Raw genomic sequence first — 72,089 nt, 5'->3', positions numbered from 1 at the left:
TAAAATACCATGTAAGCCACCCACATCTGCAAAGCCTTATTTCTGCTATTTATTTGTCCAAAGCAATAGAGTTAGTGTAAAATCGAACCTTGAAGGAGAATTCTGAATTCCCTCCATGTGAGAGGGCTTGTAATGAAGTTATTTACTCTCAGAGTGAGTGTAACTTCTGACAGTTAGCCCATCATCCTGATGAGGCCAAGACAGCATGTTCTGCTCTGACATAACTCCAATCTATTTCATAACCAAGAACTATACCATTGACCCCAGCCAACTGCCTATCAAATATATGTTCTCAGTTACAAGGAAAATTGAGCAAATATAGATAGATCGATCTAAATTTATCACCCTCATGAAACACACACACACACACACACACACATTCATGTACTTGCAGCACTACCTTTATTTACGAAGAATATTGTACCTATAAGATAGAAACAATGTATTTTCTATGACAAAGCACTAAACCTTAGGCTGCCCATGTGTGATATGAGATGTTTACACTGGGATATGGCACAAAAGGATCTTTATCACTTAGGAGGCTTTCAGCTAAAAGTAACAGAACCATGACTTGAAATGTCTTAAACACTAATAAAAATGTATTATCTCACATGATGAGAGGGTTGGAGGCTTCTTAGGAGGTGGCTCCAAAACCAGTCACTTTAGTGGCTCAATAACATGATTGTAGCTGAGGTTTTTTCCATCTTTGGCTCTGTTTTGCTCCTGTTGACTTAGCCTCAGTCCAGTTCCCTTCATGGTCACACAAGGTAGGCACAGTTCCAGATAGTGTATGCGTGCATAACAAGGTCAAGTGGAAAAAGAGATTCCTTTTTCCCCATGAGTCTTTTTTTTATTAGTAATAAAATCTTTTTTTGAATCCATCCAACAGATTTCCCTTAATGTTTCATTGGCCAGAATTGCATCACACACCCTTCCCTATACCACAGGCTGAGGGGAATGAGATGACCATAGCTGACTAAATGAAGTTCAGAAGAGACAGGGCTATATGAATGCAATTTGAGGTCTGATGAATGGGGGCTTAGTTGGTTAAGTGTCTGACTGGCTCAGGTCATGATCCCAGGGTCGTGGGATCAAGCCCCGGGTTAGGCTCCCTGCTCAGCAGAGAGCCTGCTTCTCCCTCTCCCTTGACTCATGCTTGCACACACACACACACACACACACACACACACACACTCTCTCTCACTCTCTCTCTCAAATAAATAAATAAAATCTTAAAAAAAAAAAAGACTGGGCTATGTGAACACAATTTTAGGTCTGTTGAATGGAGGAAACAGGGAAATTGATGTTGGGCTAGCAATAAAAAATGTCTCCACAGGTCCACCCTTTACTCAACTAACATCTAAATATATACCCTTCATACCATTCACACTTGATAAAAGTACTCACATCTATATAAAATATGTCCAACTCCTCCCTAAAGGGAGACTGCCCAAAGTCTCATCAGTCAGTACGCCCAAGTCTACATCCAGGATTTCTGGGCTTTAATTGTTAACTTCTTCCATCATGGTCTATGGACGTAGGGCTAAAAACAAATTTTCATCACTAGCATAGCCATATGCTATATAAATTTATAGGATAAATTTTCCCCTTACCAATCCCCATGCCTTCCACCTGCCCTATCAACTTTGATAGATAGGAAATGACTGACAACAGTCACTGGTTCATAGCACTTGCATTCTGTTGGACAACAATGGCAAGGACTTCCTATCCAGATAGTAGAGAGAGGCACCCAATTCTATAGCCCAGTTGTGCTCTCAGGAGCCGTCTTTCTTTCCTTTTTTGTGGCAGAGATGGTTAGCTGTTCTCCAATACCTGTTTCTCCTTCCTCGTGGGCACACAGTGAGGCCACCCTTCTCAGCCTTCCTTGCACTTAGCTGTAGCCATGTGGACTGAATTCTAGCCCATAGAATATTAACAGAAGTGCCACATATCACTACCAGCCTGCACTCATAAGACCACCAGCACTGATGTTTATGTGCTCCTTTTTCTCCCTCCTTCTAGCTCACTGAAATGGAGATTCTCAATGAGATTAGCTTAAAAGATCATGTTTAATATGGTAGAACCAGCCTGGATCCTTAAATTCCTGCATGGATAAAGGCTGTACCATCTACCTCTTCACTTGCTCAGTTCTCTTACATGAATAAGAAATACGATTTCTATGGTGTTTGAGACATCTGCCCATTTTGCGTCGATTTGTCATGGCACTCGCCCTACCCAGACCAATGTAATTCTCCTTTATGGCAACACTGGAGATGACCGTTGGAAGACATGCTCTTTCCTGGGCCTGCAGAGCCTTAGTATTCTGCGTCCTATTGGTGGGCACTTAGGAACTCCGGGGATTGCCTGTCACAGGCTATTGTTTATTAACCCTGGGCTTTCTTTGGTAATACAATTCCTGTAAGAACTCAGTAGGCTTCAGGTGCTTCCAGTCAACTCCACGGGATAATAACACAGCCAACGAGCTTTTCTAGAAATAGACTGTGAGTCTGAGAATTCCTGACTCCATGCCAGGGACTTCAACATGATGCCGGTCCTCCTAGACCTCAGATGAATGACCTCTGCCCTGAGGCAATTTAAAACAATAACCCTGGGTGGGAAGGCAATACCCCTAATCCAATCTTGGCCATCTGGATTTTTCTTCTTGTCGGGCAGAAACAACTTTATGAAAATTGTTTAAGATGGGCCTGGAAGAGTAAGCTTGTTTGTTGGCTCAAATGTGTCTGCTGCTGCTCTCTTAAAGATGGTCCATCGTTAGTCTTCACTTGTTTTCCCATGTAGCCTCCCTGGAAGGCATCCGCTGATGTTCCTACCACTACCCTGATAGCAAAGGCTGAGCAGGTCCATCCACGACCTGCGCTCAACAGGTGCCTTGCTTCACAACCACATACACAGAGTCACTAACTTCCCAGTGTTTTTACGACCAAGTACAGCACCTCCTCCATTTATCCAATTCCTCATTTTAGCATCCCATTTCTGAAGCAAGTATCTGTATCAGTAGGGTTTTTAGTTGTCAAAATAAGAAACCCGATGTATCTGATTTAAGGAGACACTGAATTTACTGAAAGGATGTTGGGTATGAAACACCAGGACCGGAGGACATGCAGTCAGGAGCAACGGCACAAGTCACATGCAGAACTGGCTGGGGGAGAACACGACTGTCACTGGCACTGAGCCCAGTGTCCTGTGGTTCACACTGTGGATGCACAGATGCACCAGCATGGAACATAGGGGCCGCCATTGCCACGGCTGCTCCTGCTGCTCTAGGAAACGCATCCTGCCCCCAGAGCCCCTGCCAGAGGGGTAGTTCTCTGCCATTCTGCATGCCAGATCCCAGCATCGAGCCTGAGAAGTTGCATCCCATTGGTAGAGTCTCAGTCTCATGTGTGTTTTTGACCTTCAAGGGAGGCTTGAAAAATGAGGAACTGGCATTAGTTTTTACCTCTAACTTATAAAATGGAAACTCCCCCAAGTAGAGAAGTGGCTCAGATACAGGGAAGCCAGAAAGAATGACAAGTTTTTTGTTTTGTTTTTCCCGAGAGAGACAGTGTGCACAAGCAGGGGAGGGGCAGAGGCAGAGGGAGAGAAAATCTGCAGCAGGCTCCATGCCCAGTGTGGAGTCCCATACGGGGCTCGATCTCATGATCCTGAGATCACTACCTGAGCTGAAACGAAGAATTAGACGTTTAACTGACTGACCACCCAGGTGCTCCACAAGTATTTCTTAGTTCTTTTAAGCAATTTGAAAACGTGCTATCAAAGCTTATATTTTCTAACAGTAAGTTAAAACTTAACGATTCATATTAATTTATTCAACAAATTTTTTTTTCTCTTTCCCATGTGTCAGACACAATGGTTATGGTTTTCTGAACTTTCTATGCCTTTGAGAGTGAGGGTCTCCTTTTCCTGGATTTCATCTCTGACTGATGCTGCCAGGGGCATCACCAAGATGAGACCTAGTCTAGGCCATACCCTACTCCTTCAAAAGCTTAGGTCATCCCTCTCATTGGGAGGTTTCCACCAGGAGGAAAGTACCTGGAAACTATGTAATTTCTGAGTTATAATTTCTTTAGAGACATCATAACTTCTCAGTAAGGTTCACATAGGAACCCTAAACAAAGGTCACAGAAGGCTCATCACTCATCCTACCTGTCCTAGGATGTATCTGAAGCTCGGCCTGAGCCAGCCCTCAAAGCACTTGTCCCCAGTGTTCCCTTAAAATCTGATGCCCACTAATTCATTGCACCTTACAACCTATCATCTTAGTAAAAAAGGAAACTCCTCGGGCTATCTTCCAATTTTTTATACTGATGATTTTCTGTGTTTCCTCTCCCCTGGTCAGCCTCCTACTATTCAACTGTCTGGTAATATTTTACGTCTTCCAGAAATTCTATTTCATGATGAAGAAAAATTCTACTATCTTAATCATCTTCACAGAAGACTCATTACATCTTCTTGATGTGATTTAAACCTGGTTTTCTCCCAAGGATACAATTTCCCTTCACCCTTTCAGCTAAAACTAATCATTTCTCCTTTTCGGCATTAGACTTTGGTACATATGGAGGGGGAAGGTATCCCCAGTATGGCTCCAAAGCATTGTTCTCCCACCATTGCATAAATACCCGTTGTCCTGTGGAGGTTAAACTATTTAGCTTGGGTAGCCTTTATGCTTCCCCAAAGATGACCTTCTACAAATAGATAAAATCTTTCATCTGACTTACATTCCTTGTCCTCACCCCTCATCAAGCCATTGTTCTGGATGACTTGTCTGTCCACGTGGACAAGCCCAACAATCTAACCTCACGGTGCTTTGCCCCCCTCACCTCAATGACTGGCAATCTCATTGCACTCCATACCCATGATTGCTCAGGGTATGTTCTCATCCCCGGGGACTGCATCAGCACTAAAACCTTCGACTCAGATTTCCTGTTTTGCAATCATGATCCCTTGTAGCATTTGCACCGATGACATCCACTGCACTGAGTCTTTGACTGCACTGAGACATTCACTTGCTTAATCTCCCAACTTTTCTCCCATTTTGTCAATCTCTTTGGGTTTTCATTTCCTTCCATATCGAATCTACACTTAGAGGCCGGATAACTTATTCTTTTTCCATACTTCCTATTTTCTTGCCTGATTATACTTACACCTTTTCCTTCCTTTCAACTCTTTAAGAGAACTCTGGCTTTACCCCAGTCTATCTACTTTGTCAGCAGCTCCACCTAGGTCCACCCATGAGGTGCTTACCAGATATTAAATTAATTAAATTAGTTGCACTTGCTGCATTGGATGTTACCATTGCTTCAGACCATTATACAGCTGAACATTTTAGCTGCCTTTGGGTTACTGGGAATCTGTCACAATTAGGTTCTTACTACAGCCAGTTCTAAAGAATCTTCCTTGATCTTCCTCGAACAGTACATTAACACCAATGGTCAGCTACCAGAAACCTGATTTATTTGAAGCAAATTAAATGTATTTATGAGTAGTTCTTTTCAATATGTTTAGTAACCTTTCTGTTCTAGAATGTGGGAAAAAGGGATAACGCATACCAGTTGATTCTCCCATACCATCAGGGACACCTAGAGCTCACAGTCTGGAAGTTGAATCTTGAACTCTCCATAAGATGGTCTTCTGGGAGGGAAAGTGAATAAGAAATTTCGGGCAAAACTGTATGCAAACTCAGGAGATGTAAAAGTGTGTAGTGTGTTTGAGGAAGAGCTGAGGAAAGCAAGTCGCATTTTCTAAGTGCCTATTTTTGCCAGCCTTGCGTAAGGCATTTTAATACATTACCTAGCAAGCAGTTCAGTGAACTTGAAAATAGAAAAAACATGGGAGAAAGAGGTGATGGAAGGCGGTGAGATGAGCTTGGAAAGTTACCATATTGTGGGGTTCTGAATGACTTTACATGAAATTTAAACTTTTGGTTTTACCTATAGGTTATGGAAAGCCTTTAGGATTTTGAATGAGGAATAACATGATCACATATATATTTCTGTCACAGAAGACAGTAAGTAGGAAGAATCCAAGATGTTTAATGAGCCACATCAGTCTACTTCACTACTCTTTCTTCAGCATCTAGTATTGTGCTAGACATTCAATGTAGAGTTGCTGTGTGCATAAATAAATGAATGAGACTTAAAGTAGACAGAATGATGAAGAGGCCTTTGCAAATAGTTCAAGTGAGGAAAGTCTGATCTAAGGCCATGATGGTGCAGGTGGAGAAGAGAAGCCAGAAAGACTTGGGCGAAATTGGATTTGTGATTTAAGAGGAAGAGAAAAATTCAAGATAACTAAAAGATTTGATGCCAGGTAATTCACTTTGGTCTTGTAATAATAATTTCTACCTCAGAGGATTTCACATCATCAAATGTTAATGAGCTAATGTATGCAATATGTTATATTAATGAATGAAATACACTTGGGGATTGCGTTTGACTGCGAGCAACAGAAACCTCTAAAACTAGGTTTAAATACATGAGGGCTTTTATTTTCTCACATGAAAAACGTTAGAGTCAGGTGGTCCAGCATTGGTATGACATTGCTCTAATGCCATCAGGGAGTCTGTTGCTTCCAGCCTTCAGTTGTCATTGTTCTTAAAGCATGAGCTATAGGCTGAATGTTTGTGTCTCTCCAAAATTAATTTGTTGAAATCTAATGCCCAAAATGATGCTATTAGGAGCTAGGGCCCTTTGAGAGCTAATTAGGTCACAAGGGCAGAACACTCACGAATGGGATTAGTGCCCTTATAAAGGAGACCCCGGGGAGCTCCCTCATCCCTTCCACCAGATGAGCATACAAAAAGTTGGCTATCTAAGACCTGGAAGGGGGCTCTCTGCAGAACCCAGACATGCTGGAACTCTGATCTTGGGTTTCCAGCCTCCAGCACTGTAAGCAATAAATCTCTGCTCTTTGTAAGTACCCTCATCTGTGGTACTTGGGTATAGCAGACTGAATGGACTAACAGTACGGGTTTCACCTCACGGCCATCAACCAGTGTTAGATACATATTCCATGAAGGCAAAAGGAGAGGACCAAAGGGCAAAGGTTGTGTGCTGGCTGATTCAGCCCCCTTGCATGGTGTCCTCAAAATCTCCACCCAGTGGGCTAATGGGCATCACATCGTTCTCCGGTGCAAACAGGCTGGAAAGGAGATTTTTCATCACATGTATTGCAAGGCAGAAAAAAAATCAGTGTTTTACTAAAGGAAAAATTGCTGAACAAATATGAGTAGGTAGCTATTAGCAGTGTCTGCCATAGCTTATAAAAAAGGGAGATGATCTTACACCTTGATTGTTTTGAACATCTCTGTCTTAGGAAAACCAGGAGATTTTCTTGTGCTTCTTTGTGATACTCACAAGAACAGATGGTTCAACTGGATATTAAATTTCAAGAAATTGAATGAGGATGTCACAGAAGAAAGATCATCTCCCTATAAAAGTGTTTCTTTCATTTATGGATAGAGGCGGGTTCATCTCCTTGGTTCTTGAAGATGTGGTTTTTCTATTCCTCTATCTACTTCAATCTATAGCTGAAACTGAGCCCAAGACATGCTCTTTGTCCAGGGGAGTACTTCCATTTGACTGTCTCCAGTCCCAGAGTCTTCTTGCAACACCTTGTTTCACTAGTAACCCAGTGGAAGTAATGGCATCCCAGTTTTGCCCCAACCCCAGTTTTACTAACATTTTATAATCTGTTACTCTTTATTTATCCAGTTTCTTTTTACCTTTTAAAAATATAACCCCTGCCTTATCCTTAAAAAACGAGATTATAGATATTGTATATAGGCAGTTGCTGGTCAGTGAGTATTTGTTGAGTGCCTACTGTATCCCATGTGCCGTAGACTTCTCTAGCCCTTTGAGCTTTCCTTCTCTTGAGCACAGCCCAAAGCTAGGCAGACAGCCTGGATCATTGGACCTGTCAGTTAGTCTCTCCTGCCATTTTAGATTCCATGACCCACAAGCCATTGATCATGAAAAAGAGAGACAGACAAGGCCTCATGCATGTATTGAGAGCCCATTTGGACAGAAGATAGTATAGCCGTAGAGGTTGAGAGATATGACTATTAGCAGAAATGAATATGACCATGAGGTGACTCATGTATACATTCGACATGATTGGTTGCATCTGTCCTGCAGGAAAGACTGCTGCTTCTCTGCAAATAGTATTATGTCAGGGAAGGTGCTCTTACTTATATATAACTGCCCTTTTTTGAGCACCAGTGTCACATCTTCCCCATCCTCCTTTCAGTATGAAGCAAAATGTAAAAATAAAATGATTTACATGAATGTAACCACACAATCTTGCCTGGAGATGTACTGAAAAATTAGGCTATATGTCAGGGGAAAGATTTTTACCCATTTAGTCAGTAATTTAACTTCTCCCTGACCTCCATTTAAAGACATATTGATGCCATGGTTCTTCTGCCAGCCAGTTAAATTCTACTTTCCCAGTGGTTTATGAAACTGAGGTTGCTTAATCAAGATCAACACTGCGGAGTAGCATGATCCGTGTGGCTAAAAACCTGACAGCTTTATCCCCCTTGTTTGTTTCACTGAGTGCATGGAGTTTTTAACTCATAATTACTTTAATATGTCCTGAGAAGCAAGACTGCAGGTATACAACCATTCTTTTCCAAACAGTCCCCCAAATCAGCATCTGGTAATGATGAATGATTACATAATTAACTTGTACTTAAAAGGAGAAAATTTCTTACCCATGTTAGAGAAAGAAATGGCTTACAGAGGAGGTATTCTGTTGAAGTTCAGAGCATGAAGGACTATCATAGTTGTAACAAATTGGGAAGAAAACAATGAAGATAACTTTACAAATCTGTGTGTGCCTATGTAAGACATTCTGGCACATTCTTTGACTGTTACAAGAGTTTTGATTAACTGGGTTGTGGAGTTATCATGCAATGTATAGATTTCCCTATGGAAAATAATTCCAACTAACAAATCAAACCTAAACTAATAGTCAGGGTTCGGTGTTCTTGATTGGACAAAAAGCCTTAACAAATTGCAAAGAAGATGCCAAAAGACAGATTGAGTTGGTTTGCAGAATTTAGGGAAATGCTTGGTCTGACAGTTAATCAATTGAAATACCTGCAATTGAAAGATTGTGTTACTAATTCTCTTCACCATCTATCTTTCTTTTTCTCATCTCTTCTAAACAAAGGCCCAGAAATTACTGCCTTTGCCAATGAAGTGACCCATTTAGCATGTAGCTTTTCTGAAACAGGGATGGCTAACTAGCAAATTCTTAAAAAGGCTCGATCCTGTTTCTGAAAATCATCATCTGATATTCTTTTGTAAATTTCTTCCCAATCATGACATAGGAAAGATGAAACATACATGACTTATTTAACTCTAACAATTTAAAATAAATTAAGAAATCTAGATGGATATAGGCTATTTGAGAAGAACACTTAAGGTTTTGACTTATTTCATCAAGAATAGGCTTTGTGACACCCAGGAATCAGTAGATTTGGGTCACTGCCCTGTCTCACCTATAGGAATGATTAATTATAAATTATAAATGGAAAATTATAAAACATAACTATTACTCAGGAACTATGCCTCCTGAGCTTAGTGCTTCCCCCCCACACACAAAGAGATAGCTGAGGATAAATAAGTGACATTCATAAAGAAAGGATGATATATAAGGTCCATCTGATTTTGTATGCACTCTGCCCAAATTTTAAAAGATGATCTACCTATTTGATTTTTTAATGTCCTTTGATTACATTACAACCATAAGTCCTAAAAATATCTTAAAGATGCATCTAGGATTAAAAAGAAAGATAAAGTAGATGGTAATAGCAAAGACAGAACAAGGGAGTTAACAGTGGGGAATGAGACATAAGAAATAACAAGCAAATACATGAGTGGGTCTTGGTTTGATCGGATGGCTTACACTGCATAGGTGAATCTTTGAGATAGCCTGGGAACCGTGAATATGAACTAGGTATCAGATGATATGAAGGGATTATCATGATTTCTATGAGAATTGATAATGGCATGTTATGTATGTGGCATGGTCAGAAATGGATAGCAAAAAATTCACAGTAGAAATGGCATAATGTCTAGAGTTGGTTTAAAATAGTTTAGAAGACAAACAACAAGGGTGGGAGGGTAGAAATGAAAAGAAATGGACAAATGCCATAATTGTTCAAGCTGACTGATGAATACAAAGACTGTTTTTACATTGCCCTTTCTGCTTTTATTTATGTTTGAAAATTTTGCACAAGAAAAATTATGATCTCAAGTCATTGGCCTTAGAAATGAGCAGACACACAAATTGAAAACTCCCCTTTCTTGAATAGTGATTAGTCTGCATAGACATTCTTCACAGGGATTACTTTCGGAGCTACCCACATCAAGTTAGAGTCACTTTTGTCTCTGGATGATTTTGTTTGCACGGTGTGCAGAGAATCAGAGGCCAAGCTGATTGCCACACTGTTCCCATCGGGTTGAAATCAGCTCAAGCAGTCCACCAACACCACATAACGTATATGATGGTCAGCCCCACGCTACAATACCCCAGGGGAGGTGCCAGGATTTACTTTGCTTTCTGTTACATCACGGGGATGTGGAGAAGGAACATCTTTCCGTTACCTTTTGTGGGGGTTGGTGAGAGGGCAGAACGCCTGGGATCACGAGCCCCTCCCTGTCTTTACCAGCCATCGAGGGAACCCAGAATCTCCTCCAGCTGCTATGGACAGTGCACAGGAGAAGGAAGAGCGATGTCATTTTTGCTGTGAGGAACGCCCAGGGAGAGAAGTGTTCTTGGCATTCTTATACTGGAACAAGGGATACATTTCCTTATAAAAACCACAATAGTGCTTTCTCAAAGATGAACAAACACGATGTGGAGAAACGTGAGGAATGGACAGTTGTCAGAGAAGCTTGAGAACTGCTTGGTGACATCCATTCAGCATTTTTTTCCCCACATAAAGTAATGTGTGTGTAATACCTACACATATCACAAGCCTCCTTAGAAGCACGGGGGGGGGGGCACACGGAAGGCAGTTACTCCTAAACTGTTTTGACGACTAACTCTTTTTTCCAGGAACGTCATGTGAGACTAGTATTTCTTGGAACACACTTTGGAAAATGCCGTCCTTGACCAAACTGTTTTCAACTCAAGCCTCAAGTGGATAATGGGCTGTTAACTTCAGTTTCTTTCTTTCTGAGCCCGTCATTGTCATATTAAAGTTCTTCTGTACAATGATTTATTGAATCACACTGATTTATTGAGTGTCTACTATGTGTGCGCTCTCCTTGGCGCTGGAAATAAAAGATGAATAAGATATATGGGCCCCACCCTCCAGAAATTCGTACTCTACCAGAGGAAGCAGACGCACTGCCAATGAGCAGGTTAAATGTTCACAATCTATATGAACATGGCACTTGGGAATGGTGGCACAAAGGGAGACAACATGTCCCGAGGGCAGTAGAATGTCTTCTGAACTAAGCTATAGTTGTCACTCCTTGACTCCTATCTGATATCCATTCCCCACCTCCTAAGAGTTGCCTTATTTCTGGTTGGAAAATTCTCACGTTTCCTGGGAAGCTGACTCCACCACTGCTAGTCTAGTCCGCACCCCCATCCCTCTGAAGAAGGACAGGTTCAGGAGCAGCAAATGGCCCGAGCCAGTTCACTTAGAACAAATCTCAGAAATTATGCCTGGATTGTCATGACCCTGAATCTTTGCCTCCTGATACACTCCAGCCATTTCTGCTACTCTGAGAGAAACCAGCCCGGAACAACGTAGGCTAGAGACGAGGGCAGAGCGAAGAGAATCACAAGGACATGAGCCAAATGACTTTTGAATCAAGTGCCTTAAAGCCTACCCTACCTCGATACTTTTCAGTTCTCTGAATCACACATTTCCTTTATTTTTTAGGCCAATCTGTCTTAAGTTTTCTGTGTCTTGCACTTGAAATATCCTTGGTGATATAATGCTGGGCCCATGCCTTTGCGCTGTCATTCCCTCCAACTAAAATAGCCATCTTTCCACTGACCCAGGTCCTCCTCCAGTTCTATCAGCACCTTGGAGCCCTCCTGGGTCAGCTGAGCTTGTAGTGCTCTCCCCCTCCTTTACCACTTATTTGCACCATGTTCATTTAGCACCGAGACACTTCTGTTAACATACACACATGCACACATGCATACACACACTCATGTATATGTCTCATCTCCTAACCTATAGATTTTGAAAATAAAGATGATAACTGATTATGTTACATGGAATAAAGTACTCTATGAACATTTGTTGGATAAACATGAAACTGTTACATTATACCCCCTTTGCTGCAGTTTTAGCACAATGCCTATAACATATACCGGAATCTAAGAGCCATTCACATTTCGCTTCTCAGCTGTCGCACCATCTTGGCATCACCTTTGATTCCTCCCAAGTAGGAGTGATCACTCCCCTTTCTGTGGGCCCAGAGTAACATCACAGCTATTACATTGTTGCTTTCATTTATTTCTGAAGCTTTCTCCGGCTACATTGTGGAGACAGAGACCACACTTTTCCGTTTCTTATTTCCCCAATACCTTATCAGGTACATAGTAGTTACTCAATAGATCTTGTTAAATAGAAGGGTGAATTCGTTTCTTTCTAGTTCTTACACTCATACCTAAAATATCTATCCAATTTCAACTGCTAAAATAATTCTTCCATTTTGTTCAAATATATCACAGACATATATAGCAGGTTAAGTGGTGAAATGGGCTGAAGCAGTACATTTCTTTCATTCATCCGAAGACAAAGCATATTAGTTCAAGAATGATCTTATCAAAAAAACTTCTATTTCAAAATTTAGTGCTTCAATAATAATTATCTCTGCGTCTGGGTGACAACCTATACTAACACCATTTTCCTCCCTGTGATAAAATGAATTGTTTTAAATCAAAGAATCTGTACATAAAGTAGAAGAGAAGCAGGTATTACCAAATCCTTTTAAAGCACCATGACCCTCTGATAAATATTGAGTGCACCCAGTGTGATAGCTGGAATATCAAATGCCTTGAGTGATTTGCTCTAGGAGCGAACATTTCATTAAACGAGTACACTAGCAAAAAAGCCCAGCCTTCTGGCAAGCCTTTATCTTTTCCCCACTCCCAGGTCTTACACTCAGACCTAAAATATCTACACAATTCCGACTGATATAATTCCTCCAGTTTGTTCAGATATATCACAGCCATATATAGCAGACTAAGTGGTGAAATGGGCCGAAGCGGTACGTTTCTTTCATTCACTCAAAGACAAAGCATAAGACTTGTCATAGATTTGCACCCATCTGACCCTACTCTCCATGCCTCTCTGTCTTTAATGTAGCCCTCACATCTCTGCCACTTTGCTATTACCAAATACATTTCTCTTCTAAATTCTGCCATCTTCACAAGCCATGATACTCCTTACCATGTTCTCTGACCAACACTCAGAAGAGACTTCTGTGTTCTTTTCTGAATCACAAAACAATTTTTCCTAGTTGTGAGAATACTGTCATGCCCACCAAGCTATGCACCAATTCCCCATTTCAGGATAATTTTAAACAAAGAAAAAAATTCCACCAATAATATATTTGGAAAACCTGTCAAAGATTTTAAGAGCATTTATCCTGTTCTTTATTCATTTATTAGCAAATAAAGTGATGGCAGCAGATATAAAGATAGGACATGCTATTCAAGGTGTGATCCATGGACCACTAGCCTCAGCATCACCTGGGAGCTTCACAGAAACCCAGACTCTCAGGCCCTTAGTTCTCTGAATCACAATCTACTTTGAACATGATCCCCAGGTGACTCACGTATAATGATGTTTGGAAAGCCCTAAATATAAGCATAAAAAGGCTTTTAAACATCAAAATATTTTTAGCAGTATTGCTGACAGATTTTTTTTCTTATGTTGTACTTTCTATTCTTTCTGCCAAGAAAATTCTTAATAAATGTTATTTCAAAAGATAATTAAGATATAGTCTCAGTTAGCCTAGAGCTCACAAACTTGTAGGGATGACAAACTTCCATGAAAACCCAGAAATGGGTGTGGCTAACTCAATATGGTAAACCAGGAGAGGATTTAGTTTTCTCAAACTATTAAAAAAAAAAAGACTATAATATTCCCGCTTGACTTCCTCCCAAGGATGCTGCAATATTTAACGCTGTTATTTATGGAACACAGCAAACGCATTGAGAAAGAACTGTGTAAGCAACATTCTTGCAAATAATGTTTTGATGAGAATTTCCTCCAGCAAATATTTTCTCCATTATAAATGTTCAAAAGTATGCAGAGATAAACCGTAATTACTGGAGACTTTGTAATTATGCATGCAAGCTTAGTGCAATCCACAGTAAGCTAGAGGTTGCATTCACAGAAGGCTGCAACTATCTCCTGGAGCCAAGAGACACAGTACTCAGTAGTACGACAACCAACAGAATTCTGTTGGCCAGTAGGTCCAACCAAAATAAAAATCTTTTTTATTGGTTCTGTTTTCAAACAATATTTAACTTTACAATCAGTTTTTATGTTAAAAAAAACCTGCAGTATTTGTCCAAGAGGATAATTTTTTACTATACTAAATGTACTGCAGATTGGTCGTTTTACTATTGAAGTACACAGTTGTCACTAATTTTACATGGTGATTTGATGTAAACACTTCACCATCATAAAGAGTATGCATTAAGTGCCTCTTTAGTTAGGTATTAGTGGTGTAGATAAATACCGTCCTACCCACTGGGGACGTATCTACTCTGTAGTGGTTATCTTTACTATTCCAGTCGAGGTCGGGCAAGATGGAGTCAAGTTTCCCAATAGAGACTTTGCATATGCCGATACTTTCTTTCAGCTACGTTGAGAAAAATAACGTATATATAGTTGTAGACTCTATTAAATTAAATTAAATTTTGTTACAAACCACGTTTGTTATAAACTATAACAAAATAAATATTTCTTCCCCTTCCATCAAGAGTATACTAAGAAATTCCTTACTGAGTTCCTTCTCTCTCATCGCCAAATGCTCTTAAATCATCTCAGAATTTATAGCAATAAACTTAGAAACCACTGAGGCCTCAAAAACAACAAATGAGACCAAGGACAGAGCGAGGCTGGCACATACAGCAAACCAGTTCACCAGTCAACATATCAATCAGTCAACAATATTTATTTCCGACTTGATCAACAACAACTTGGAGCGTTGTTTCAACTTCATTGGCAGGTTATTATGCATTGTAAGTTGACAGGCTTAGTTCAGGGCCAAAGAAGTTTGGGCTGTTGGATGGAAGAGTGGGAAGAGGCAGCAAGGGTCAAGTAACAGCCTTGGAACTTTCAGCTCTGAATGGTGCTAACACTGGCCAGACAATGATTTTGACTCATAAGACCTCTTAACTTTGCTGTAGGTCATCTGGAGTTCTGTAATCAGAATAGTGATGAGCTAAGATTGTTGCTAAGGCTAATAATTAATGAAGTACTTTAAAACTGTGGGGTTTTTATACACACTAGTTGAAACTGTATCCTCTAGATGTGCAGTCATATAGTAATCACCAGATTCTTCCGGAAAAAGAACAAACACAAGTAACTCAGAAACACAATCTTAATGATCATTTGTTCAAAAAGCTTTTCCTTTGGATACACATATGAAACTGTAATGATTTAAGATTGGTAACAGTTTCCTTTGCTGGTCTATGCTCATTTTAATCTGTGGCAATTATAACATATTTCACTTAAAACTTAGGCTCAATTCTTCTTACTTAGCCACCTTTCCCTTCCTCTATGTTACAAAGGGCCATGAAGTCCTAAACAAAGCCCTATTTTCAGATATGATAAAATGGATGGGTGGGCCCCAGGCCAGAGTCCTTCCACCCTACCCCAACGTCTTAGAACACTAAGCAGTAGTCTTGGATCCTGACACAGCTTGGGGCAAAGGGGCTGGAAATTCTAGAGAAGGTGATGGTGGAGGGTGCATTTGGAGACAAAAGCATCCTGAGGCTCAGAGACACCTTACCCAGATGACACTGGAAGGTGAGGAGATCGGCTCTATAACATCCCATGGTGAGGTGTCAGGCACAGGAGTTATCTTTTTTGCTTTCCTCCAATGCTTCCATTCCCTTCCATGATTTTTTAAAAAGTGACTTTAGTTGGTTATTTAAACTAGATTTTACCTAAATTAAAAATAAAAGTTAAGACATATAGTGCTTACAATTTGCCAGCCATGGTCTAAGTGCTTTGTTTATATATTAACTCATTTAGTAAATACTAATCCTATAAAGTTTTTTCCTTTTTCTTTTACAGATGGGGACACTGAGGCACAGAGAAGTGAAATCAGTTGCTCAAGGACAAAGCTAGAAAGTGGCAGAGCTGGAATCTGAACCCAGGAATTCAACCAACTGGCCTCGTGCTCTTAATTCTTGCTCTCTCCTGCTTCATTGTGTGGCTCTATTGAATGAGATGCCATACAGAAAATATAAAACATGGGACCTGTGCACAGATGATGCTCAACAAATGTTAGCTCCCCTCATGTAAAAACGCTGATGTAGATATTTACTTCCAGAGAGGACAGACACCATTATTGCTCAGAGGGTAAAATTATAGGCGCAGCAGTTGGTCTCCGTGGGTTCAAATTCCTGCCATTCCTTACAAGCCATGTGGCCACGCTCAGTAAAGTCTGTGTGCCTTCGTGTCCTCATTTATAAAATGTGATAACGAGGGTAGTGATCTCCCAGGATTGCTACGGGGTTGAATGAGATATCACGTAAAGTTCTTCTACAGTTCTTGGGGCATAGTAGCCACTCATGAAATTTTGTTGTTGTTATCAAGGAACCCATGTGGAGTAACTTAACACCCAGCATTCCATTGGGAACATGGTAGACAGTAACTAAATATTTAATGAATGACTGAATGGACATAGAACTTAATTAATTCACCCAAGTTTGATTTTCCCCAGGGATGACTGGGGGCCAGAGAGGTTGTATAATATTTTCCTGCTCCCTGAAGGATGCCAGGATGACTCAGCAAACCCTCGTCCTGGCATTTGACAGTGATATGCTAAGCTGCTTGGGCACTGACTTTGACATGATCCCAACTCTGACACATTTCATGGTTTGAAACACTGACAAACCCAAGCCAGGTCAGTCCCAAGGTGCTGAGAGTTGCTGCAGATTGGGGTGTAGCCAGAAGAAAAAAACAGTTATTTAGCATTTGCTCACTAAATGCATTACATATGGCCTTCCAATGATGACCAAGGCTTTACTAAATAACAATTACTCTGTGTTTTTTTTTTCAATGACCACCTAAAACGCAATGTTTGCAATGCTACTCCTTCGAGACATCTTAAGCTCTGAGAATATCATTAGAATAACAAAAATACAAAGAGAAAAAGCACGTGAGTATAGTTTTGGTGTTTTGTGCATTTAATTCTTAGATAATTAGTGTATTACTAAGTACATTCATTAGTATATTCCACTCATGCTGCCATTTATTCATCTAACAAATACTTATTAACTACCTATATGTGTCGGGCACTGTTCTGGGAGTTGAGGATATACCAGTGAACAAACCCAACCTAAATTATATCACTCAACCAGGCTGTACAACAGAATATTTACATTAGAATTATAATACATCAATGTAATAATACTTTTCTGAAAATATCATGAAGCTGGTAATCAAATTCAATAACCACTTTCCATATTACTTCCCTGTTGAGAGGTGTTCAGCTTAAAAGCAAAAAGTGACTTTCCTACATAAATACATTTGAAAATGCTTCGGTGCCTCATGAATAGCCAAGTATGAAGAATGACACTCAGGGTTCCCAAACCTATTTGGTCACAGAGACCTCTTTCTAGTGGCTCGTTTTGTTGGACAATTGTTTCACCAAACTAATTTGGAAAAAATATTTGCTAAGCCTCCTCTATAACTTATTTTCAGGGCATAGAGGAATTATAGACAATGGTAGGCATAAGAAAAATCGAAGAACCAATTTTTCATCTTGCTTGGTAAGATGAACAACAGGACAATAAAAATTCACCCTAGATCAATAGCTTTCCTTCCTAAACAATGTCTATATCTGACACGTGCTCTTCACAGTGGTAAAGTGTGCCAAACATTTTAATTTTGGCAAATCCAATCTAACCTAGTAGGTGAAAAAGATATTTTAGTAAAGTTTAAATTTGAAGTTTATCTTTTGAAGATGCGATTGTTTTTTGTTTTTTAAAGATTTTATTTATTTAATTTGGAGAGAGAGAGAGAGAAAACACAAGTGGGTGAGGGCCAGACGGAGAGGGAGAGGGACAAACAGACTCCACACTGAGTCTAGGGCCTGACGTGGGGCTCAATCTCACCACCCTGAGATGATGACCTCAGCCAAATTCAAGAGATGGCCACTTAACCGACTTAGCCACCCAGGCGCCCCATAGTTTTTTGTTTTTGTTTTTTTTAAAGTAGCCTCCATGCCCACCATGGAGCCCAAGTGGGGTTTGAACTCACTACCCTGACTGAGATCAAGACCTGAGCTGAGATTAAGAGTCCGAGGCTTAACTGACTGAGCCACCCAGGTACCCCAAGCAATAGTTTTTTTGTTTTTTGTTTTAATTGAAAAACTTTTATAGACACGATTCAAGGATATATCATGTCTCTCCCTTGCTTTCTTGTACTGCATATACCTAAAGTTAATCTTTCTTTGATGTTTAGGCGTCATCATTACGGACATCAGTTCTGTGCTTTAATGTGGTGATATCTTTAAGAGGTAGTCTTAAGAGGCTTTTTTGCCAGGAGTGGGACTGGGTTCTGAGTATCATGCCTCTGTTTTTTTCCGGCTACTTGATTTCTGTCAGTTGTTACTTTTTATGTATGTGAATATCTTCTTGGCTTCTAATCTATTTCTTTAATTAATATTTTATCATCTGAAGGAGAGAATGAAAGAAGTCCCTAGTCTTCAAAATAATAATTATAACAGCTGCTACTTATTAAGTGTCTTTTATGTTTCGGGTAGATGTTTATATGCGTTATCTTATTAAATCTGCATAGAGACCTTATGTCATAGATACTATTATATGCATTTTACTGGTAAAGACAATCAGGCTACTGATAGTTTATAAGTGTGAGAGCTGGGATTCAGTGTTCAAATGACCAAGTCAATACTTTCCGCCCTCCAGAAGAAAGTGTATGTGCTTTGTGACAACTGTTTTCCTTGCTGTTCAAAGACCTTTTTCACCGCTTATGTTTGAATTCCCAGATGTGTTTTTAGGGTCTGGGGTTACTCTGTGTGTGACCTCTGGAAACACAGGGTACTAACACACATTACTTTACACTCAATATGCTTTTAAAGCCAGAAGCTAGGAGTATCTTAAAGCGAACCAAAATAACTAAAAAGCCAGGTCAGCAATCATTTTAGCAATAAATGTCCGCTTCATTATGAGAACTCTCTCTCTCTAATGAATTTCCTTTTCAAAGGATTTTACGTGAGGCATGTGACAAGCAGTATATTCTGTCTCTGCATTAGCAAGGAGATGGAAAGAGCTTGGCATGTGTGGCATACAGGGGGCTGATTTACCATTTCCTATCTGCCTAAGCCACATCTGAAATTCTTTTATTGTTGCTTAATCACAAGACAGGATTTTTCTCCTTCCTGTCCACTCTTACTGCCACAGAACGCCAGTGCCCAAAGCTCTGGAAAATCTTTTTGTTGTTGTTGTTGTTGTTGTTGAGTTAAATTCATTTTCTTTCCACTTATGTATAGCCAACTAGTACCAAGGCATTCTGACGCACTCCTGGAAAGTGCTCATTTCCCTTCTTGCTTCTCCGTCTCCAAGGCTTGTCTCAAAAAAGGGCCAGATTCTTCCCTGGTTAAGGAGAGTCACAGGCTTCAGCACCCAGGAGTCAGCTCTTGCTCCAAGGAGGTAAGTGGTCTTGGATTTTTCCTGGGATTGCTCTGCAGAAATTCTCCCTGGGTGGCCACAAGGCTCTAGTATACAGGCCTAGTTAGAAGGCAGGTCAGCAGGCACAGGGCTCCCGACTCACACATGTGGGTCCTTCCTTAAAGCCTTCGAGACAAAACTTCCTAGAGTGTCAGATCGGCCAATTCGGGGGAGATATTTAGTACACACAAGCTGTAGAATTTTACACCCCTCCCCCTAATTATTTTTACCTTCACCAGCTCCACTTTAAAAACAGGAATGATTTAAATTCCCTTCTTCAAGTTTTTTATGATGACAATTTTTAAAAGAAATTGTTGAAAAATGAAATTTCCTCCTTTCATTTCAAATCATCTATGTTGACTGGATCTCATTGCTTTTTAGTTCATTGTCCTATTTAGAACCTCAGCAGACACACTCAAACTTATAACTAAGCCTCAGAAACAAAAGGCAGCAAACTGATGAGCACTTGGGAAATGTGTCCTTCCCAGAAGAGTAGAAGGAGTGCCGTGAACGTTAACTACATTGTAATCCTTTTTAAAAAAGAAAATAGCAACAAATTACCAACACTAGACCTACAATAAAAGCAAACTGAGCAATCGGTTAGTGAGTATCCTTCCCCCTTTCCCAAATACTGCTTGTAACTGGTTGTTCCCGGTTAATGCCTTTTGCACACTACATTATTTTAAAAAGCCATAATATGTTAAATCCAAGGAATAGAAGTAACAGTTTAACCTAGTCTGGGTGAGCTTCCCTTTCAAATATTACTACAGACCCTAGTTTTATTTATTTATTTATTTATTTATTTATTTATTTATTTATTTATTTATTTATGAGAGAGAGAGAGGGAGGGTGGGAGTGCATGCATGTGTGCACCTGCAAGGGGCAGGGAAGGGCGGGAGGAGAGGGGGAGAGAGAGAATCTTAAGCAGACTCCACGCTCAGTGTAGAACCTGATGTGGGATTCCAGCCCAGGACCCTGATATCATGATCTCAGCCAAAATCAGGAGTCGGACACTTAACCGCCTGAGCCACCCAGGCGTCCCGACCCTCGCTTTACTTTTAAAAAATCACTTTATGGAAATCTAAAAACATCCATTGGATCTGCTGAAAGATACTATGAATTTGTGATGGGTCGAGGCTCTATGATTTATGAATGTCTATTACGCTCTGGCTGCACATAGTGTGAGATGTGATTACAAGGTAATGAAATGGGTTTTAGTATGTGGCGTGGGAAACCACTTTCATTACTTTGTATTTCTATAGTTTGCCACACTCATAAAATGGGTCTAAGCTGCCAATTCAATGGCAAAGCTTATCTGCATTTGGATGTCTTTACATTAAAAAGGAGGCACTGTTGAGATGATTTTTATACCAGGGACACTTCGGGCAGCTAGTGAAATCTGTGGACTTCTCCATATATTTTTTAAAATAATTAAAATACATAGATTTTCAAAGAAAACCGATTATGTTGACATAGAATTTATTCCTCTCACTGCTTGCTGTCACCTCTCAAATTGTTACCACAGACCCACGCACGACATAGACAAGCTTCTAGGTTAGAATCAGATTGAAAACTCTCATTGTTTTAAGGAACTTTCCTTCTTAAAGAGCTAGTAAAGATGTGGAAGAAGCCAAGATTCTAGCATAGCCCTTGTTTCCAACCCCACCTACTTCCTCCCTTGCCCCACATACCCTCAGGATTCCTATTCTTTCCCTTTCTTCTGGTCCCTTCTGCCAAGAGGAAAAAAATCCTGATGATTGCTTATGTGTTCTTACTAAATAATTTCAAAGATTACTTGTATTTGTAACATAAATGTGTGTCTGTGTTCTTTCGTTTGGTTTCTTTGACTTTTTATCATCTTCTGAGGACAGTGGTTTTCATTAAGTGGATGGTGATCTTTTGTTTTGCTGAACCTTTTAATGAGTTTGCATATATGTGTGTTATAAGGGAAAGATTTAACTTCTCTTTTCTCCTGAAAGGAATATAATTTGGAGAACTGGGGGTAATCTTGGAAAAAAGGGATGAAAGAAGGAAGGAAAAGACAAGACAAGATGTGAGAAAAGTGCATGATACAGGATATAACGCCTTCTGCCTGCAAATCTCCAATAAAAAATTTTTGAGGAGGTGATGAAAAGAGGTAAAAGAGGAATCTTTGCAGAGTGGAGCGTGCATGAATTCAGGAACCAGAACAGAGGGAATGGAGCAGAGTTTTATGGAAAATTTTGCCGATCACTTCTTGAACAATTAATGGAGATGACATCAAATATATATGTTGTGCTCCAAGGGCTGAAAGGGGTCTAGATGACATCTGTTTCACATTTAAAGATGCACAAAGAGAGGAAAAAACAACAGAAAGACACTCTGATGTTTTCATTTTGAGGTAGCTGTCATTCCTAGATGACACTCTTTTCTCCTACTTTCATTGAAAAATGACCTGATTCCTTTATTCCTTTTTCATAGCCACAGCTGGAGCTAGAGGAGCCTCTCACCTGTAATTATGTGCTTGCCTCAGCTCCCTCTCAACTGTCTCTTTCAGGACTTCCTTCTTCTGAGGAGCTTGTTGTTGACTCCATAGGTAAAGTAGCTAGTGGATGGGGAGAAGAGGCGGTTTAGGGAGTAGAGTTTTGTGGTCGGCCCTTTGGCCACTTAGAAATTGTGTGATCTTAACTTTTCCAAGCACCAGTTTGTTTATTGGCAACAATACCTCATAAGATTGTACTAAAATGTTGTTTAAAATACTTATTACCAAGTCTAAAGAAAACCATTTATAAACAGCAGAACTTAATTTAGCTTGTTTTAAAAAGTAGAAAAGAAATTTATTAAAGATGGTTTACAAAAATCTTTGCGAGGGCCAGAGAATCAGCAACAGTGGCCTCACTGCCAAGAAAAATATTCCTTATGGTAAAGGAATTCATATCCTTGCTGGTCAGGGGCACTGCGGGGCTGAGCGAGGGACCTGCTGCTAGGAACCCCATCACTCTGGTCTCTGGGCCATGCCTCACCACATGTGCCTGGGAAAGGGAGTCCTTGCACCGCCTCCTGCCTCCTTGTTCTCCTCTAAACTCAGTCTGCTTTGGATGAGTCTGGTTGGCCTAACATGGGTGTCTGAGGTGGGAAATTCAACCCTTGCTTGGTGGGGAGGCTGCTTCTCCCACTCCCTCTGCCTGCAGTTCCCCCTGCTTGTGCGTGCTCTCTCTCTCTCCCTCTGCAAATACATAAATAAATAAATAAAAATCTTTAAAATGCTTCTTGATTTTGTAACAGAAATGTACATTTGTGTTCTTTAGCTTGGTTTCTTCATGTTTTGGCAGAGCCTTCTGAGGATGGTGAGTTATGAAGTTTTCTCCATTTTATGGTTCTGCACCACCGCCTCCCCCCCCCCCCCACTTCTTTCAGCCTGAGCGCGGTACTAGTGCCCCTGGTAACCAGCCTGCGGTACTACACTATCCTTTGTACTTTCCACACCCTTGAAAGTACAAGTACTTAATGAAATTCTCCCCAAGTATACAACTCGACTGTGCCATCTCTTTCCTACCTGGACTCTGACCAAGATCCTGAAAAGGCATTGGTTAAAAGATACTACAGATTTACATAGCAAAATATTTGTTTAGAATTTTTTTAAAAACTTGTGTGTTTCCTACATCTTTTTTATTCAGTTAGTTTAACTTAAAATGTGTACACATGAAGGGACAGCGTGCTCAACAGAAGTTTGGCAAAGGTGAGCGTTTACTTTCAATAGTCAATTAATTTGGTGAACATTTATTTGGTTTCTTCGCTGTTTCAGGCCCTGAGCAAAAATCTCTAATGGTAAAGTGAACATGACCTGCACTCAGCTGTAAGTCTTATAGAGATAAGGTCTCAGAAAGGTGGAGTTTTTTTTTTTTTTTTCAGCAACATTCAAGTATATAATAGTTATTGAAATAAAAATAATGACTAGAATTATTCATGTGGTCATGATAAATAATTGATAACAAGAAGAGAAAATACTGTCCATATTTTCTAGTTTCTTTTGATGGCTATTTTGAATTCTATAAAGTGATTTTGCAGGCATCTTTACAAAACTGTAATTTTTAAACATAAGAATATCAAGAAAGAACCATCCAATTTTCTCTGGGCAACTCAATTTTCGTGAGAGTAACGCAGAGGTTAATTGGTATGTGAAGTTAAAATTCCAAGAGTGTATAAGGATCACTCAGTTAAAAACTAATTCTCTCTCCAATTGTTTACACACACACATTCACAGAATAAATCGTACAATTTTAATTTTATTTTATCTAGTGATATTATTTTTGGCTCCATGTATATAAAGATCTAAAACATGGGTGCTCCTCCCGGCTCACTGTGAGATGAGAGTATGGTAAAGGAATACAGAAATGTTTCCATCCAAAGCATCATTTTATGCACTTGTCAAGCAAGTAGAATGTAATAGTGATGAAGTTTTAAAATCCTTCATAATCACTCTTATTGTATCACGCAGATGTGAGTGTAATAGGCGTTTTAGGAAATATTTTCATATCCTGTACTTTTTTTTTTTTTGGCCTCTGAGGCTCCCCACCCATTTTGTCAATGGCAGTTGTCCTTCCAGAAAGAGGGCGGGTACCATCTGGAACAAAGAGAGCATTGATCAGTTTTGAGTTCTAAAGCCAACTTTTAAAAAAAATTCCAGCAAGAGAGTTGAGCCTTTTAGAGAGTGAAAAGAGTTTTCTAAAATGCCAAAAAGAAAAAAAAGCAAGAGAGAGGAAGGGAAATGAAAGAAAGGAGAAAAAGTGAAAGGAAAAAAAATCCCTCCTGTTCTCATATCAAAAGCAAAGACAGGGAGTTTTGTCTATAAAACCCAAGTAGAGAAAAAACGAGAAGAGAAAGTGGAAAAGGCTCCTGGTCAGAGAGGCGGACACTGAGAAAGACTCAGGCAGGGAACGGCGGGTGTCCTGGCTTACCCCTAACTAAAACCTTGAACGTGGCGATGGCAAGGAGAGTTGAGTGTGGCGTTTGAAGGCTGTTAAAAGAAAAAAAAAAAAAAAAAAAAAAAAAAAAAAAAAATATATATATATATATATATATATATCCCAGCATTGTGGGACTTGTTTTTCTCTTCCCTGGATACTGCCTGGGAAGATTCAAGGCCACCCCAGAGAAGGGCTTGGTCCAAGATGGCACCCTCCAGACCAGCAGGACTCTAAGTGTGGTCCTGAGGCATTCCTGGCCTGCAGTCCTTTGTTATGGCTTCCAGTCCATCCTGAGGTAAGTTCTGAAAATGGGGAGTATGCATTTAGAAAACTTTTACAGGAACTTGATAGACCAGTGTCATGGATTGAATGTTTATCCCCCCTCCCATGCCCACCGCATTCATAATTTGAAACCCTACCCCTCAAGGTGATGATAGTAGGAGATGGGGCCTATGGGAGGTCATTAGACTTAGACAAGAACTTGGGGGTAGAGGGCTTATGGATGGGATTAGTGCCCTAAAGTCATGAGAGAGAAGAGAGACAGAATGCTTGCCTCCTCTCTGTTTCCCACCATGTGAAGACACCACCAGAAATTGTCAGTCTGCAACTTAGAGGAGTGCTTTCACCAGAACCTGACCACACTGGCACCAAAATCTTGCACTTCCAGCCTCCTTAACTGTAAGAAATACATTTATGCTGTTTATAAGCCACATAGTCTGTGGTATTTTTGTTACAGGAGCCCAGAATGACCAAAAAACTAAATTTATGCCTGCTGAATCAAATATGTTTTAAAAACTGGGGCTTGTGTACCTCTTTAATATTAATTTTTTTAGTAATTGATTTTTATTGTATTTTACAAAAATATTGGTCTGAAAGAGACAGTGGGGGGAACCCATTATAATTTGAGAAGCATTATTCTACTGAGTGAGGAGTCAAGTAGAGGGTTGGAAGTCAGACCCTCCACTTCTCCTCCAACTCTCCCCACACTCTTGAGTCTCATATACCATGGAAGGAATCCAGAAAGAAATAAGTGTGTTTAACCAGTAGGAGACCCAGAAAGTACCTGGATGGAGAATCCAGGAGTGCCAGCTGTGGAGACAAGAACAGAGTGACCCTACTGCAAAGGCTGAAGGGTAGATGCCTAAGTCAGAGCTGGAGGAAGGACTTGGTGATCCTCAAACAGGCCCACAGTGCCAGGAAGAGCCAAGGTGTCTTCCTGGAACCAGTGTGGGAACAACCCGTGAGTCACCAGACCCAGACTTCAGCACTGTGGGCCCTCTGGAAGCTCAGACAGGAGATTCATGTAACACCCAATGAGGACCTGATGGTTATCCATTTGTGGGATCTCTGGGCATGGCTCCAGGACAACTTCTATCCCAGTAACTCGTGGTTTTAAAAGTCCCCCATCCAGGAACCATCTTGGGATTGGAGGTGGAGAAGAACAGAAGGATCAAGGATTTACTCCAAAGTGACTGCCCCAAAGAGCTTATATACTGTCATTCAACAGTCCTGTCTTCTCCATTACCAGCAGTGTGATAGCTTGAGAGCATAATTAAATTATATATAGAAAATAAACAAACTGTATTTCTTTCTCACCTAAGTGGTAGTACACAAATTATTGACTCTGCCCTACACCCAGTAAAATGTGAAAATGAAAATCATGCCCAGTATATAGTACATTCTTAATAAAGTCTTGCTGAAATATTGAAGAGAACTCTTAAGAATGTTACATTTAAAAAATTGCCACATAAGCAGAATCAGGATGTACAGGATCTACCAGAGAGGCACTCTCCTCTTACAGCGTGGCTCAAGGACATCAATTCCACCACCCAATGTTTTAGGTGAAATAAATGAATTATATAAGAAAGTCATGGCCATGTTGATTGATAATAAAGTCCTGAGTAAGCGATCAGACAGTAAGTTCTCCAAATTAAGAGAATGTGCCTCAGGGGAGTGGGATCATACTTAATCCATTCTTAAAGAATTGCTAAGCTTTAGGGTGCCTGGTGGCTCAGTTGGTTAAGTGTCCAACTCTTGGTTTGGGGTCAGGTCATGATCTCATGGGTTGTGAGATCGAGCCTGAGTCCAGCATTCAGCTCCATGCTCAGCAGGGAGTCTGCTTTGAGATTCTTTTCCTCTGCCCCTGCCCATACTCACACTCACTCTCTCCCTCCCTTCTCTCTTTCAAATAAATAAATTTCAAAAAAAAAAAAAAAAAAGAATTGCTAAGCTTCTCAAAAGGATGGGATACAACAAGAGGGGGGTGACTTGCCCTTTGAGTCTACATAGAAACTTCACTGTAGCAACCCCCAAACCTCTCTCAGGTATTGACTGTGACTTTTGGTGACATCCAGTAGGTAATGATCACTAGTCATTCTTTCAATAGACGTTATAGCGGCCTAGTAACTATGCCAGGTGCTGGCAATTTAAAGATATTTCAAGATAATTTACAGGTTTAAAGAGATTCTTCCCACTCTTAAGGAGCTCACACTCCAGTGGAAGAAACAGAAGTGTAAATGGAGACACAACAGTGTCATCTGTATCATGAGCAAGAGTGAAGGGAGCTATATAGCAAAGCAGAGGAAGGGAAATATTTCTTCATATCCTAGTCAGTGAAAAGTTCCCTAAGAAGGCAGTGATCTTTTGGGCTGAGTCTTGCAGAATTCAGAATGCAACAAGAGTGGTTGGCAGAATCAGACAGGCCAGGGGATGGAAGTGATGAGGAGAGAACAAACTATGTGTACGTTTACAAAGCAATAGAGGTGACATGCTTGAAGGACTTGGGATGGTTCTGTAACAGGAGCCAAGAGTAATTTCAGGGGTGTGTGACAGGTGGTGATGAGAAAAGTGCAGGATCATAATGAATGTCATAGATGGGTTTTAAGGCAGAAAAACCTGACTGGATTTTGTTTTAGGAATGATATTCTAGAAGTTACATGGCAGGTGGAGTGGAGTGGGAAAAAGCTGAAGATATAAGAACATATGACCAGTTTACAAAAGACCAGGTGAGAAATGATAGCCTAGATCGTCTGATTGCTCAAATCCAACGCACTTTGACCTCTGTAAGAAAAGTGGGATCTTGGGGTGCCTGGGTGGCTCAGTAGTTAAGCATCTGCCTTTGGCTCAGGGCATGATCCCAGCGTTCTGGGATCGAGCCCCGTATCAGGCTCCTCCACTGGGAGCCTGCTTCTTCCTCTCCCACTCCCCCTGCTTGTGTCCCCTCTCTCACTAGCTCTATCTCTCTCTGTCAAATAAATAAATAAAATCTTAAAAAAAAAGAAAAGAAAAGTGGTATCTCTTCACATGCAAACTGGACATGGAAATCATCAAGACTGGCTCATAGCATGTCTGTGACATCAGTTCAATCTCATAGAGCATTTCTGCTTCTCCCTGTGCTTATACACCCCTCCCCTTGACGGAACAGCTCATTCCCTCTGTTTTCCTTTTTTCCAATTCCTGGAAGATGTTTTGCATATTAGTCTTTTTTCTACCAAGACAATTTTTGCCGGACTGCCTGTTAATCTGGTTCCCTCATAATTCTGGGGCCCAAAGCATAGGTAAATAAGATTGAGACTTCATTCCTATAGCACTAGAAATTCCATGCCCCCTAGGGTGCTACTTTTTTTATTTAATGCAGACATACTTGCATGATCTATTTGTTTTTTAACACTTGTCTCCTTTTACTACCTCCAAATCCTGGTGAGGAAAGCACTTTTCAATGCCAAGATGGCTTCTCTTACTATACTATTTTTAATGATCAAGAGAAGTGTGAGTCTTTCAGCCCAAATACAGAACTTAGTTTGGAGCAGTTGAGCAGGACACAAGTATAGAGAAACATTCTAACACTGCTATACCCTGCATTGTTTGTAAACCTGTTTTCCCACTGGCCTTTGGTGGTCTGGCTCTTCATTACTGCTCATTGGATTACAGATGATGTCCATATACCTTTGGAACCCCAGAAGGTTGCTCAGGGCAAAGATCTGGAGATGGTTGACTCCTGGGTCATTGCATGTAGATTGCAGGTACCAACCTATTGTTTGGGAGGGATTGTCCTCATGGTTCCTCAACCTTCTACAACCCCACATCCAAATGTGCATTTCCTCTGAAGGTCTGTTGCCTGTGAACCTCCTCTAGTTGTCTGTGTTAGTCACATCCTTCTATTGCAAGGTACCATAGAACTCTGAATGTGCCTGCAGAGGTGAAATCCTTTGCCTCTTCTTTGCCTTCTTCCTTTCTCATCTCCAGCTTGGAATGAATTTGGCTAGATCTTCTCAAATTGCATTTTGCACTCCTGGTTGAGCAAATGTAAAATTCATGTCTACATATTCTTACGAAGCTCTTGCTCATGCTCCTGGGACGACTCCTATGATTTCCTTTTGATATTGTTCTTTCCCCCATACTTTGATTTTGCACATCGCTGGATCTAATGCTGTGTCTGAGTCCTTATGACAGGCTTGCACCTCATTCCACTCTTGGGGGAAGCAGATGAATGCCGAGATGTAATTCAAAAGGACCCAGGAGTCGGGAAATCCAGACTGCTCTGGCTCCACTCAGATGGTTCCAATCGCTAGTATGACAGTCTTTGCCAAGGAGGGCATTAATTTTAACCATAGAAACCTGGCAAGTAAGACAATTCAGCTTGACATTGCAATTCAGCAGTGGGAACTATTAGTTTTGGATCTCATTTTAAGTGGTCTCAGAATACCGGTTACAAACAGAAAGGGTTTCCTGAAGCCAAGTCATATGGTGGCCCTGTGTTTCCTTATCTGCTTTCAGCCAGGCAACCTGGGACCAGAGCATGTGTTTCCCCATTGCAACTGTCTAATCACATGAGAGGCAGTCATCCAACTCTGGTGTTCTTGAATTTTATTTTATTTTATTTTATTTTATTTTATTTTATTTTATTTTATTTTATTTTATTTTATTATTTTATTTTATTTTATTTTATTTTATTTTCGTTTTTGCTTTCTTATTTCATTATCCCCAAACCATGACATGTACATTACTGGGGAAAAAAGAAAATGTAAGTCATCTGAAAGATCCTAAAAGTCTCTTATATTTCCACCCTCTGAAAGTAACTGCTTTTAACAAATTGGTGTCTATCTTTCTAGAAGGGGGAGGTATGGGAAGACAGATGCAGAGGGAGGGAGAATTTTGCTTGCATTTCCTATTTCCTTGGAATGGCTCCACAGCGAAATCACCAAAGCCTTGCTTTGGCCAGGCCAGTATCCACTCTATCTTTGCTGCACAAAGATGGCTTGCTCCTCCATCCTGGACAGGATTGTCCTATCTTCTTCAACCCTACAAATCTGTACCCCCTTTAAGGGACTGTGCCTGCAGGGATGCTCCTGACCCCTCTATCTATGTTAGCCACCTCCTTTTGGTTGCAAGGTGTAGAGACTTATTTCCTTAATAAAAATCAATGTTCATTTATGTGCACTTGTGTGCCAGACTTGGGATTGTCAACCTGTCTACGACTCAGCACTTCCAAGGACTCATTTTCCCTTCTATTTTTCTAACATGAAATTCTTGGCTTCACTCAGAATGTATGCTCTGCTCTCCTTTTTCTATGGATAGGTCAATCCCTTCCATACTCCACATTCAAATTATGGCAGGAAATAACCTGCTAGATGCTGCTGCCTCTTTTGAACAGAATGCTCTGTGTTAAGTGACCTCATTAATCACTGGCTACACTCGGCACGGGCGTGTCTGCTCTGGTCCATTTATTGGCAGCCCTTCTTCCAGAAGTGGACTAATGCTTCTTTCACAAAAGTGGAAAATAGGAAAGGTCTGGATGGGTGTGGCAGGCAGCATGACTAGCGTATCGATAATGATATTGCCAACAAAAGGAGTAGCAGGGGAAATTAGGAAGAGATTTGACTGGAAGCGATTTAGGAGGTAGAAAGGACAGGATAGAACTTAGTGATTGATTATTAAACACTTAGATTTCTGGTTTACATGAATCGATGAGATGGGGTTCTATTAAGAGATAAAGAATATAAAAGAGATCTTTGGTTTAGGAACTTAGTTCTAGGTATATTTAGTTTGAAGAATGAGTGAGGGTATCTAGGAGATAATATCTCTTTGCAAATACTAATGCAAATCGAGAGCCGAAGGTAGAAATAGGGCTGGAGATAAGTGACTCAGGAATCATTGTACATAGATTGCAGATTTTAATCTATTGCTTGAGAACGTCTGCTCTCTCCACCCTGGAAAAAGACCAGGTGGGAAAAAAAAAATGCTGGCAAATTGAGTTTTGAAGGGAACACTACTTCTTTTTAGAGATATTTCCCCTCATCAGATTTAAAAATTAATAGCACATATAGTAAAAATCAAGCATAAATTTCCCAACAAAAACTTTATTTTTTTAGATTTATTTATTTATTTATTTATTTATTTATTTATTTATTAGACAGAGAGAGACAGCCAGTGAGAGAGGGAACACAAGCAGGGGGAATGGGAGAGGAAGAAGCAGGCTCCCAGCAGAGAAGCCTGATGTGGGGCTCGATCCCAGAATGCTGGGATCACGCCCTGAGCTGAAGGCAGACGCTTAACGACTGCCCCAGGCGCCCCCAACAAAAACTTTTTTAAGACCCTTATAATTCATAATAATTCCTGATAGGATGTCAGACAACCTGGCTATTAGGATCAAATAACTACAGATAGTGCCGATACCCTACAGCTGCCAGTGAGATGTATAATGGTGAAAAATAGGAAATGTTATGATTCTACGTCATGTGAAAATCTGTATTCAGCTTGGTGGGGTAGAGCAGGAAGTGACTCTTGTTGGCAAAGAAGGTTTTACAATGTCCTTTCCCTTGCCCCAGGTTGCAGGAAATTAATTACGGCAGGGAAATGCAGCTGCCAAGGAGAAGGCAGACCTAGCCTAGCACTCAGGTTCCAGGGACAGAGAGCTACAGTATCACCCTGCTCTTCCCATTGACCAAAAGGAGGTGGCCGGCGATCTGTAAAACAGCTTTACCGATAGTCAATCCCCAGAGACTCTCTTGAACAATGCATAAATGGAGCCTCAGAAGAAGCAAAGCTTGAATGGCTGGATGCAGAAAGACCTTCAAAAGGAGACATGGAGACATGCCATTATTGTTTCTTAAAAGCTTACGAGAGAAACTCCAGAAAAGCATAGAGCTATCGTGGGAAGTAAATGATTTTGCAGTTCCTCCTTCCCTTTCCACCAGCACTTCCATCAGCACTGCTGGAGAAGGGGCTTTGAAATGGTCCAACTCTGGCTTTAAATCCTAGTTTTATCATCTACAAAATGACTGTTATTCTTTCCACAGAACTTTGTTAACAAATACAAAAATACCTGTAAGAACTCTTCTGGGTTCCCTTATAAAATTGCTTTTCTCAATGCATTTCCCCTTAGGTTTGAAAATCTGTCAACCACAAAATCTTTGCTACTAAAATAATTTAGTTTTAGGAATCTTACCCTAACATTTGAGGTTAATTCACAGGTTTTGAGGGGGTAAACTGAATGACATTCATTTTCCTCTGAATCTTAAGCGATTTTCAGGTTTAAGAACATGTTAAGTTTCTATTTTCTGTATGAATCTGGCGATTACTTGGATGATTCAGAAACCCAAGTTGCTATGTGGCATCTGGAGGGACTTCAGGAATTCATGGTTGGGTGGATGATTGCACCACCACTGCTGCATGTTTGGGATATTTGGGTTACTTTGGGCTGTGTAGCATCTTGCTAGTAACTTCTTTCGAGTTTATTACTGCTTTGCAAACTTCAAGCAGTCCGCCCAGCCCTTTGACTGTTGAGCTTTTTATAAAGCCAGAACCAGTCTAAAATAAATCATAAGGCATATGCTGATGTCAGAAAATGACTATAGAGTTATCTTCCCATTTACCCTTTATTGTTATATTTAGACAGTGAACTTCCTTTGACTTTGACATAGCTGCCCTAGAATTTTTTTGTCCTTAGTTCTATTTTGCGGTGTAAATATTCTAAAAGTCATCTCCCTGGTGGGCATCTACACTAGCTAGAGGGTAAATTCCTCAGAGGCACAGACTGACAGCAAATTCCCTCAGAATGGAAAGAAATCACTAAATACATTTTGTTGAATTAAGCAAACTTAATGAATTTGTAATTAAAACAACTGGCAGAGTGTGACTGCATCAGAAAATGTTGTTAGATGAAATACTGTGTGACCAAATCTGGGGTGAAACGAGAAGTACCTCATTCTCCCACGGCAACTGGGATCTACTGCTGAGATTTACTAGGTTTTCAGAAAAGCTAACACAGGGATCGAAGTTTGAGAGAGGTACAGCCAGGAATATGGGCACTAAGGTGTGTGACCTTCTTCATACTCAAGCATGTAAAGAAAAAAATTATCTAAAATATTGACTGGTTCTGACTCAGCAAAAATGTCCTTGGACCCATACACACACATAAAGCTTTGGTAACCATGTACGATTAAGGATTAACTTTCTTTGGCCTTCCTGTGCAACTTTCTTGACCCCCACATGGTCAGAGAGATAGGACTTGGCTCTCTCTATATGTCCTTTATAACAAAACTGAACAGTCAACTAAAACAAAAGCATCTGGACACTGAAACTCATTGCTGGGCAAAGAAAGTGAGGACGTGTTTAGCTGAGTTTGAAAGTCTGTATCAAAGGTGAAGGGCTAGGGTCGGTTGTAAGAGGATGAATCTTTCCTCCAGATTGTAGAGGTTTTAAGATGACAACAGTGGGAGAGAACTGTCAAATATGAACCTGTCATTGGGAATTAACAGCCTCCAAATATGATAAACTGGGCTTCCGGTTGTCTTACAGGTAATATCTGATCCTGAGATGACAGGAGATGCAAGTTGATTCGTGTGACATCTGAATTAAATAGTCACACTGAAGAAATCATTTTCTCTCTCTCTGTCTTTTCTTTCTGTTCTTTGTTATGATCCATTTCATTAACTAGAACTTCAAGTATACCATGATAGTGAACCATGATAAAATCTAAGAAGCTAATTGTCAAGAAAGAATGTCTCATCTGATTTCATTACCCACTATAGCCTTCCTATTTTAGAAGACATTTACAAATTTACAATAGGGGGTTTACACAACATATTTAATGACATTATAATACTTATATTTCAAGTGTTTTTAGAAGAAGTGATGGCTTTGTACTGCTCTGGTTATCTTGGTTATAAAAACATTGACTTTACTTAGATGTTATGGACATTTCAAATATTTTTAAATAGTATTCAACAATTGACTCATTCAGTTTCAAACAATTACCTCAGGCTTTCATTCCCTACATTCCAGGCAACCACTGTTGAGTGGCCCATTTGTCTCTGGCTACTCTGGTATTTTCCTTCTCTATTCTTCCTCTCTCTTTGTGTTCCCATTCACCCACAGGAAATTGGGTAATCTATACAAATTATCTCTTTCCTTCATCCACTAATCCCAGGGATCTGAGCTGCACTGCTAATTTTCTAACAAGGAAAATATAAAGTGTTGATTCTAGAATGGGAATGAATGAGTTTGCGGTAAGAAGTGGTGGTTTAAACTATACTTTGTTTTTCTTGTGAAGCAGCAGGCTCACTATGCATAGGATTACTGAAAACAAAACAAAGTACAACACAACACATTGGCAATTCATTTGACCCTGTGCTTTAGAACAAAACCCAGAACAGTTTAGAATCTAAAGCCAGTCTTCAAGAGTTTCTAAACATTTGGCATCTGCCTCTTTACCAATAATAAAATACTAATTAACACTTTTGTTCTGCTTTACAAACCTTATGTAAGTATACACAGCACACAGTATTATGGGACAGGGAAATATCATTTTGATTCCTTAGGACCAGCCATGGAGTGAGTAGTAGAAAGAGGACTCTGTCCACCCTGACATCAAGTGACAGCCTGTTCACTTTTTGTCCCACTAGGACATATGCTTATTTAACTGTTACTTTCTTAAATCACAAGGATCTTAATTCAGGGCAAATTATTGTACTATCTGAGTTTATGGCAAAAGTCGTAAATACAATTCCTGCTATACTACTCTGCTACAAGTGATTAAATAAATTGTCAGTATCTTTGTAAGAAGTATTTCACAGATATTGACTCATCATTGAATTAAGCACTTCTCCCCTGGTTATATTGAGATATAATTAACATGTAACATGGTGTTAGTTTAATGTGTACGAAATAATAATTTGATTTATGTATATATTGTGAAATGATTACCACAATAGTTTAATTAATATCCATCCCCTCACACAGTTACAATTTTTTTTTTGCAATGAGAACTTTTAAGATCTATTCTATTAGCAACTTTTAAAAGTATACAATACGATATTGTTAACTCTAGTCACAGTGCTGTATATTATGTCAGTGGGACTTATTTATCTTCTAACTGGTAGTTTGTACCTTTTGACCCTTTACCTATTTCCCCCACCCATCCTCTCTTGAATTAGACATTTTTAAAGCGTAATCCCAATGAACCAAAGACAGGAGGAAGAATTTACAGAATGAAGAAAAAGGAAAAAAAAAAAAAAGGCAGTTATTACTATAAATTCAAAGAAATTAATTCTATTGTAGACATTATAAATGCTCATATTCAAGACCCTAGTTGGTTAGGTCAAAAGGTATGAAACATGAAAATATACCTTTTTTTTTTTTTTTTTACAGTGATAATGTGAACCTACAAGTTTCAGTTACTAGAAGCAAACACATTAAAGAGATGTTCTCTTTTCAGGAAAATCGGTCTGAAGTGTATCTTTGAAAACTCAATGGAGAAATGACTCAAACCTTGTAACATAATCTTGCAAATAGACAATTCAGAGTGCTACATAATGGTACTTCAAGGATTTGAGCTCTTGGTGGCCAATCTATCACCAATTATATGTAATTAGCAAAGAAAGAAAAATAGAGTACTACAAAAGTGAACACGATTTTCAAAAACAGATACATATTTTGTCTGAGAATTTGCTAACATTAACAGCTTTGGTAGCGATATTAAAAAGATTATCTCTCCTTTTGTTTAAAGGCAGACTTCCTAAATTCAAAACATCTTTTTGGCTTCTACTTTCCTATCAAAATGGGTTGTCAGAAAAAACATTTGAATTAATAATTCCAAATGCAATGGGGCAGTCCTGTTACAATTCAGGAAAAGGGTCATATAGAAAAAGCATAGGAGAGCCCTTGCTTTATTTTGCTTTGGGAATGAGAATTGTGGTTACATTCTAGTTTGGCTATGTTTGCAGTGGCCTAAGTGCTGTGGAAGAAAGATGAGAAATTTCCCAAGTATTTCATGAAAAAGCACTAAATACTGATAAGAGATCCTATCTCAATTCAATTAAACACAATCTTGAGTGACACAACCATGCACTGGGCTTTGTGGCAAAATAGTATAAAAAGAGTCTCAACACTTAAGGAACTTACAATCTTATCACATAGACAAACATATTAAAAATATGTTTCACAGCCAAGGATAATGACACAAACCCCATTTGTATTCAATAGATATTGGAGTCTCTTCTTCACACTGTTCAAGTTACTCTCTGTGAAATACAGTGAGAGCCACTTAATTTCCTTCCTGCAACATCTGAATTTCCTAGGCTAAATTTGAGGGCCAAACACCCAGTCCTTTTAATTTCTTTTTCCATTTAAAAAGCTGTCATTTTAATTAAACAATATTTAATGTCTACCATAAGCTTCTGAGCACTGGGATTGATTTTTAGCCTTTTCTGAATCCTACTGAATACTTTGTACATTAGTTAATGCAATAAATGTTCAATAAACTTCTGTACAAGAAAAAATAATTGCATAAAGGACTGAAGAATTGAGAGACAATATTAGTATCTTACACACACACACACACACATACACATCATACACACACTGTAGGCATTAAATGTGCAACTTAAAAAATTGGGACTGAGGTTAAAAATGCCAGCATCACCTCTTACTGTTTGTGTGATCTTGGGCAAATTACTTCACTTAAATGAATCTTAACTTCCTTATTTTCAAAACAGCAATATAAGAGTACATATTTGACAAGATTTTGTGTAGATTAGATTAAATAATGTAAATAAACTGCCCAGCATAAGTTCTTGTACATAATGAGTGCTCCCCAATTATTAACTAATGCATTCTTATTTGTCACAGCATACGCTTAAAAAGATTTGAGACAACTAACACTAAGAAACAGATATAACAAAACAAGCAAGCAAAAAAAAAAAAAAAAACATTAGAATCAGACTATAGTATTGACATACTTAATTTTTTTTCCAATTCTTTGACCAAATAAGTCAAATTGGTTTGTAGCTCTTTAAAAAATGCCCCAAACCAGGTAATATTTTATGTAAGAGAAAGAGAGGTTTTTGTTGCATGTGTAAAAATTGTGTTAAAATTTTGGGGAACATGACAATATTATAAAATAAAGAATGAAAAATACTCAAACACCAACACAACAGAGTTTAGAAAGACTACCTTCAGGTCCTTAATAACTAACAAATCTGAAGAGTGGTTGACTTTGGTTTTTATCAAGTCATAGAAACTAATACATTCTCTAGGTATCCAGGTACGTGGTCCTAAAATATGCGGACTTAGTAACTGACAATTTTTTCTTTATTATTATGGTGAATGAAGAAACTTCTCAAGAAGTGTTTGGCTCAACAGAATCATGTTTCTCTCCACCCAAGTGCTTACCACCAACACCTATTCAAAGATTCTAAAACTTGGTGTCTTTTAAAATCTATTTTAGGAGACTGGCCCATTAATCTCTAGATTAGCTACACTACAAAATAATATCGATTAGTTTCCAAGTTAAAGTGTTTTTAACTGTGAGGCTATTCTTTGCTCTGTCTACATCTCTTCCAAGGTCATCAAACCTTGCTGTCTGTATACCTTCCATCCAAGTTATGATCCAACCGTTTCTTGAGCATTTTCACTGTAGGAAGTATCTATAGCTTCAGTCTTCCTTCTCCATCCCCCATCCTTCCTTGTTGAAAATGGTCGCTACTCCAGACACAGGACCTGGTGATCCAGTTGCTTTCTTGGGCTCTCATAATAAATTATTTTTTCTGTTGGGTCTCCAGACTTGCAATCCAGTGTTCATTTGGGACCCCACTATGTGTCTCTGTCACCTCAAAGACCTGACTGTCTGCTAGCTCACTGGCATAGAGAGCCTATTTTGACTTGGCTTTTGCATCGTTCTCCAAACACCAAAGTTGGCTGGTAACTCTGTCAAGCTAAGATTGGGAGAAGAAAGGTCACGCCTTTTGCATGGGCCCATAGCCTGCCCAGTGTGTGACTTCTTGTTGGGCTCTGCGAGCTCACAACACAGCTCAGCGATGATGGCCGCTTTCCACCCGGGTTCATGATTGTGCTCCTTTGCCTATTTTTGCCTTTCCTGTGCTCTGGGCTTTTGGAAATCCTGGGCTGGCTATTGTCTGAAGCATGATTTAACTTACAGTGCTGCCAGATGCTGTGTCTCAGCTGCTCAGTGGCATTTCTGAGCTCCTGCATTTAGCTCGGAGCTAAGTCAGCTCCTTAAGCCCAGTGTTTGCGTCTTTAGCCAGTCGCCAAATTTTACACAGGAGCTGACTTATCATGACTCATTCTTCAATACCAACATGTGTAAATAGCTAATGACCAAATCAGTTAGAGGGAGTCGGGAAAATCATTTCAGAGGAGAAACACTTCATACTGAGCAATTGTCTCATCTAGGGTTCTAGTTGGTAGGATACCGAAATTGATGAGAGGGAATTCCAAGTAGAAGAACCACATGAGGAGAGATAGACAGACAGATACATAGATATAGATATAGATAGATAGACAGATAGAGTGTGTGTGTGTGTGTGTGTGTGTGTGTGTGTGTGTGTGTGTTTTAAGGAAAGCAGGCAAAACAGTTTGCTTAGAGGCTTCCATTTGAATTTATGGAGTTTAATAAAAATTTCATGTGGGAAATTTGAATGTAAGAACAAAGAATTTGACAGTATGTTATTTATCCAAAGGGGGATCCATTGAAAGTTTTTAAGAGGAAACAGTTATTAAAGGCCCAGGCATTTCATAGGTGCTGGAGAACAAGGAATAATAAGACCAATATATGATTATTTTCTCTCGAGGAGCTCAAATTCTAGTAAGGGGGGGGCAGATACACAAATAAATGATTTTTATGATCAATTAAAGTTCTTTCATCCAATGCAGCCTGGTCCGGAAGTTGGTTTATTAACCAAATAAAAATGTGGTTATATTTAAAAATACCTTTTAATATTTTAATTTAAAACACAATATTTTATACCTTTTCATTGATCTTTTCATATAAGCCAAGGCCTTTGCTTTGTATTATTTTTCTCACATAAACCACATACATAATGCATGATGTATAGTTTAATGTTTGTACTTCTTAAAGTAGAGTGAAAAACTAAAGAAATTTGCAAAGTAACAATTGTAGATCCTCCTAGAGTTTTGTAAATTAGTCTTTTAGTTATCTTGCCCACACTTAATTCAACAGTACTATTTTTCAGCAACTCAACTTTATCTAGTCTTTTAAAAAATTCACGTGTGTTTTCACAGAAAGAACTCTTTTTGCTCTTTTCAGGTAGTATTGCATTAGTTATCCTGAAAATTAGAATAAAAATTGGTCAAAAACAAACACGAGACTTTTTCATGTAACACCAGCTTCTACCAGTAACATGGTATTTGAGAAGGAATTTTCTTTTAGGAAATGGGACTAGTTACAAAGAGATAAAAACTGTTGTGTGAAATTGCATTGAGGGTTTGGGCACAGCAGCATGTAAGAGAAAGAGATATATAAAGCTAAGAGTTATTTAATTTAGCTGAATCTGTGTAAATACATGTTTCCCCTAACGGGATAGCTACAAGAAAAGGAGTGGGGGCCACTGTTGAGACAGATTATGTGAACGGCACCCTTGAGAATTGGGTGGCATGGTAGCCCTGACTGAGCCTTACCAGATGCCCTGGGTGAAGGACCAGGGTCGATAAGGATAGTGTATTTGCATTCTTCATTTATTTGTACTTTCTCGGGGAAGTGTACATCAAGAGACACAACGAAGAGAAAGATGTGAAAAGGAGCTATCAACCTATTGAAATCAGAGCAATCATATAATCCTTTCAAACTCTGAATGTGAAAAGGGATGCTATCAATAGTTACACGGGAATAATGAACATAAGCCGACCAGGACTCTTCCAGCAACCAGAATGTATGTCTACCCCACTCAAAATCCTCTGTGGCAAGAAGTCTTACCCAATATTGACAGGAAGTAGAGTTTCAAAAATAAATATGATCGAGGGGCGCCTGGGTGGCTCAGTCGTTAAGCGTCTGCCTTTGGCTCAGGGCGTGTTCCCGGGGTCCTGGGATCGAGCCCCACATCAGGTTCCTCTGCTGAGAGCCTGCTTCTTCCTCTCCCTCTCCCTCTGCTTGTGTTCCCTCTCTCACTGGCTGTCTCTCTCTCTGTGTCAAATAAATAAATAAAATCTTTAAAAAAAAAAATAAATAAATATGATCGATTGACAATGAATCCCCTCTCAGCTCTTTCACGTCTGAAGTAGTTTTCTATGGAAATTTATGGTTTTATATCAATTATCTAATTAACAGCCAGAATATCTGACAAAATATCTTGAGAATTATTTTATTTATCACATATATTTCTTCCATATTTTCCAGGAGAGAATATGCAAGAAATAGCCAGGGATTTCTAAAAGTAAAAACTATGTCATAAATTCCTGAGAACTTATTTATTTATTTTTCTTGGTATCCAAATATTAAATGTTGGAAAATGGAATTTTTTTTGTGTGAGGAAAAATTGCCCTACACACACCACTAGTATTCTCAAAGTGTAAAATGCCTTCCACAAAACAAAGACAACTGGAAAATTACCAGCTGTTGACAGAAACACTGAAACCATGTTGTGGAAGAAACATGGAAGATGCTGTAAGATCTTGTTTCTCGTTACAATGTATCTATACACTAGACATTCTTTCCAGTGATAAAACCAATACCCAGAATTCTAAATGACTTCTTTAGAATTTTATCTGGTACATCATTTATAGCGATGTGCTGGAATGTATAACCCCAACTCTTCCACATATTCAATATAAATAATCCAACAAGCTGCTCAAATTCCTTCCATGATTCTGGTTATAAGTCGACACTGATCTATGCAGATTGGAATGAAGCTGTGGGCTAACATGGTAGGTCGAGATTAGAGAAGCCTCCAAAACCAGGCTTTACTTGCTGCAAAGGTGAGGGGTAAAACTGTGGCCTGAAAAAACTGTCAGCCTAGAATCCCCAAATGGTTGGTGCTCTTCACCGTAACTGAAAAAAATTAGAATTCCTTTTCGAGGCAATACAGAGTGGTTAGGTCAGCCTCGGTTTCTTGAGGCCATTTGTTACGAGAACGAAAACCAGAAATCCTCTGAGGCACAGAAAGTGGAAGAAAGCAATAAGGCAAATGGAAAGGGAGTGCTAAAAAATAAGAGTTTCTTACTCAATGCAGTTTTGTTTTGATTTGACTTATTGTAACCTCAGAGATGTGGTGGTCTGGGAATATCAAAGGTAGATATTTCAAAGAGAATAAGAGATGAGTCATTCTTCTTAGGTGAAAGTGACACCAACTGCCCCCACCCTCCGGGTTCACATGATTTCAGTTGTGTTTTTTTTTCCCATTTTCTGTGCTCTGCGATATCCACGCGATGTCTCTTGCCATGAAACTCACGTAAAGACTTGAAACCCTGGCTCCTTGGGCTAATAGATAATGCACACAAAAAGTCATTTTTCCCTCTGTGCAGAGCTAATTGACTCACCAAGGGAACAAAACTTTAGGGTAGGCTCCATTAACAGCATGGCCTACCCAGATGACCTAACAAGTCTGACCTAAAACATCATGATGTTATTCGTGTGATATTAGCTGCATAAATATAATTTTAATAGGAAAGGCCTCAATAAATACATGATATTCCTAAAAAGCTTTGGTTTTTCCCCCAAATGAAAATAGTGATGATGAAGAATGTAAATAAAACAGAAAATGTGAAAAATTTCTCTCCCTTCCATATCGCAGGAGTAATAACTATAGATGTATATCCTTCTTCTGGATATGTAAACTTATGAGACTTGTCATTTTAACCTATACTGGATCATACAAAACATGCTGCTTCCCTAGCCACAGCAGTGGGGGGGGGGGAGTAAGAGGCATTCAGATTGGAAAGGAAGAAGGAAACCTATCACTATTTGCAGATGACATGATACTATGTATAAAAAAACCTAAAGACTCCACCAAAAAACTATTAGAACTAATACATGACTTCGGTAAAGTTAAACGATATAAAATTAACAGAGAAAGTAGTTGCATTTCTATACAAATAAGCTATCAGAAAGAGAAATTAAGAAACAATTTCATTTACAATTGCATTAAAAAGGATAAAATACCTAGGAATAAATTTAACCAAGGAGATGAAAGAATGTAAACTGCACAGTGGAAAAAAGAATGGAGTTTCTTCAAAAAATTAGAAATAGAACCACCCTATAATCCAGCAATTCCACTTCTGGGTGTTTATCTGAAGAAAATGAAAACATCCATTTGGAGAAACATATGCATGCTTACATTCACTGCAGCATTATTTATAATGGGCAGAGCGTGGAAGAAATCTAAGTGTCTGCCGATACATGAATGGATAAAGATGTCGTCTGTATATACAATGGAATATTACTCAGCCATCAAAAAATGAAATCTTGCTATTTGTGACAACATGGATGGACCTAGAGGGTGTTACGCTAAGTGAAGTAGGTCAGACAGAGAAAGACAAATACTGTATGATTTTACTAATATGCAGAATCTAAAAAACAAAACGAATGAACAAAAGAGAAGAGAAACCAACTCACAGACGTAGGAGACAAGCTGTTAGTTTCCAGAGCAGGGAGGGGTTTGGGGGTGGGTGGAAATAGGTGGAGGGGATTAAGAGGTATAAACTTCCAGTTATAAAATAAATAACACATGCGATGTAATATTCAGCATAGAGAATATAGTCAATAATATTGTAATAATTTATATGGTGACAGATGGTAACTAGACTAATTGTGGGGATCATTTTATAATGTATAAAAATATCAAATCACTATGATATACAACTGAAATAGGATATTGTATGTCAATTATACTTTAATTAAAAAAAATGCTGCTCCACAGTATGCTTTATGTTTAGTTTAGTTACGTCAGTTTCCTTCAGTGTCACTTCTATGACACTAGTAATTTACTTAAACCTAATTTCCTTGATATATCGACTTTAGAGGGCATCATTGATTCTTGAATATAAAAATGAAGAAATTAGCATAATTATGCTTCCTTCCACATTTGTATTCCTCTATTTTTTGTTTCTTGTATTATTTTTACATTCTTACGGTTTGTAACACTAGCATTCCATTTTGTAACAGCTTGTTAGGCCCAATTTATATGACTTGGTCTTACACTCGAACTGAGTCAATATTAAATTTGAAAAGAGGCGGTTTTACCAGCTGATACTATTAACTCAGGGGAGCATGATGTTGGGAAACTGGCAGTGCCCATTTGGGTTTGTTGTTTCAGAATTTCCTGCCCAAAGTCTACTCTGTGTGAGGGCCCATCACCCCTTAGCTTTAGGAACTCACATCTTGAAATGGACAGATCACATGGGTAGGTCACTAAGGTCTACTGGTCACAGGTCATAGATTTGGTGATTCATCTCTGCTCAGTTAATTCTGCTTGCTGCTTCCGTTCATCCTGTTACCTCACCACACCTCAAGGCTATTCTCCAGTGTTGGAATTAGTAGGGTAAGGGGAGACGGATAATACATGTCTACAGAGGTATTCCAGTTACTGTCTTATGTCTCTCACCATTGCAATATAGATTTGACCTACACCTTCTTCCTTCCCCGCCTCTGATCCCAATGCAGTTACGATGAAGAAAAAAGCTGTTGGTTAGCCTCTTGGGACACTCTAATTGTCTTTCAGAGAAATTCATACTTTACAATCTGGAGGGCGGCAAAGTTAACTTTTGGCCTTCTCTTTGGATTTGGGGCAAATTCTCTTTATTTTTAGGCTTTAAAAAATAGTTAATGGTTTTGGGGACACCTGGGTGGCTCAGTCGTTTAAGTGTCTGCCTTCAGCTCAGGTCATGATCCCAGCATCTTGGGCTCGAGTCCCGCATGGGGCTCCTTGCTCAGTGGGGAGCCTGCATCTCCCTTTGCCTGTTGTTCCCCCTGCTTCTACTCTCTCTCTCTCTCTCTGACAAATAAATAAATAAATAAAATCTTAAAAAAATAGTTTATGGTTTTAGTTTTTAGATGTTTTGGTAAGTTTCATAGGAAGGAGCAAGAATCTGAATTCCACTATCTTTTATAAGAGTACATGAGTCTGTTTCTGGAATCTTTATTCCTGTATCCTGATCTAGTCATCAGAACCTGCATCATGACCACAATTCCGTAACTCCTGGAACTTCGTGTTGTGTTTTGCTATCTGCAGGGCTATTTCCACTATTCTACTTTTTCAAAATAGCTTAGTTAGTTAGAGCAAGAAGTTTTTCTTCCAAAAGAGCTTTGTAATCAACTGATGATTATGAAACAGACTAATTTTGATTCTAAGTGTATTAAATTTTAAGATAAACTTGGAAAGATTTGACATTCACTTGAATAGAAAATTTGGCTAAAAAAATAATGTGTAAATTTTTACAAGATGTGAAATTTACTGAAACAAACTAAAAGGGAAAATATCTTACTTCATGAGAACAGTGATCATGTTGGTCTTGTTCCTTAAAATAATCCAAGAATCTAGCACAGTGCCTGGCATAGACCAGGAACTGAACACTAGTAGAATGAATCAATGATTGAATTTAATGAAAACGAATTCCTTTTTTTAGAAATAGCATTCTTGGTCTGTAAGATTTAGAAAAGAAACAGCTAATCCTAGTTATTTAATAAACAAAAAAAAAGTACTTTGAATCAAATAATCTAAGAAAAGAAAGAAACAAGCACACATTACTCCACCCTTTTTCTTTCTGAAAACATCTGGATTTTTTTTTTTTTTTTATGTGTGGTGCTTTGCAAATTTGAAGTGGCTTAATTTGGCTGTCTGGGATGTTCTTGGTGGAAGACGGGGAGGAAGGTTGACTTATTTTTATGAGTGAACAAAAGTATTATAAATAGCTCAGTTCCCTTATATCACAGTTTCAACAACATACAATTGGATTCTTCCATTATAAAGCATTACTTTGTATGCAGTTGATGGAACCACACATGCTACAAATAATATATGGAAGTTTATGGGTAGAACTATCAAAATCTACTGAGAACTCCTCCCTAATTCTTCAGGCTCCTGTGACAGCTTATGTATCTGAGCATAGTTAATAGGCTTTTTATTCATTTACTCTGGATTTGCTGGGAACTCCTCTAGATCTTCCCTAATACAACAAGACAGTTTCCAAATGATGGTGAGGGACACTGCTATGTTAAGGGCTGAAGATCCTGACCTCGAACTGTTTCTGGGATCCAGTAAGGCCTTCTCAGATACCTGACATGGGGGGGATAGAAATGGAAGACAGACTTCCTTATGGTCTGAAAAGTTCAGGGCAGTCATTTCCCACCACTTTTGGGTTGGGCAATCGACTCTGAGCTACATCAATATCAAGCTAAGTTAGTCTTAGTCAACTTTCTCTGTTTCCTTCCAGCTTTGGAGCTTTGCTTCTGTGTTGCTGCCATGGCTGCAGTGGGTCCAGCTGAGAATAACTGTTTCGTGGGCCTCCATAGCCACCTGAGTGTGACCTGTGGTCACCAATTCTATATTATGCGTAGCCACACATTTCTCTTGTTTTAGCTTTCCTATGTTCACCACTCGTGGAGTAGGGCATACAAAACCTCAAGTGTCTTGTCTCTTATGCAAACCCATTTATTTAACCAGAAAGAGGACCTTAGGTAATAAACAGCTAAAAAGTTAGCCACCCTTCCTATTGCCCCTCCTCATGTATATTTTCTTCCAAAAGCAAAATCTTCCCCAGTAACTTTGCCCTTTCACCCTAGATAAGGCATCCCTCATAGGTGTGTTATTGTGTTCCCATAAATACTCTCAACCTACCTGATGCAATTCCCAATAATTTAGAATGTATATGCACTAATGACTTAATGATAAGATGATATAATCAACATTTCTATTGACCATCCATAAAAGCAGAAATGTAAAAGAGGTTTGACCATTTATTAATTTAAAAAAAATTATTTAAATTTAATTTAGGGGCACCTGGGTGGCTCAGATGGTTAAGTATCTGCCTTCAGCTCAGGTCATGATCTCAGGGTCCTGGGATGGAGCCTTGCGTAGGGCTCCCTGCTCAGCGGGGAGTCTGCTTCTCTTTCTCCCTCTGTCCCCCACATGCTCTCTCTCTCTCTCTCTCAAATAAATAAATAAAATCTTTTAAAAAAATAAATTCAATTTAGTTAACATATACTGTATTATTAGTTTCAAGGGTAGAATTTAGTGATTCATCAGTTTCATATAACAGTCAGTGCTCCTTAATGTCCATCACCCAATTAACCCATCCTCCCACCCACCTCCCCTACAACAACCCTCAGTTTGTTTCCTATAGTTAAGAGTCCCTTATGGTTTGCCTCCTTCTCTGTTTTTAACCTTATGTTTTAAAAGATTTTATTTATTTATTTATTTATTTATTTATTTATTTATTTATTTATTCATTCATTTGAAAGAGAAAATGAAGCGGTGGGTGGGGAGAGGGAGAGAGAGAGGGAGAAGCAGAATCCCCGCTGGGTAAGGAGCCTGATGCAGTGCTCTGTTCCAGGACCCAGAGATCATGACCTGAGCTGAAGTCAAATGCTTAAGTGACTGAGCCACTTACCCGCCCCTGTTTTACCTTATTTTATTTTTTTCTTCCCCTCCCTATGTTCATCTGTTTTGTTTCTTAAAATTCCACAGATGAGGTGAAATCATAGACCATTTATTCACTTCAAAAAGAATCAATTGCTGGCCCTGGGCTACCTACTAAGAATAAAGGAAGGAACGACACAAAGATGATTCTTAGACCCTAGAATCCTTGATCCCCAGATTTCTGACAATGGGGCTACTGAGATCTATAAAATTCAGGATCCTCTAACTTTCTTTATGGGAAAAACCAACACACTATTAAGCTAATCAACCAGGCAACCTTATCATCCCACACAATATGATTAACTGATGTTACATAATGGAGATTAAAAAAAGGGCAATGTTCTTTCTTCCATTTCCCTAGCATTTGAGCTCTTTCCAAGTTTCATTATACATAAGACCCATAGCACTTTGGAGCATATAACTGCACAGAACTGTTTTAAATCTGTGTTAGATAATTGGGAACACAATGCATGAAAAGTTCTGCTAGAGTGGAAGTGCTTTGCCTTTTTGAGATTCTGGCATTTTTTCTCTCTCAATCTATCTTATAACCCGTTCTTTATAAATAGTATAATGAATAAATATTATGAGTAACATGTTGAATTTAAGATGAATATTGTTGTAATTTTACCAAGCATGCCAAGATGTCAGTTTAACTTTATCAGGAAAACCATTTCAAGAATTGGCAGGTGATTGGAATATGCATTATTACACGCTCAAGTGAATGGGAAAAGAAGAGAAGCGCATAAAACAGGGACGGCAGAGCATTTTGATGTTGCCTCCAACTTTATCTTTTATTTGAACAAAATACCCAGAAAAACTGGGGCTTTTAATCAGCCAAAAGCATTCTTACTCTTAAATGGCTTTCTCCTTGATTGCATACAAATTAGAGAATATCAATGACATAACATAACAGAATTAAGCAGAAACTAAAACATAGCACTACAACCATATTCAGAAACAGAAATGTTTTGACTGTGGCATCTCCAGGAAGAATTTGAATGTCAACATGGATTATGTATGTACTCTTCTCTCCCTACACCTGATCCCTTGATATCCCTATCCTGTTCCAAAGCTTCAGTTACCATGTCCACAAAAGAGACACCCAGGGCCGGAATAACTAGCCTTAATTTCTTCTCCACAACCAGACTCTTGATTTCACACTACCTAAAGCACGTTAGTTGATTTTTTGCTATCAAAGCCTTGTTGCTAACAAGGATACAGTTGTTTTCTATAAAACATTCCTTGCAGATGAATCTCTAAATCTCCATGAGATTTATTTCTTATCTCTTCTCTATTGTGTATTGTGCGAAGTCCTGGTCTACATTGTGATTATTCCTAATAGGTAATTGCTTATTTGTACCGTATTCAACAGTGATGGTGATAATCAGTCATTCATTCTACAAACATTTATTGAATATGTGCCATTTAGCAGGCTAATTTGAGACCTGGGAGATAAAAAAGCAATGAAATCCAGCCCATATGCTTGAGAATTTTGTTGTCTATTTGAAGAGGTCTGACATATAAACAGGTCAAGTTACAATAGAATGAGAATAATTATAGAAGAAAGGTACAAACAATGTGCTCTGTGGATATAGGGAGAAACTAATTTTCTCAGGCAGTGTTAGGAGAGAAAAACTGGTTTTTGATGCTGTTCCTGAAGGATGAAAAGGTATCCAGGCTTAGAAAAACAAGCGGGGGAGGGGGCGGGGACATTTGAAGCAGAGCGAACAGCATGTGCGACAGCCATGGAAAGACAACCTTCTATGATGGCAATGGTGATAAGTTCGACGTGGCTGGAGCTTGGAGTCCAAGGAATGGCTGTTGGAAAAAAATTGTATTTCAGTCACATTTAAAATGTCCTTTCATGCCAGACTCAGGAGCTTTTTCAGGTATATGTAAATATCTGGAATTTGAAGCAGATGAATGATGGGAATAGATTTTTTTTAAAGGAGAATACCTTTGTGAGCTGTGTGGAGGACAGCCTTGAGAAGGAGACTGCAGTAAGATCAGATAGAAAACCAACATAATCATCCAGGTGAGAGCTGATGCAGATCTGAGCAAGGAAAGACCATAGCTTGGGAAGGACAGAAAGGGACAGACTCACGAGAAGTTTCCAAGCAAGACTTGGAAGTCCTTGGCAGGACTTGCTAATGGTTTAGATTCAGAGTCCCAGAGTGAAAAAGAAATAGTAGGTATTCTGGGAATTTTTGGCTACAGAGACTGAGCGAATTATGAAAGATCGTAAGAAAAGGAGGTTAGCAGAGATGAGGGTGAATTTGAACTTGGATGTGTCTGTCCTTTTAGCAAGTGCGTGGAACACCCATGTGGACATGTCTATTAGTCAGTAAGAGATATGAGTCTCTGCTGGGCAGAAAGATGAGGGATGGAGCTCTGCAAATCATTAGCAATTGATCACGCTAAAAGCCAGGGCCTTAAACAAACAAACAAACAAACAAACAAACAAACAAACAAACAAAGATCAACACACAGCTTTCCAACTAGATTGAGGAAGGGACCTTAACTTTTGTTCCTGTATATTCTGTATCTGATGCCATACCTGACATGTAGAAGACTCACTTTTCTCCGGAGCTGGTAAAGACTGGGAAGCAATAATATGTCTTTGTTTCCCAGTGTACTCCTGACCCCAGTGAAACAGCCTTCTACCAGATCTCCTTGCCTTCCATCTTCCCCACTCCAAGGCTTGCTGCATGTTGCTCTCAACCCATTTGTCCTAATTAAGTACTGATCTAATGATGTCTCACTTTTCCCTTTGCTCGAAAATCTTTCAGGCTGCTTCCCATTACATGCGGTATAAATAGCCCTTCCTTTTCAATGGTGCTCTTTCCTTACCTACTTTCTTTCCCATGCCTCCTACATGGACTAGCACCATGTGCCTTTCCTCAGACATGGCTCTCTTCATAGCCTGCACTGGTGCTTTTGTTCCTTCTTCCTGTCCATACCTGCCATGGTCCTCTTAATCTCAAGGATGGCTCCAATATCAGCAATCCCTCTCTCACAGAGTGTTGTACCTTTATCATAGTACTAAGCCACATTATGCCTTAAATCAGTGTTTGTGGTTTTGATCCCATAAACTGTTGAGAAAAGGGCTGCCTTATTCATTTTTGCATTGCTCTAAATTGAGCCATGCTGCCTCTTACAGAGTAGTTGTATGATAATAATAGATATTGTCTATACCCCCTCATATTTTTGTCTCTTTTACATTGTGAAGGATATATGATACCTCATTTTTACTTGGTATATTCATTTTGATTCCCCGATCAAAGTTTTTTCATTTTTAGCCAAAGCGACTCTCTGCTTAGTTTTTTCCCCTTTATCTCCATCCATCACCAAGGCCAACAATAGATAAGAACACTAGTGGATACGGAATCAATTGCCCACAACCCCAGCCCTCTCATTCTACAGTGGAAAATATCAGGAGAAAGAGGACAACCCATGAAAATTTAGTTTATTCTGATAATGAAATATGGTTTAATATTTAGGAAAATAACCCCTTTAGAAGTTCTAGTTTCTTTCGGAAAAGGAACAAATAAAAATATAGTTCAACCACATGAGATTTGGGCTGATCTATCAGAATAATAGAAAATCTAAGCATTTAAAAAATGTGTTCAATTTTTTAGTTTTCCTCTCTGGTAGAAGGAAATCTGGTCAATTTTCATGGACCTTAGACAGAATCAAAGATCAGCATGTTGAAGTTAATCAGTAACTTGAAATGCCTTTTTTCATGTGTTTGGAAGAAAGAAAAGGAGACAGATTGCGGTGGAAGTATAAGATGTTATTGCTGCAAAAATGCTTGTATCTTTACCAATTTTAAATGTCAGTTTTCTTCTCCCTGAGTTTATTTTACCTGTCTACTTTGATGAGATTCATAACTATCCATGTCTGAGGCATATTATCTTTCTTTTATACATTTTGTTGTAGAGCATTTCATCATACTTTGTGCACTGTATGTTGAAAATTCTGAAACTATATTACATAGCAGAAACAATTCAAGACTTAACTTGAAAAAGAGTCACAAATTGACTGGAATGAAAATCATATATTATGGAAAAGCAAACCAGTAAAAGTTGGACACGTTATGTTCTAAAATAATGGGTTACATTTCTTTAATCTTTGAAATAGTATCTGTGTAGTATTTTCCCATGAAGTATTACATGCAGATAAGATTTTAGAATAGCATGAGATTCTGGAGGTCATCTAGACAAATGTATCACTTCATGGATAAGACTTTATTAAGCTTAGAAATGTTAAGTTCCCTTTCCAAGGTCACACAGAAATCAGCAGCAGAGCCTAACTCAGAATTTAACTCATCTGATTCCAGATCTACGTCTCTTTTTACTAGTACTACATCTATATTGTCTGAATTCCAAACTAGAATGTATATTTTAACGGTCTGATCTGACAAAATGGAAACGATGGCATGGAGTATTAGAAATCAAAGCTGTCCCCCCAAATCTGGACACTTGATAATTAACACCCAAGTCTACTTGTGTCTTCATTTTTTGTGGCCATAGTTTATTTTTTTTCAATGTAAATATTATGGGGTTTGTTTGTTTGTTTGTTTTTGCTTTACTGATTTTCACGGTCCTCATTACATTGGCCAAACAGAAAAATGAAGGAAACCAAACACTGGGGCTCCACACTTAGTGAATCCCTTTAACACCATTTGAATCCCAGTCATCAAATATTAAGAATCCTCAGTACATGAAGCCATTCGAAGTTAAATATATTAGCTCATTACGTTCTGAGAATTACATGCGAATACATGTAATAATGCAGAGCATCTCAAAAAGTAAAACAAACAAGGAAACAAATACGCCCCTTCAGAGTGGCTGGTTAGGCTGGAGCTATGCGTTGAGCAAAAATAAAACTGCCATATTTCTGGCGTCTTGATTCTTGGAGCTCATCATCAAAGTGACATCATCCTTGTGTGAAATTGTAAGGGGGATAGCCTTCAGGAACAAAGGTTTGAACCAAGGTAAAAATATATAATAAGCAATATGTCCCTAAGCAGTCTGAAGAATACATTCTCAAAGACTGAAATCCTAGCCAAAAAAAAAAAAAAGTCCTTTGAGTCTGGATTCATTATTCATGGTTTTGAATATTCCGGGTTCACAGGTCCAATCTGTGCTTGGCAATAATTCTCTGTTTCCCTGAGCCCCATGGTGTGCACAGCTGCTTGTAAAAGTAAAGAACTACTGGTGAAGGTGATGCGTGGCAACATTTTTTTTTTTTTTTTATTCCTGTCAGACTTGAAAGGGTGAGGATCTGGAAGAGGTACGAGCCTATTATGATTGTCTGAATTAAAGAAAATTATTCACTTTTACAAACACTTGGAAAGTCATCTAAAATAATAACTTCTTTTGGATTCCAAACTTAAGAGATAAGTGTTACTCTGCAATTCTCTCACAGGTCCCTGAGAGCAGTCTGGGAGCCTCTAACAACCACTGGCTACACCCGCAGGAGCTACGACGATGCGGTTGGAAGGCTGGAAACCACCACTGACCCCAATTCAGTTCTGTTTCTCATACACGCTATTTTAGCCCTGTCTCCCTGCTATTCCTGATGTGTTTCCAAGTAATCCCAACTTTACATGTTCTGAAAAGAGATGCGTCTCCATGACCCTGTGAAGCGTTATGGAAAGGGAGGGAGAGTCGAGTCCAAGTTCCGTCACTTTGGACTGCGTGAAGATGGGTGGGTGAGTATGTTCTTTAATTCCTCTGTCCCATACTTTCCTCATCCTCAGAAGGGGATGATAGCATCTATCTTTCCGGCTTTTGTTGTGAGGATTAAATGTGGCAGAAACGGAGTAGGCACTCAAACAATAATAGGTGTCATTGTATACCCCACCTCCTTCTCAACGACCTGGCAAAAAACTCTATTCAGAGGTGAGGGTTCTTTTACTCCAGCTCAGACCTCTTCAGTTCCACTGTGTTTGTCTTAGTCCCCAAGCCAGACAGATAGCTGCTGGCTTTGCATTAATGGTGAAGACAGAAGATTCTCTCCCTACCTAACAGGGGTTGAATTCTATTCTGAGACAACCCTGTGGATCTAATCTCAGGTACATTTTGTGTATTTATGTCTGTTAGGCCTTTATCCGGTGTCCCAAAAGCAAGCCTCTCCAAACCTGGGGCTCTCCTGCTTACTCTTCCTTCTCCCCTTGACTTCCCTCCCAATCTCTACGATATGTTCTATGAAAGGTTTATTTTATGTTATGTAACTCTTACTCCCCTTGCTTTGACTGAACTTTGCCTCTGCCACAAAGACACCAGTTCTCTTCCTGCCATAATTGCAGACTCAGTTTACCAGTCCTCATCTTGATTGAATTCTCACCACTTCTACTGCTACCAACCTCATCCAAGACACCATCCTTATTTGCCTGAAAGGATACAGTGGTCTATAAATCAGGTGTCTGCTTCCGCCTCTATATCCATATCATGTGTTCTCAGCACAGTAGCCAAAGTGATCCTTATAAACGAAAGTCAGGTCATGTCACTTTGTTACTACTTCAGGCAGGGACCCTATTGCTTTATCTTTGAGTCTCTAGTGTTTTTCATTGGAACTTAGCAGACTCTCTAGGAATATTTTGCTGAGTGATTAAAAACTAAAAGAAATAAAGAAGAAATAGGGCATGTTCTCTCTTAACCCCTTGAATATGTGTAAATTATTTTGTTCATAACTTCACATCATTTTATTTGATAAACAAGCCCATCATCTAGGAGGTAGGGTAGGTGTGTAAATTGAAAGCCAGAAAAGCTAAGGGATGTGCCCCAAACCACAATGGCAGTGAGATTGGGAGTCTGGGCTTGAACTCAACCTTCTTCCTCCAAAAAGTGTGCCATATTTCACATACCAGTTTGGAGGTCTTCAGGCTTGTCTACCCTAACATGTGGTTTTACAATATATGTCATCTTTGGGACTATGTCCTGTGAAGTCCAAAATTTGACATTACAGGAAACTCTCAGATAGACATGGAAGCTTGGCAGCCAGGAGAATGCTGGCAGAATCAGAGCAGAATTCTCCTAAGAGACTGTTTTTTGCATACCATCTTCAGAATACACATGATTTGATATGGAACCTGGGCAACAGGCATCACTCTTCTATGCTTGTAAATAATCTCAACCAAAAATTTAAATCTGTAAATGAAAATGGCTTTCTGTCTAGGAATCTGATTTTGTTATTATTTTCATTATTAAATTAGGTCTGTATACCCTGGAGAAAAATTGGCAGAAAACATCTAACTTATTAAAATCAGATATTCAAAAGAAATTTAATTTTTTGTCTGAATTGATAATATAAAATATTGAAGTTAAAATTCTAGAAGCTGTATTCACTAGATGAATTCACAGTGTAACAAGATCTGGGAGTAACATAAACTAATTTTCTCTACCTTGTAAATAATTATCTTCCTTTAGACTAGTGCTAACATTGCAAGAGGTTGTGGGGCAGTATAGGAAGGAGGAGGGAGTCAGAACTGATTTCATTACGCGTTTCCTAGAGAATGGGTTATTAAACAGCAAAAAACAACGACAAAGGCAATAATAAAACTCTGCCTTCCCAAAGTGTAGAGAAGATTAAGCTGATACTGAAATACATTTCTGGACAGCTTTTCTTTTTCCAAATTGATAATTATGGTGAAGAAAGATGTCATGATTCTTTGTAACTGGTTCTGTTATGCATTCACTTGGCAGTCTCAGTTTTTTCTACTTGATCTTGCTAGTTTATTCCTTCATGTATGTTTGTACTAGTGCTCGACATAGACTGATAAGAAACTGTCTTGTTCTTATTCTGTGTTCATATTCATTCAAGCTCCCACATCCCTAAATAATTCTCCCAATGCAAAGGATGCTTAATAAATGTTCTTGAGCAATTTACTTTACATTCTAGGAAGAATGTGGTGTCTAGATTTGAGGCTTTCTAAACTCTGAAAATTGGATCCACATAAACAAAAGTATTTTTACACATTGTTTAAAAACAGTTTACACACTGTTTAAGATGTGACATAATATGGTCCAGACACAGGAAGCCAAAATGGATTCAGTGGCATTTCATCCCCAGTTTAAATGAGACGGTTATTGCAAGTGTGAACCAAACTCATGAAGGCAGATACATCTCAAACTTCGAGGGTCATACAGGATATTTTTGTCCTGTCGATTAAAGCAAAGATTGACCTTTCATTCCTCTTGTTTTGCTATAAATCAGCAAGGTACTAAATTCATGTTACAAAGTACATGTGGCTATTTGCTGTAGGCGCTAGTAAGGAACCGGAAAACATTGTTTATATTAAATGGGATAACACATGTAAAGAGTTTATCTCAGTTATTCTGCATAGCAAGTATTAAATAAAGGTTATAATTCCTTTTCTAAATTCCCTTGGTTTCACTTAAGAAGTTTAGTAGTTATGACTTAGGTTTATGACTTGAAGTGAGATTATATCTCCGTTGCCCCAAATTACAAAAGACAGTGGAGAGATAAAAGAGGAAACTGGCTGAAAAATATCTTTGACTGAAGTATACACATCTGTTGTAACAGATCTCTCTCTCTGGACAGACAGATGGACAGACAGATGTGAAGTAGCACAGAGAAATGTGATAAGATCTTCATCTATTAATAACGACGTATTTCTATTTACATTTACTTTTTCATAATTAAAAAAGTTATCCTTTTCACGGGAATATTTCTCACCTTTGGAGCAGGTAAGGCACATCCATGAAAGCAGAGGGAAAAAAATCAGGCAAACTCATCTTCATCCCCTTAAATATCATCATCTTGACATTTTATTTTAACTTAAAATTTCCTACTAGCATATATGTAAGCATCTTAATAGAGGGTCAGAGGTGGAATTTGGATATCCACATATCCACTTTGATTCTCAGCTACCAAATCTCTAAAGAAGGAATATTAAACACTCTTCTGCTCTCTTCTCTGAATGTTTTTGGATAATTAAATTTAAAAATTTAAAATTGCACGTTTGCATGATTATCACTTAATTTTCTATCAAATGTAAAATGTTTGTTAATGACATTACAACTTATAGGAAATCTGTATCAGTTTAACAGCCAGACTTTACAGAAGGTACATTTAGCCTTGTAATAGAGGCATTTATTTTGAAATATTTATTTGTCCTTGCATTTTCTTTGACATTTATGTATGTATATGAAGTGCAACACAGTGGCGAGTCTGGTTTCTTTAGGAGTTTTAATTCTTTAATGTACTCATCCAATAAGCTCTTGATGGTCTAATATGTGCCAGGCACTGCGCAGGATGCTGGGGATACAAAAGGAGAGAAGGTGTGGCCTCACTCTTAAGGAGCTCAAGTCTAAAGTGGGAGACGACCATGCAGATACATAATTCTGTTATAGCAGGATAAGGCCATCCAGGCCATGTGTACACAGAACTTATGGGCACACAAGCATAGAGCCTCTTGATGCACCTGCAGCGAAGTGACAGTGACAAACCATCCTTTAAGGAGGTATTTTTGGCCTGGGTTTTGAAACAGGATGATGGGTTCCATCATTAGAATAGGGTCTGAGGTGATACGGGCATTCTAATCAATGGAAACAGAATGTACACGCAATGCCAAAGAGGCTTGAAATTAGTAAGTCAAGTGCCTTGAAATAATGTCTCATTGTTTTTAACTTATATATATTGGAGTTGGAAAACTGAACTTGCGTTCACTAATATGGCTATCTAAAACATCTACTACAGGATGTCTACCAAATGAATCATTATCACAGTTCCTGCTGTGGTTGAATTTTTTGTTTTTAACCTCAAACCCCTAGACCGAAAAGTGTCACAGTTCCACGGGTCAACTCTTTTGTGATGGTTAAGACTTTTATCTTTCACAGGACCACTGCCGGGAGTCTCCACTCCAGGTTTTGACCCACCATATTACCACCAGAGTTCTTGTAATACAGCTTAGCGCTTTTATTTCTATAAGACAGATGATCCTGTCATTCCTCTACTTAAAACATTTAAGGACTCCCCATTGCCTATAAGATTAAGTCTTATTGTGGGAGACAATGTTCTTCACAAGCTGGCCCCAATAATTCTTTCCAATCTTTTCCCAAACTCATTTCTTTCTACTACAACCAGGTCCCATAAACACACCATCACAAAGTACTCATTGTTCTCCGTATTCCATATACTTGTTTAACTCAAGCCTTTGAGCATGAAACAACACAGTATGTTGAGATAAAAGTAACTTGCTATGGTTGGAGCCCCTGTGGGAGGGGAGCGGGGAAGAAGATGAGGCATCTGGTCAATCGATGCGGACCAGATGACAGAGAATTGTCAGTGCTATATAAGAAGTCTTGGTTCTATTTTGCATTCTATTTTGTCTATTCCAAAGTATTCCAAAGAGGAAAGGAGAATATTGTGCACACCCCACCCCCACAGGTTTTGGGTGCATTGCTTCAAGAAGGGCCATTGCAAGCGAAAAATTTATTTGAAGTCTCCTTTCATATTTTTTGCATTCTGCTGTGTATTTGCCTATTAGTTTCAATACTAAAATAATATTTTAAACGTCTTGCCTTCAAATAAAATTGAATTTCAAAGAAGATATTATGTTGGGGTTTTCAGTTCTCCTGGCATGTTGTCAGGACCTCTGGGGAATGTGTACTCCAGATTGAGAAGTACACCTGGGGATGAGTAACCATTGCCTGATTTGAAGAAGGCGGTGGCAACAACAAACTCGCAGTTAACTGGTTTAGACTTAGAAAAGGCATGAACTAGTATCACTGGTTTGGAAAAGTCACTCTGACCATGGCCTGGAAGATGGATTGGAAGTATGAGAACGTGAGAGGGAGAATGGACCAGTCAGGGTACTGGCTGGATGGCAATACAAACTATTGAGGAAAATTCCATTTTGCGACCTAGTATTTGAGTAGATGACATTCTTATTTATCGAGCTGGGTACAAAACCAGAAGACTTTTAATTTTGCACATGGAAGTTTCACTTGAACTGGGGATGTATAGGTGGAGACACTCAGTAGAAAGCTGACTGTCAGGTTTGGAGACCAGGGGATAAGTTTGCCTGCCTCTCTCTCCCTCTCACCCTCACCCTCCTTCTCTATTACTTCTCTGCTTATATTTGGGAGTCGTAAGTCTGTAAGTGGAAATTAAAGCAATGGGAATAGGTGAAATTGCCTAGGGAAGAAATAAGGAGTTGGAAGAAGAAAGTGTTGCCATGAAGAAAAAAAGGAGGTCCTTGAAGAAGAGGTAGTGAGGGAGAAGAAAGCAAGACCTATGAAGGAATGTTAACATTGTATACTAACTTGGAGAACTCCTGATGTATTTTCTCATTTGATAAATTAAGAAGGCAAGGCTTAAAAATAGCAAATGATTGCCCTAAGAACCTTGTTTTATTTTCTCATTCCTGGCTGAGCATTCTTACCACATTTTAATGATCTTGCCTTATCAGTAAAACTGGTAGTGTTTCATTAAGCTTGTATCTACCATGGCATGTTGCAAAGTGTTTCACAAAGAGCAGTCACTTAATGCTGTTTTTTAAAGAAAGAAATGAATTACAAATGATCTTTTGGAAATATGAGTGGACAACATCCAGCAGATCAATTTAAAATGTGAGACTAATGAGGAATTTAAAAAAATCACAGCAACTGTATATGAAAGTATCATGGAAAAATCAACTACCTCTGACCCATTGCAAAGGAAATTTTCAGTAACTTTCTCCTGGACATTTCTTCTACATAGAAGGGTTATTTTTGGTACTTGTTCACTTCCCTTTGGAACTTCTCTCCTTGCTCTTAGACTTCTCATTCTCAAATCCTGTTCCACATCCCAAGTCCCCTGCTTCCACGCCACATCCAGCCCGCCTTCTCCAATATCCACACTTCAACATCAGCCCCAGAACCCCAGTCATAGATGTCAAAAGAAATAGTCAACATTTTCAGATCTGCTTCTGTTAAGTGTGGATGCATCCTGCTTTAAATGGATGACAACTGTGTCCTTTACAAGGAGGGCCACCTGGTGCTGGGGTTTGGTCACATTCCACTGGGGAGTTCCAGGATGGAGTAGAAATAGCACATTCTTGTACTCAGAGTGTCAGAGGGTGGGTGGTTCTCCTGGAGGAGAGCCCATTTGCTACACTACTTTTCTGTCCTCAGGAAAAGAGATGTTGAAACATTGAGAAATGCAGCCCGGGCTGATTTCTTTAGGCATAAAAAGCAGTGGGCTTGATTCTTTGCTATCGTTCTCTAAGTAATGATTAGGTTGAATAAGGCAGCATTTGGCTTTTTAAAATATAGGGGAACCACTCTCTCGGCTTCTGAGAAAACTGAAAGTGGCTGCTTGCCAGAGATTTGTGCAGCTTACTGGCTTGGTGGGTGGAAAAAATAGCACGGACCAATGTGAGGGAAACATCGACTCGTCCTCCTTCCAACATGCGCCCGTGATGCGTCCCCAGAAATGCTGGACAGATGGTGAAGATCACCTTGGTGACATTTGCATCAGAACGCGGAGTCTGTGTGCAGGAAGGCTCCAAGGAGAGGGGGCTCAGCAGAGTTGTGCACGTCTACAGTTAGATGTCAGAGTGCCGTTGCTGAGATTTGCATCTGTGTGCGGCAAGTATGAGAAAGCACATCCGACACGATGCTAACGACAGTGGTTCACAGTGTTAAAAAGATGAGGGAAGGTCAGAGGAGTTAATTACTTATGGTAAAAAATCTAAATGCTCAGAGGAATTAACTGGTATTCTGTAATTAATTTGAAAAAAAAAGACTCTTTCTGTTGAAAAATATGATCTTAATATAGCCATCAGGAGTTTGAATTCCATCTATACTTATTGCATTCTGTGAACATTATCTTACTGTACTAATAATGAGTTTGGAGGCAGTAAGCTACATTCTTTTGACCAGATTTAAAAGAAACTAAATTGGGAGTGCAGAAAAGACAAAGCAGAGAAAACAATATCTTTGATATCTTCCCACTTATTATGCTGCAGTAAAATGAGTATCACAAATGATCTTGATGATGAAGACAGTTTAGACTGTTTAGAATTGAAGAGACAATATAATACAGTTTCCCTGTTGTTACAGATTTTATAGATTTTCTGGTGCACAGGGATGACGTGGATTAAACAGCAGCATTTTGCTGTAGTGATAACTCTTTGGAAAAAATATCAGAGACACAGGGGAAATTTTGGGGGGAACCTTTGCTACCATTAGTTGAATTTTCCTCTGCCATCGATTTTCTGGCACATATCAAGATATACCAGTTCTATACACAGGCAGAGAAGGGAGATGAAATACTGTAAGCATCTACCTGCTTTGTCTTATCTCCCAAATAGAACTTAGGTCATACTTTCCTCCTATTTATTCTGGAATTTCCCACTGATGTTTTGTGGAGGCTGCAGAGAGGGATTCCCCAAGAATTTGTGAGGACGTCATATTCACTGAACTCTGAGAATTTACTTGTGAAGCCATTGAATGAAAACCAGAGTTATGTCAAGTTGTCTTAAACAGACAGAATAGTTTTCAAATCTGTGGAACTTAACGGTAACCAGACTGACTGAATTGGTGTTATTAAAGAAAGGTATTTTCATTACTATGGGAGGAGGATGCCAAAGGCCAATATTGACAAGTATTCATCCAAACACTGTGCCAAGGAGGGGAACTGAGGGCCAAACAAGCATCATACTTCCAGTCCCATTGGCAAAGCTATTATTAGCATCATGGCATAGGATGCCCTAGGCTACCTTAAACTAATGCCATAATATACTCAATTAAGATAACTTCTCTGTTACAAACTCACCAGTCAAACTTCTGCTTATGATTTGGCTTCCTATACAGGGGAGGAAATGGAGTTATACCAATTCCAATACTAGAGACTTTGTAATAGGCCTACTTGTAGTTCAATTCTGGTTTTATACATCTGTTTGCCAGATTGGTTACTGCAAGTTTATACTGAGAGCTTGTATTTGCTCTTAGTGGTCTGAAAACATTAGGTTTTTGAGCTTAAGAGGTTGAAGGTGAAAATGCTATGACCGTGAGGATCCTTGGAGTCAACCAGCCATCTTCCTTTGATGACATTTGTATGCAACGCTGTTGGCCAACATATAGACTATTCATACTTCTGTAATAGCCATGTAAATTTCTCCTTTTGTTAATTCAGCAAAGGTGGGGCCACTGTTTCTAAAACTAAGTTTCACATGCTACTGGGAAGAACAAAGAGGGCTTAAGGAAAGTAAGAGAAATAGCTTTCTTCAATTAATACAATTTTAACCAGTGATTCCTAATCTGTCTATGAGCTGGCCTTCATCTTGGGAAGCACTTGGGAACTTACAGAACTTACTTCATTCAGTTTTATGCTCTAGCTAGCTCTTGAAATGCATGTTGCCACCATAAAAGTGCCCACCATTAAGGACTGGCTTAAAGTTTATGTCTCACCAGAGACCAGCTGTCTTGCTTGTGTGCTTCTCTCCAGCCATGAGCAGCTGGGAGGGGGCAGACACAGAAGAGGTGCAGCATTGGGTTTAATCAGTGTTGGGTTTTTCCCAAGTGAGCATGCAAAGGGAGCCAGCCAGAAAGGGACTGGAGGTGTGTGCCAAGCAGTGTTTATGATGATGGACTGTGGATTTTAAGCTGGGTAAGGAGGGAAAAAAAGAGGGTAGGATCAATGGATTGTCAGTTTCGGGGAGGCTGAAGGACTGATGGAGTAGGGGTACCAGAGGATGAATTGGGAAGATGGGATAGGGTGGTGGGAAAGTGGGTTGTTTGAGAAAAGTCCAGACAAACATGCGTTCAAGACAGAACCACTCTCTGACACTTGGTAGGTGATTATGCAAGTTATGTGGCCTCTCTCTGTCTCTATTTTAAATTTTTCATTTAAAATAATTTTTCATTTTTTCATTTATTGTGAGAATAACAATAGTATGTATTTTATTGAGGAAGCTACAAAGATTGAGTGATACAATGGATGTAAATAACCTAGCACAGTGAATAGCAAATATTTGATCATTAAGTAAACGTCAGTTCTTATGTTTCTACTACACAGTACATGTTTTGAAAACAGAAGCAGCGCCCTCTCTCTCCTCCCCCCATCTCTGTCTCTCTCTCTTTCTCTCTCTCTCTCTCTCTTTCACACCCCCCCCCACACCCACACACACACACTGTCTATGATAAATGTATGTGGAAAGAGAGAGTAGAGCCGGGCCTTGATGGAAATAATGAATGTGTCTGGATGACAAGGCTTCTCACGGATGTCCCCAAACAGCTGGGGCCAGGGGAGGGTTTGATGGGGGTTGGGGTGGGTGGGAGGATCTTGAACGCAGCAGGTGAGAGCTGGAAAAACAGCAAGTTTTCTTACCTCTTAAATTTGGTTTTCATCAACCATAATTGAATTTGAGGTAAACATATGGAACCTGAAAATTCTGATGAGTAGACCTTTTGGTTTTTCATTTTTTTATATATAACTATATAGGAAATACTTTTTTAAAATGTTGTCTGCTGTTCTTTTGAAGAGATTTTAATTGGAATATGCTTGATGGTTTCCTTAGAGATGTTTTTTTTTTTTTGTATGTGAATAGCACAAGGAGGAGTTTCTTCATTTATTCCCTGATTAAGTAGATGGAGTCAGGAGACATTTTCTGGAAGTTCACTGTGCTTGATTGTATCATGGAGAGGCTCCCTGTGGCTGGGGGAGGGTTGGAGTGTGGTTGTTCTGCCCTGTGCTGTCATTTCAAGCACTCTCGTTGGTAATCAGGTCACTCAGTGGTCTCCAAGCTCTATAACTGCGATAGCCTTGCTGGAGACACTCAGTCGGGGGCTCAGATGTGTGACATATTGGAGACACAGTAAAGACAGAGGTTGGAGGTTCTGAGGTACATTCGGAGAGAAGAGTGAGGGGTCCATTATGAGGAGCCCAAGCAAAAGATAGTCAGGACCCAATGGATATGAAACCAATAAAAAATGGATGCACCAAACTTCCAGTTATAAAATGAGTCAGTCCCGGGGATGTACTGTACAGCATAGTGACTGTAGTTAAGAATACTGTAATGCATATTTGAAAATTGCTAAGAGACTTAATCTTATGCGTTCTCAACACAAAAAGAGAAATAAAATTGTAACCATGTATGGTGATAGATGTTAATGAGATGTGATCATTTCACAATATACACAAATATTGAGTCATTATATTGTGCACTTAAAACAAATACAGTGTTATATGTCATTTATATCTCAATTAAAAAATATATCAATGGATGCATACATGGAAGAAGTAAGTCGTGTGTTGAGAGAGAATGTTGACTAATTCAGGGCGCGATTAGCCTGTCAGGGAATGAGAGAGACGAGGACAAGTTCTATACACACAGAACTCTGTGCTTAGAAAATGGAGTAGATCTGTTTTCTTTGTGCTTTACATAGTAAGAAATTTTGATGACAGACATGTCAAATTATTCCAGAGAGATCTTGAAATCATGCCCAGAGATGTCTATGAGGTCATGAGCAGAAGGGATGCAGACAAGAATCAGCAAATGAAAGGAAGAAGGGATGCAAAAAAAGGGACCCCATAAGACTTAGGGACCCAGAAGGAGAAGGATATGGAAAACTGAGAAGGGTAGAACCCTAGAGATGCTAAAGGAAGTGCTGAAGGATTCCTTGGGGAAGGGGTGTGGTTGAAGCCGCTTCTTTATGAAGGAGCTTACCCCCTTTTCTGGGAATGGGAACTGTGGGGATTCAGTTCTGTGCTGTCAGGCACTCATTATGTCTCACACGCCAGTGACTGGTGGTCTTATTATCTCAAATTTCAAAAAATATCAAGACTGCAGTAAAAAATGAACCCAGCATTGTGTAGTTTTATTTTTTTCTTCTAACCATTGTGTGCATTAGTCACCACACTGAAAAAACAGTGAGAAGATAGAAGTGCCAAAAGTGGTAGAGAAAACATGTCAACATTCAAAGAATAATTAATGAAAAGTGTTGCTGTTTTAACATCACAAATGAAAGTCAGTCCCAGTCCTACCCAGTTCTTCTAAAAAATACCCAGGAACTCCATGCCCTGGAAACAGCCATATCTGCTTCGTGATCTGAGCCTGTCCTTGGTGCAAGTCTTCACTGGACCTGAGCCTGGTGCCTGACATGTTTGGATAAATTACCCACGCAGCCAAGCGCTCACTAAACCAAGGCCTTCCTTGCAATCTTCATCTTTGATTACCTAATTTTTGCTTTTTGTGGTGTGAGTTTTTGCTTTTCAGATCTCACTGTGCTCTCCTATGGATTAAAATGCTCCTATCATCCCCCATCTTCCTACTCTCCCCTGCCAGGTGAGAAAGGTCCAATTCCCGAGGTGGCTGGCTGGTGTTCAAAGTCAGGTTCCTAACTGCCCACACCTTAAGGAAGACACTCTCAAGAGAAAGCAAGTGCCACAAGCTTGAACTTCAGGGTCAGGCCATGCCATTGAGGGTTAGTTAGGGAACCTGAAATGTAATATTCTTCCTGGCACAGAGGGTTCTGTTGACCTCCAGGTTCAATGACTTAAGATGGCTCTGGACAGTTTCCAGACCCCACTTGCAAGTGGGCCGGGGCAAAACTTCTAATTCTGCTAGGCTGAGTCAGTCATTGGTGCCCAGATGAGTGTGGCTGAGGACAGAGCTGGCAGGTAATCATTAGGGGAGGTGGGGATGGGGCTGGGACAGGCTGGAACTGACAGCTATCATTCTGGATCACTTAGGCAGGCACCCCACTCCCCAAGAACCCTACAAACCACACCCACTTTGTGTGGTGTTTGTGCGCATTCTCTTCCCTTTTGTTATCCCTCAGTTGCTAGAAATCATATTGAAAAATAGCATTACAAAATTTTCCAGAGGCTTATAGATATGAACCCAAACCTTCTTTACCCTTGACTGATTCTTGTTGCTAGACTCCCCCTCCAAAGGATTCCTTAGATGGGGCTGAGTCAGTCACAGAGTCCACAGAGTCGGTGGACTTCACCTGTCCTTAGATACGAGAACTTGGACTATTGCTCACTCCTTCAGGGCCCGCCACAGAAACATTGTCAACCTTCCACCCCAAGCTCTGTTTTATTTATTTATTTATTTATTTATTTATTTATTTATTTATTTATTTATTTATAGAGCGCATATGCACACACACAAACACACACAACGATGCGGGGGGGGCAGGGGGGAAGAGAGAAATGAAGCAGACTCCTGATGAGTACAAAGCCAAGCCAAGGGAGTGGGGGCTCGGCTTGATCCAAGACCCTGAGATCACGACCTGAGCCAAAACCAAGAGTTGGACCCCAAACTGACTGTGCCACCCAGGCACCCCAGTAAATTCTTCTTTTTAAACCACCTTAACGAAATCAGAAGTATTTAACGACAACTACCAGCTCTACTCCCTCTTTCCTTCCCACCATCCCTTTCTTTCCCTTCCCTCTCTCTTCCTCCTTTTCTTCCTTTGTTTCTGACTTTGAAATAAGTTAAGTTCGAAGTTTAAGTCATCTCCTTGTTAGGACAGATTATTTTAGCATAGAATTAGAAACCCTAGTCTAGATTGTTCCTATACATAATGTATGCTTGTAATACTCTTGGAATCTATATCCATCTACCTACCTATCCACCTATCCAGTCACCTATCATCTATTTATCCATCCATCTATGTACTATTATCTATGTATCATCATCTATACATCTAGAGAAATACTATGGTTTTAGAGTGTGATGAGAAATGAAAGTCTGTGATTAGATATCTTTTCTAAATAACATTAATCTAAAGCAACATTCAAAAAATGGACTCTTACATTACCTGCATGGAGTCAGCTGAGATATTTGTTAAAAGGACAGGAACTTCTATGAAGGCTGAGAATCAGTGTTACTGACAAGACTGCTCCTCCCACCCCCCATCATTTTCAAGCACATTATATTTCATGAACCCTGCATATGAAGACTTTATAAACCATAATGCATCACACAACAAAAAGGACTATTTTGAAGTGGTAGCTAAGTGGTGGTGAGGGATAAACATACATCTGGGAGCCACCCCAAATCTCTTGTGGAAATTAAAACTATGAATAGAAACGGGAAAATATATAAATAAATGAGTATGTAAGTAGCAATATACCAGGTTTTTTTTTTTCCTGTTAATTCCTACCATAAACGGTTTATTCTATCCATTCTTCAAAGAGATTAAATCTCTTTCCCATTAAAACTTGACAGCCTATGGGGGGTGGGGGAATGGGATAGGCTGGTGATGGGTAGTAAGGAGGGCACGTATTGCATGGTGCACTGGGTGTTATACGCAACTAATGAATCATCGAACTTTACATCAGAAACCAGGGATGTACTGTATGGTGACTAACATAATATAATGAAAAAAATTAAAACAACAACAACAACAAAAAAAACTTGACAGCCTGTTAGAGCCCATGGAGCTATCTATCTTCTAGAATAATAATGCTTTTTTAAATTCACCAGTATTTCTCAATATTCCATAAAACACTAGTTCTTGAACTATCTCTACCACCATAAAAAAATTGTGACATGTTTGTGAAAGTTCAGCATACATAAATTAGGGAAATAACTACAAATTTTATATTTGCTATTTAAGCTCCATAGTGCTTGTTAGCTTATTACAGATTATGGAAGTCTTGCAGTAATAATTTTTTTCTCTTTTATAATCAAGATTTCTGAAACTTATTTGACCAAAGAGTGTTTTTCAAAAGCGTAACAATCACCAACATCTTTCTCTCTCTTGAAAATCTTGTCTATATATTTTGTTTGCTCATTAATGTCAAGCCTTGAACTTATCTCTTGCATTTATTGTTTAGCCCTCTATGCAATGGTAGCAAAATTATCTCCACTCAGTATATGTATATATCACATAGGATTGTATGCTTAGGGTATTTTACTGAGTAAATTATCCTGTTCACACCTGTTAGTAGGACAGTTGCTAAGTTTGAGCATTGTCTTTTTGGATGACGGTGGACTTTCCAGAGGCAGGTCTTGGTTTATTTGTTTTTTATATATTTTATTTATTTATTTGAGGGAGAGAGGGAGTGAGAGGGACAGGACAAGATGGAGGAGAGGCAGAGGGAGAAGCAGACTGCCCACCGTGCAGGGAGTCCGACCTGAGACTCTATCCTGGGACTCTGGGATCATGACTGAGCTAAAGGCAGATGCTTAACTGACTGAATACCCAGGTGCCCCCAGAGGCAGGTCTTGGAACAGAAAATGAAAATTAAGATAGCAGGCTCTAGGTAAGTAGAGAGGGAATTCTCTCTGGGTCTTGTTATTTTTATGGCTTTTAAATAATTATTATTATAATGATAACATTAATTACCATTTATTGTGCACTTATGCTCTGCCATGTGCCAAGTACTTGTTATTTTTTTTTAATTCTGAAAACAATCCAGTGAGGAAGCCATCATTAATGCTACTTTCCAAAGGGTAATAGATATTTAGTGGTTTATGTCTACACAGATATGTAACAAAACTGGGATTTGAACTCATATCGATCTGACATCAGAGTCCACAGTCATGATCATTCAGTCTACTGCCTGCCGAATGTGGAAGTCTTTGAGCGTGCTTCCATGTTGGCCAATTTTAAAGGTGGTCTCTTGCAGATGGAGCGACACTGGGTTCAGCAGGGAGCCAATTCCCCAAACTAAAGATAATAGATAGACATTCTAAGTCATAGGATCTTTTTTTTTTTTTAAAGATTTTATTTATTTATTCGACAGAGATAGAGACAGCAAGCGAGAGAGGGAACACAAGCAGGGGGAGTGGGAAAGGAAGAAGCAGGCTCATAGCGGAGGAGCCTGATGTGGGGCTCGATCCCATAACGCCGGGACCACGCCCTGAGCCGAAGGCAGACGCTTAACCGCTGTGCCACCCAGGTGCCCTTAAGTCATAGGATCTTATGTCATGGTTGGTGTGTGCACGAGTGTGTGCATATGTGTGTGTGTGTGTGTGTGTGTGTGTGTATATTTATTTCTCTTTTGTTATCCCTTGACTGCCAATAAACCACATTTAAATATTCTGGATTTATTTCATTTATGCTATGAGTATTAAAGAAAAGATTAGATGGCCATAATTGGATCTGGGTTAAACGGGAAACAGTTTCTCCCCTCAGAATGGCAGCAACTGTGATTGTCAGACAGAGGTTGCCAAGGGAAGAAGGTCAGAAGCAGAGATTGGTGCCTGCAAGAGTTGGCTGTTTTCACTTCTATCAAGATGTCCTTTCTAATGTCTAGAACTTATATTTGGAAATAAGCATTTTTTTAAACATTTTTTCTTTGAGAAATATTTAGTAAATTACTATGAGGAAGCAATAACTTTTATTACCCCTTTAAGGACCCATAATGCTTGGCATGGTAACTTGTCCCAATAAATACTGGTTAATAAGAGAGAACAAGCCCTTTCTCCAACTTGATAATGGATGGTGATCGGGAACAAAGAAAAAAAAATACCTTTATTCAGCACACTGAATGTGCCAGAGTATAATTATGAGATTGATAACGAGATATCACATCATTGTTTTTGAAGTATGCTCATTTGCTTGGGGTATACAGACTAGTTGAGTTTTTAGTTGCTTATCAATTATATGGCACTTAGCCTTTTATGTTGTATCATTTAACTGCAGGCTACTAATCAGAATTTCATTTAGCTTTCAATTGCATTATGTAGTGAGACCCAAAATGGATATAATTTCAGGAAGGTGTTTTACCAAATTATTTTTGACCTGAGAAGGATAGCCACAAAGCATTTATCTGTAGCTTCTATTATATCGAATGGTTTCTACTTAATTAAAATTGTGTCTCTAGTCTAGAAATTATTTTCTTTCTTTTTTAATTATTTTTTTTTAAAGATTTTATTTATTTATTTGAAAGAGAGACAGCCAGCGAGAGAGGGAACACAAGCAGGGGGAGTGGGAGAGGAAGAAGCAGGCTTCAAGTGGAGGAGCCTGATGTGGGGCTCAATCCCAGAACGCCGGGATCACGCCCTGAGCGGAAGGCAGACGCTTAACCGCTGTGCCACCCAGGCGCCCCTAGAAATTATTTTCTAAGAAATGTTTTCTTGCTAAATAAGACTGTTATATATACAGGAAAACTAACTTTATCCAGTGACTGCTGCCGCATACCGAGAAGAAAAATGTATTGCCATAAATTTCAAATAACATTTTTTGTTAGGTTTTCTTAGGTTCCATTCTAATGCCATCATCTATTGAGATGGTACCTAGTTCCCTTAAAGAAGTCAAGAATGAACAGATTCAAGTTTAAGACGTACTTTGCTTAAGTCTCTGATAATGGCTAACACTGGGATCAGCACGGACCAGCGAGTAAAAACAAGCAAAACAAATTTAAAAAAAACCCCAGCACGTGACCTAAATAAAGATACCGGATCTCCAGTTTCAGCTTTGTCCCTGTCTTGCTTTGGGGCCTGGGTTCTATAAATTACAAATCAAGAGATAGAAAGTTGTGCTTCTCACCTTTGTTGTGAAGACAGACAGCTGAGTACCAGCGTGGATCTGGGCGGGACTATACTGAAGATTAGGGCTGTCAATCCACTGTAAGGAAATCGTTAGCAGGGGACACTCAACCCAATGGGTAAATTACGGTGGGTGAGACCATGAGGCTTTCAGCCTACTGTGAATGAAATGGGCAAAGGGAGAGGGAGAGAGGCAGACTCCCCGCTGATTGTGGAGCCTAAGTTGAGGCTTGATCTCCTGACCCTGAGACTATGACCTGAGCTGAAATCAAGAGTTGGACGCTTATCTGACTCAGCCACTCAGGTGTCCCTCACCAGTCTCAATTTTAATCACACTTTATCTCTTACACATGAAAGACAGAGTAAGAATTAAAATTTGTAGAAGTGTCACCAGAGACATATTTTTATATATTAATTGATGATTAATCTTCATTTTTCTGGTTGTCGCAGTTGTTACCTTATGATAGTTTCTCTATTCAAACAGCAAATCCATGGGGCATCAAAGAACAGAGAAAAACAGAGGGAAATTTTTGCCTCTTGGGATCTTCATAAGTCAAGGTCAAAATATATGGCAAAAGTTACAGCAATATTTGGAAGAATCTTTAATCAGCCAGGGTTAGTTTTCCCACTAATGGAGTCCAGACTGTGGAAGGTGTATTGCCAGGGGCAAGTGAGAACCTTAGAGGCTGGCTTGTTCCCTGGAAACCTTGCTGCTTGTACTCCTTGGCCTGAGGCCCAGGACCTGGATGAGGCTGGAAACCTGAGACACAGCAGAGCTTGGTGCTACCTTTCCTGAGTGGGGCTTGGGAGAACAGCAGGTTCAGGAGCAGAGGAAATGTCATGAGCAGTATCCAGGAGTGTGGACCTGTTCAGCTCCCCAGGGTCCCCACACTCCTCAGCCTGGCAAGAGGAGAAGCAGACCATTTTTCCATGCTACCAAGAATTGTGCAAACATTCTGACCCTTAGCTCGGGGGTCTGCCAGATCACAGGTCAGTGTGTGACAAATGCAACAAGAAAACGTGTGGACTGATAACCACCAAGATCCAGAGCCTACTCACCTCCTAACCCCCGTTGATAGCTCAGAACTTTGTCAGAGCCCCCCAGCAACTTAGACGCACCCCTGACAGAGGGTCATAATTAGATGGAAATTAAGTTTTATCACCTGGGAGACTGTGAGCTCGATGTGGAAAATGGTGTCGGTTATTTCAGCTACAGATAATACAAACAATGCACGTACATGTTTGATTGTAGGGACACAAATGAGTTTCCATAGAACAACTGTATTAACATCCACCAAACTCCAGTGCAACACTGGCCGCCTCTGTTGCCTCTTTCCAGATGTGTTCAGCTGGACCCATCTTGCCCTGTTTGACTTTCATTTCTGAATTCTGGTGAGTGGTGTTTTGCTAGGTAATTAACAGCTATTCTCGGGATTAGTTGAACAGTCTGGTTTGTATTCAATGACAAAGGTCACTTAGATACATACCTTATCATTACCTGAGGGTACTGAACTGCTTCTTTTACACATTAACTTCTATTATCTTTCAATCCAGAAAAAAGAAAAACAACACGTGGCAAGAGGACACATTTTAGAATTTTACGAATCATGATTTTTTTGTGTCTAAAAACTGCTGTTTTGTTAGCACGAGAACAACCCCTTTCAAAAACAGTTTTTTTCAGTCCTTTACGGTAGATATGGTAAAACGACAGTTTCCTATTATTTTTGAAGGTTTTTTTCCCTCCTGCTGGCAGACAGCAGTGGGCTGGGAAGACTAGACAGAGAGAGAATCCAGATCTTATTTGCAGGTCTCCACTTACCAACCGTGTGATTGTGCTCAAGTCATTTCTCTTTCCTGTGCCTCAGTTGCCTTACCTGTAAAATGAGTGTTTCAATTAAGTGTCTTTCAAGTCCTTGTTAGTGCCGAGATGTCCTGGTTCCATGGGTGCTCATTCTCTGTGAAGTGGTAATCAAAACAACCTGAGATCAGTAACTGGCACACAATGATGGAAAGCACTGAATGTTGTATTTTTGTAGAGTTTTGTAAATTAAGGATCATGTCTCTTTTTTTAAAAAGATTTTTTATTTATTAGAGAGGCAGAGCGCACAAGCAGGGGGAGCAGCCAACAGAGGGACAGAGAGAAGCAGGCTCCTTGCCGAACAGGGAGCCCAACGCAGGGCTCAGTCCCAGGACCCTGGGATCACGACCTGAGTCGAAGGCAGGCACCTGACTGACTGAGCCACCCAGGAGCCCCAAGGATCATGTCTCTTTGTCACTATCAGTATTGGTGATCCTCAGCTCTCATTTAGTGGATGAACAACACAATTGCCATGCATCTTTGCTACTAGGAGAGCATGGAGTTGGCAGTAGGCCATGGGGATGGGCACCTGATTCCTAGGGTGGGGATTCACTAAGGGACTCTCTCTTCATCATCATCTCCAAATACTCCTTATTTTTCAATATCCTCAGTAACTAACTGCTCAGTTTGGGTTCCCCCAGAAGCGCACTGAGACAAAGATTTGGGACAGGCCCCTTATTTGGAGGTGATCCCAGGATGGCTCGCACAAGAGTGAGGAAGTAACACAGAGAAGAGAAGAGAGCTAATAGAACGTGCTTGGCGATCCATCCTGCCGGGGACCTCTGGAAGACTGAGTAGGACATGTCCCACAGCTGTCCCTCTCTGCTGGGGTGGGAAAACTGGGGTATTCATGCACTGAATTTCTATCCTTTCCTGGTGAAAGGTATTAACTCCCCCAAATGTCAGGCCTGTGCCCTGGATAGGCCCGGCATGCTCCTGTGGCCAGGGAAAGCCCTAGGGCAGAGAGTCGCAGATGCTTGTGGTAGGTAGCAGGTGGT

The sequence above is a fragment of the Ursus americanus genome, chromosome 10 (assembly GCF_024610735.1).
Source record: "Ursus americanus isolate L20-20 chromosome 10, mUrsAme1.1.p, whole genome shotgun sequence".
Taxonomy (NCBI): Eukaryota; Metazoa; Chordata; class Mammalia; order Carnivora; family Ursidae; genus Ursus; species Ursus americanus.
This window is presented reverse-complemented; position numbering follows the sequence as displayed.